We start from the raw sequence: 60,948 nt of genomic DNA, 5'->3' as shown, positions 1-60,948 counted from the left end.
AGAGATCCGAAGCTGTGCGGGCTGTGGGGGCGTCACTTCGTTGAGCTGAATGCAAACATGCTCATGTTCGGCACGTAGAATGTTCACCACGCGGTCTTTGGAGTCATGTGATGATCCGATTCGTGGCTGTAACGCGACGACGACGACGCGGCGGCGGGCCGGACGCGTCAAATCGCCTGTGATAACGTATCCTGGAGGGCCGGGTCCAATCCATCCCCGCTCAGGCTTTGTGGGAGTTGGGCGGCAGTGAGGGGTAGATATGTAGGGAGGGGGGTTGCTGGGATCAGCCCAAGGCACAGAAAATGACTCAACATCGTCAGTCATATAATAATAACCCATTAGCTTTGAGCCTGATTTCGACAGAGATACAGGAACTCGTTGTCATGGAAATAGCCAGGCCTCAGTCGAGGTAATGGGCCTAAAACAGCATGGCTTATCCATCACAGTAACTTAGGGGAAGTAGGGGTTGTTTGTTGTCTATGCGTCCGTGTCGAGGGAAACGGGTGCTTGTTGCTTGCCAAGATGTACGCAGTCATATATACCGTTACTCGAAACTAGCAATAATCACGGGGTTTCTGTCGCAGACAAGGACAGATGGAGAATTAAAGAGCCTGAAACAGACACATCCTCTTGATTTCATGTTTTTATGCATCACTGGATGTTTTGCTTGATTACCTTCTGGAAATAAGTCCAGGTGTCTTGCTCTCATCTGTATGTATCCTGAATGCAATCAGCCCGATTGAAAGTCCTCATGTATACAGCAGCACAAAGGATTTCCTCTCATCCTTCACTAAAAGGTTCATTTAGATGAGGTTTAAAGATCTTCCATCTATTTGTAGCCTATACGGTGTTCTACAAATGGGTCCGTAGATGTCGGGAAAGTGAAAGCCTTACCGGGTGATGCCAATCGACAACAACAAAGCCAACGTGTGTTAACTTTATCGAGCAAAGAAAGACATCTAATATGCACGAACTTGCAACATAAATGTAGCAACTTATATATAACTAACATCTAAATGAATAAGAAAACTCTTACTCTTCATTCGGCATTCACATCGCTTCAAATGTCTTGAATAACTTAGCCCCATCATCTTTATGAATAAGTCAGTGCAGCGTTTAACAATTACTATACTGTTGGGTAATATATATTCAGAAACTGACAAGCAGAGTAAAAGATATGACTCTGAAACGCTCAAAGGCCTTCCCAATGAATATATTGTTCTTAACCGTGTCTTGAAGGAAACTAGTTTTAGATCAGCACATGCTAACACCGTAGCTGGGACACGGGGAAAAAAGGTTTTGTTACGAGCAAGAATGAGGTCCTATAGGAACAACTAGCTAGTTTAAAACGTAACACTTAATTGGCTTGCTCCATTAAAGCTTAAAATTACGTCTGAGTTAGTAAAGATTTGAGTGGAAATCGGTTGCATCCGTCCATCCAAAGCAATTAACCACTTAACCACTGCGACCTTGCCACCGCTGTTATAAAACTTCTAAAAATAACTGTCAATCTGTTCTACATGTAAGTGTGACTCTGTAATATTTATATATGCATCCTTGTTCCTCTGTTAGCGCATTAGTATTGGTATTCGTTCGGGTTTTTGAACGAGTATATTAGTTTCAGCTAAGCATTACATCCGGGATTATAATTTTGTCATTGGAGGTATGAAAAAAAAACAGTGTGATGTAATTATGGAGCAAAAAAAATGAAAAAATCTGTCACGATCTGTGTTCGCTTCATTGGAGTTAATAGATCTGCCACCGCAAAACAAAGTTACATGGCAGTTAATATAGCACTGGGAAACTGCTCAGATGTGACAGGAGGCGGACAATCAGCTAAGTAATTAAAAGCAATGGACCTCAGGATGCATATGCAAAAGATTTCAGCATTTAGTTTAAAGATGAAAAGTCGCTCCCGTTAGTGATGCTGACGTTCATCCTTAATCTTCAGGGTCAACCGAGAACATCGTTTTAACATAAGCACTTTGGGACGCTCTATGAGCGGTTGCACCTAATCTCTACACATTGTGTCTAATGACCTCCAAGGAACGTGGTGGATATTAAACGTCGCCTGGTTTCACCTTTGTAGGTTTAATCAAGTAGAGTGGAGAAAAAGAAGATGAGATAACATCTCACGCACAGAGCAAAGCCGCCAGACATAGCAATCAATAGAAAATCATTCACACAAAGACTCTCATCTCACACAATACTTCACTGGTGAGGCTGATAGCTACGGTTGTACGGTTTGCATATAACGGATCGCAATAATATAACCGTTTAGATCTTCTGGGGGGAAAACTAAAAAGATGGATAAAAAAAAAGAAGGATTTGGGTTATAATTCCTGTCGAAAAAAGGCCGATAAAAAAACCAAAAAAACAGTCCAAGGCTATTCCATCGCACTCACACACTTTATTACAAGGTTTGCCTGAAGTTGTGGTATCAGCGCCTTCTCTGTTGTCTCGATTATGCGGACACATGGAAGTGATAAGACTTTAATACTGTGAGTTTTCTACGCCACGACAGAGACAGCATTTCTAATGAGCGGGGGGGGGGGGGAAAACAAGCCCAAAAAAAATATATATCTACATTTACGGCACAGGATTGTGCGTGAACCCACAGCATGGACATCTCTCCCCGATGGGATCACGCGTCCCCAAATGTTGAAGCTGCGTGACTTTTATCAATCAAATTGGCTGGTGTTGTACTTGTGCCAAAAACACACAGAGAGGGGGAGGGGGGGGGGGGGGGGGGGGGGGGGGGGGGGACTGGTGCCAGAGATAGCGGAGCAGCAAACAGTCATCCAGAAACACTCAAAATACCCATTAAGCTAACACTCCCATCACAACTAGGCCATAAAATAGCTCCATCTAGTGTAATAAATGTCCTTACAAATGTGACCGTCCTTTTGATTATTGAGTCTCTTGTAAGCCTCCCAACGTTGTGGAAGTCCAATACAAAATCACTGGAGGATAGTTAGATTTTTTTGGGGAATAACACTAAAAAAGGAAAAAATAATTCAAAAAAATAAAAACTAAGCCAACCCGACTGCAGGTCAAAACGTCATTATTAACATACCAGTATAAAAGTAATATCAATCGTCTCCTCTAACGCATACATCCCAAGACACTCCTACCTCATTTACTGTAGAAGCAATCAGAAATACAGCCAGTACAAAGACAATTTTGTCAACAAAAAGTCAACGAATGCAGAAAATGTTCTGTCCTTTTACAGTAGGATAACCTTTTATGCATTGGATGTTATTGTGCGTCTGACCTTTGAATACGAATTATACTGACCATTAAGAGGTTCAATCTAATCATGTGGATGGATGACGCGTGTGCTCCTCACTCGGCCTCTCGTCTGGGACGTTTCCGTTCGCCTCGAGGCCCTGAAAGTCTGACGGGAGCATGAAACCACGCGGAATGATCCCGTCCCGAACCCGTCCTCACCTACGCATTTCTACTCCTGAGCCTTCGCAGGCGTGGCTCGGTGAACCCCCGCAGCGGTTTCATTTCCTCCGACACAGCTGGGAGTCAATTGAGACACGGACCCGCACTCGGGATGTCGGTGGAGGAATAGGAAGGCGACGATGGACGAGCGAGAACGAGCACGCCTTCTGACATGGAAGCAATCAGGAGATGCAACCGGCATCCGGCAACCGGAGCGTGAAAAATCAGCCCGTGACATGAGATAAGAGGGCAGTAAAACCAAATGAAAGAAAGTGATGATGAGTCTCTGACATGCAAAAGGTATAGCAGTTTGTACTCAAGCTCATTTTTATTTGCAATACAGAGCCCTGCAAAGGAATTATCTGTGACATCATTTGGCTTTTTTTTATAAAAGATGCGATTTTATATTCTAAACCCTTTTGTCTCTAGTAACCACAATGAATCAAATCACGAGTGGCGAACTTAATAATAATAATAGTAATACATTTTATTCATATAGCGCTTTTCAAAGTCCTCAAAGACACTTTACAAACATTAAAATCATCATAAAAAAGCTATACACATTAAAGAACCTCCACAGAATCACCACCTGGATCTGCAGCTCCCCTCGGCTGATGGAGCTCTATTTTCAGCTGGTGCTTTTAGCATTCTGGCCCACAACTTTACGCTTTTGATTTACTGTCACCGCTCTCGTGACCTTTGGATGCCCTGCCCTCGGGGGCCGTCAGCGTTCTCCCCGGGAAAGCCACAACTCGCGTGTGATGTACTCCTCTCTGGTAACTTCTCGTTACGTGTCTTGTCACACTGTCTAGTTTGCTCAGCGCCGTTCTATCACTGCACTGGTGTGCTAATTGGGACCTGCAAAGGGACTGAGGATGACAATTAGCCTTAAGCCGACTCTGTGGTCGATACATCAGAGGGTAACTAAATACGAATGAATAGCGGTCGTTTCAAGCTGCAGCAGGCGGCGCTAAAAAACCCAGTGTTCACTGCTCAGCACCAAAAGGTTAGTTAGCGACCCCCGTTTGTCTCAGGGGTCGGTGGGGACCAAAAACAGAGCTACAAGAGAGAAGATATTGGGCTCACATTCACCTGATGGCCAGAAAGCAACGCGACACCAGATGAATGACAACGTCTCTGCATAACAAGTTCACCATAATGAAGTAAAATGTAAGAATGTCAATATTGTCTTTGTGTATTGAGGTTCTAGTGTATTTCCCGTCATTATTCCACTGCGCTGGAAATGAACTAAACACATTTAAGTACTCTGCAGTACAGTTTTTGGGATACTCGCATTTTACTTGAGTATTTACATCCAAGCTATACTTTAGCTATTATAATATTATTGTACAAAATATAAATCGACAAATGAATTACGATATACTTTATTATTTCATTTTTATTTTATCAAGGTAAGCTACCAAGCGACATACAAAGTAAATATTCTTAGGTCCCTCTTTACCGGCTGTAACATTAAAGTAATTCACACATAAATGCATAATTTATAGTCATATATATATATATATATATATATATATATATATATACACATACAGTATATAAGTATATTTGTATATAAGTTTTTGAGTCAGATTTTGAATGCAGGACTTTATTATGTATTTTTATATGTATTTTACTTAAGTAAACATGTTGAGCACTACTTCCACCACTGACGCAGGGCACATACATATTATTAAATTAATTCTCAGCTGTGAGGATTTTGGGCTGGAAATCTGAAAACTTGAAATCTGAGAAACTGTGATGGAGAGTTTTCACAGACTAAATGATTAATAATATTAATAAAAACATGTAAAAAGGCAGATCACTCTATAGTAAACCTAATTATGTAACGCTACTGATCAGATAACTGCCCATGGCCAGTTGATGAAGCGTATGGTCCATGGACAGCTCTTTGTGATTCTGGAGATGAATATTATTGCTACAGCATTTCAATAATGTGTCATCAGTGAACCATGGAAGAGAGGGTTTTCCATCACAGTTTACAAAAGGCCAACTGTTTACACAATAGAAATGTCCTCAAGAACCGGAGCACATTTAAAAGATGGGACCTCAACACGACCCTTTGGTTGTGGAATCAAAAAAGTTGTTGTCCCTGTTCATTTTCAGAATCACTGAAGATCTTATGTCATAGTTGGTGTACAACTTGACTACATGGATCCTTGTGGAACCATCTGGAAAGCACATCACAATATATATATATATATATATATATATATATATATATATATATATATATATATATATATATATATTTTTTTTTTTTTTTTTTTTTTTCTCCTCCATGAACGCCCAAATAAGGCAATCAGCAAGCCTGCCGAACGGGATCGTTATGTGCTACATGGCAATTTTGGCAATCCAGTCGAATAATCACTGTACCATTTTCACCCGAGACACACTGTGTCAGAACTAATTAAGTCCGACTTCGAAAATTACATTGGCCTCTGGCATCCAAATTGTACATGAGTGGTTTCAGAAACTATAACTCGCCTCTTTTCCAGCAGCATTTCACGGGAGTCGGTATAGGCTGCACCGGGCGCTGACGCGAATGACACAACCCAGCCCCTTCTATAACGTGGGGAGGGTAAAAAAAAGTCCTCGCGCAAAGAAATAGGCTCCAGAGTGGATCAGCAGCGCGGTCGGTGCGCAGACGCGTCAGGTGCGCACACGGGACACACGCTCCAAGACGCGCAGCGGCGAGACCCCCCTGATGCATTGCCAGAGGAGGAGAGGAGGAGAGCGTTGTGTTTGCACCCGTTACGAATGTGAGGTGAAAGAATAAAGCGGTGCATTCTGAAGGAACCTTGAGCTAGAGCAGCAAGAACGCGCATGGAGACGCGCGCCGCACCGCAAGCTCTTCAAACTGTCATGAAGCAGCAGCAGCGGGGCGCAAACCTCTCATAGGTCATTTGTGTGTGTGTGTGTGTGTGTTTCAAGTTCATCTAAAGAGGGGAGAGTGTGGGGTTGGAGTGGGTGGGGGGGCAACAATTTAAATCATGAACTTGTCGGAGTCTGTGTGGCTCTTGGAGGAGCCGTGGAACCTCAGCAGAGCGGAGGAAGAGGACCAGAAACTTTTGTTCGGCATCGGCACGGATAATTTCATCACGCTGCTGGTTTTCGGGCTCATCTTTTCGCTCGGGGTGCTGGGCAACTCCATGGTGATCACCGTGCTGGCCCGGAGCAAACCGGGGAAGCCGCGGAGCACCACCAACATATTCATCCTCAACCTGAGCATCGCGGACCTGTCCTACCTGCTCTTCTGCATCCCGTTCCAGTCCACCGTCTACATGATGCCGACGTGGGTCTTGGGCGCGTTCATTTGCAAATTCATCCACTATTTCTTCACCGTGTCCATGCTGGTGAGCATCTTCACGCTGTCGGCCATGTCCGTGGACCGATACATCGCCATCGTGCACTCCAGAAAGTCCTCCTCGATCCGGGTGGCGAAGCACGCTTTGATCGGGGTGGTGGTGATTTGGATACTCTCTCTGGCCATGGCTGCGCCAGTCATGTACTACCAGAACATCTTTCACGGAGGAGAGAACCACACGTTCTGCTGGGAAGTGTGGCCCCCAAACCAGAAGAAAATCTACGTCGTGTGCACGTTTGTGTTTGGTTATGTCCTGCCTCTGCTGCTGATTTCCTTCTGTTACGCAAAGGTAAGGAGAGCTATTCGCACGGGTGGGATTGTGGACATGTGTTTGAACAATCCTAAAAAAAGAAGAAGATATCTCACCTCTTATTTCCTTGCTTGCAGGTTTTAAATCACTTGCACAAAAAACTAAGAAATATGTCCAAAAAGTCGGAGGCGTCAAAGAAAAAGGTACGTATGAGGATGTTCTTATCATGTCTTGACCATATGGCAGCAAACTTGTCTGACTGTAATCAGGAGGGGGGGAAAACACACTGAATAAACACTGTGAATGTGTTACCTGTTGACAATGTTTAAGTTCATCTGTAAAAAAAAAACACGTTAGGGACCACCTGAACACTTGAATCCAAAAATCAAACCCGTGATGACGATAACGTCTCCAATGATGAAGATGAAAAGATGTCATCTTTTACATATTACAAGTTGAAGCTTCACTGAAATATCCATCTCTCTGGATCAATGCGTTTCATACAGTTCTCGAAGCAGCAGCCTTTTCTTTTGCCCACATGTGCTTTGGTTCAAAGCAGGGGTCAATGTTCTCGGCCTTTAGGAAGATGTACACACACACACATCACAGCTACACTGACCCGCAGTCCGGTGCACATTACCCAGTGAGGGGGCGATGCGTCCGCACCATTCCCTCAGACTCAAAAAAGGGCATGTCGAAGGAAACTGTTCCCGTCGTCTCTTTTGTTCCTGGGGCCAAAACGATGGATATGAATGTCATTGTGCATATACGCTTAACTGGCACACTCGAGCAAAGTGTCATCTAGCCTTCATTATTCCGGGTGGATTCCCGGTCATTTAGCTTCCTCTGAGAGTTATCCGCTGTCGCCCGCTGTCTGTCTGCCTGTCTGTCTGCCTGTCTGTCTGCCTGTCTGTCTGTCTGCCTGCCTGTCTGCCTGTCTGACAACGGCCCTGTGCTAAGAAAGCAAGGAGTGCCGACTGGGAGGGGAGAAATTGATGAGAATGTGAATGTGCTTTGATACGCACCCTCCCCTCCCCACACACACACACACGCACACACACACACACACACACACACGCGCACGCTTTACTGACTGATGCTGAAGAGAGGAATTTCACACACTGATCCCACTGTGCAGGGTACGGAGCGAGAATATGTGACACTGACAGCGTCGTGACAAACAGTAAGCAAACAGTAAGCATTAAAGCCGGAGTGTTATGCATAATTTAACCCGGTGGGATAGCAAGTGTAAAACTAATGTCAGAAGGGACTGTTGACACACGCGCATATTTAATCCAAGTAAGGCATCAACGACTTCAATCCAAAGAGTTTCTGCCAGAAAAGCTGTTAGGCTCTGCGGCAAAGTGTGTGCGTGAGTGTGTGTGAGCGTGTGTGTGTGTGTAGGTGGGTGGACTGAGCGGCTAGTCATTAAAATGAGAAGAACAACCTTTAAGGTTGGCTCCCTTGAAGCGCGTCTGAAATGAAATTGCGGCTAACTTGGGAGCTAACCCCTTTTTAGTTTAATCTGCAGGTCGCTATGCACACACCGTCCTACTCCTTAATTAAAAGGTGTTTGCTGATTGCATAACATGTGACATAAACTTGTGCAATCAATGGACAATGAAGTTTGAGTCAAGTAGATCAGATTTCTTTATTTTTGTTTGCTCTATTAACCCATTTAATCCCCAATTGTGTCCCGGATGTGAAAAATATAGACATTGTTTTTGATTTCTAACCCTTTGAACTATTCAATTAGTTTGATTTTGACATGTGTGTTTTATGGTCAGTCCCAATTAGTTGGGGATAATGTGAGGACATTTATAGACTGAATTAATATATATCCTTCAGTCATCAACATTCTCATATACCCCAGACCAGAGACAAGACATTAAAACCCAAATGCTCCAGCCCGTGTTACATCGTGTTTGTTTAATCCATATTAAAAAAAAATGAAATGCCCTGTGACCGGCTATATGGATCAATACAAACCAAGTAATGGGAAGAAACATCAACACATATCGCCATCTTTTAGAAACAACATTGAAACAGCAGCAACATGAGAAATCAACAGATCTATTTTTTTTTTCTTAAAAAGAATAGATTGCTTTTCTTATTCATTTTCTTATTGTCTGGAAGAGCTCAGTGATAAAACTGGGCATTTTCTCATTTCAATCTGAATTGAATCGAATCAGACCTGGCGGTTGTCCGAATAATCATCTCGTTGTGATGACGTGTGATTTACGCCCCAGCGTATGCAGCCTCTTTCCACGTGTCCCCTGTGATTTGGCTCCACTCTCCACACTTTGGATATGTAGTGATGGATAATAACCAAAAACATGAAACGTAGAAAAAACATTCAACGTAAAAAACAACAACACGGGTGGTTATGTGAAGAACGATTTCTCGATTACCTGAAGTCTCCCCCGGTTGCCTAGCGATCTCATGTTAAGGACCGTTCCCCACGGATGAAACAAACCAGCTATAACGTGTTAATTGCGGAGCTTTAAGGTCCGTACGTCGAGCAGAATGAGGACGTTCAGCTAATTAACGCCACAAACGTTGCTCAATGTCCCAGACAATGAGCAGCGTTGGTGAACAATTCAGGGAACCATTAAAACCATCTCCGAAACTAAACAAGGTCGTCTCAAAGGATACATTGTGGCAGTTTGGAATCAAGAGGATAGTGTTGTGTTTGCGACACCAACGAGACAAATAAATAAATAGCAGCGGACCCCTCCGTGTCCTTGGTGGAAAGAGTGTTTGATCATCAGTTTGTGCAGCTCACCACTCGGCCTGTGGAACATAATGTCAGGGACAGCTGGGAAGGGCGAGGCGACTCCCACTGCTGTTGTGAAATACATCGAGGCAAACTTCTTATCACCCACCCTCCGCAGGAATCACACAGCTTGCCCCGGTCCGGACCTCAAAGCAGAACATAGGACTAGAGATGAGCCTCGCTGCCACTCAAAGCACTACATAGGACTAGAGATGAGCCTCGCTGCCACTCAAAGCACTACATAGGACTAAAGATGAGCCTCGCTGCCACTCAAAGCACTACATAGGACTAAAGATGAGCCTCGCTGCCACTCAAAGCACTACATAATAGGACTAGAGATGAGCCTCGCTGCCACTCAAAGCACTACATAGGACTAAAGATGAGCCTCGCTGCCACTCAAAGCACTACATAGGACTAGAGATGAGCCTCGCTGCCACTCAAAGCACTACATAGGACTAAAGATGAGCCTCGCTGCCACTCAAAGCACTACATAGGACTAGAGATGAGCCTCGCTGCCACTCAAAGCACTACATAGGACTAGAGATGAGCCTCGCTGCCACTCAAAGCACTACATAGGACTAAAGATGAGCCTCGCTGCCACTCAAAGCACCTCCCGCTACACATCGTCACATACCCATTCATACGCCAACGGCACGGCCTTTGTCTCACTCAAGGACAGGCAGGCGATCCATCTACGCCCCCCCATGTCTTCTCAACATCACTTGACGTCCGAGGCGGATTCTTTGCGAAGAATCAGATATCAGAAAGAAAATAAATAAGTAGTGCATCTTTTTGAAAGTCTTAAGTGCGTAGATATGACAAAATAAATCCCACCTGAAAGGAACAAAAAGTTGCAATTTATTTAGCAATATTTTCAGTTTGATGGCCTGATGTCCAGCTTTTACTTTCACCGCTCGCACACATGAACATACGAATACGAAACAATTAAACGTGACACACAACGAGATTCGTCGTTGTTCACGTCATATGTCAACGTCAAAAAAGACATCGTGACAGCTTCTAAGCCATTATTGGATGCCCTGCAGGGAACGGCTAGCTCTCAAGAGAACAGGATTGCAAGTAGAGCCGGAGTGGGCAGAGAGGAGATGCTGAAATCCATGAATTATATTAGTTCTGTCTTCCTGTGTTGACTCTGCTGTTTGTATTAGGCTAACGGACGGCTCTCGGGGGGGCTGAGGAGAAGATATGAATGTGTTATGGAGGCTATCCAAACAAAGCATGGTTATTAAGTTCTGTGGGAACCTCCCCCTTTGTGTGTGTGTGTGTGTGTGTGTGTGCACACACGCTTGCTTGCGTGTCATGAGTGGGGCTGATACCGTTGGACAATATTGACCATTGACCCGATCGACTGTGAGAATTTGAATGATGATCGTGAAGCATTTCCTCAGACTGCACAGACCTTTGCACACACACACGTGCCGTCATTACAGTCCTACTCATCAATGGAGAGTTACGAGCTGCAACTGCACCCGCACTTTTATTTGATCGGAAAACCGACTTTCCTCTTTGTTCATTCGCCTGCATTCATTTTCTTTATTGATTAAAGGCTTTTGGCCACTTGGGGCTGCGCAACAAGATGTTCACACAACATTGAGAGCACCAATTAATGAGGTTATTAATGCAAACCGCTGCCAATTTACACATTCAGAGTTTATGGCCACTTAAAGTCTAAATATTCACTCCATTAACTTCTGAAAGAAATATCTGGCTCTACAGATAATCCACTATGTTCTACTATGTGACGTGAATGAATCATTCATCAACTAAAGCAGAACACACTTTTTGTGCAATATTCAGACGGTCTACTTTTCTATTCTACACTTTCAAAGAAGGTTTTGTGCTTTTTGGTACAAAGAAGAAGAAAAAAAAAAAACCCCACCTCATCCTTCCTTCATTATACACCCATGTTGTGTCAACAAGATTGTTCAAGGCTGCAGAAAAGTAGCTCTCTGAATGCGGTAGGGGGTTCTGACATGTGACATGACACCAAATAAAAGACTTTTGAAACTCCCGACGTGATGTAATAGGGCGGACATAAAAGATCTCGGAATATTTCATGTCATGTCATGGGAACAATGTCATTGAACTCAACTACAGAGGAAGCATCAGGACTTGTCATAAAGATGCCATTGAGTGTTACAAGGTCAGATTGACGAATACAGCAACGAGGAGATGCAGTGATGGACAGATAGCTTCATTTGTTGCCAAAGCAACCGCTAATTGCTGCTAATTGCTTCTAATAAGTCGTCAAACTGGTCTCTGTCGGCCGTGTTCCCTGGGAGGAGCAAGTAAACTATCTGCTCCAAAATAACCCCCTCTGTTGCACTTGAAATGTAGATATTATCACATTGAAACAAAGAGGGGGGGGGGGGAGGACGACTCGGTCTTGCAGGCCTCCTCCAAACACCAATAAGAGGATATGGAGAATCGTGAATGGGTGTTGTTCTGTGCTACTCAAAAAGGGAAATGCATAAAAATTAAAAATGTGTCTTCAATTGCTCATCGTAGAATCTGGTTTACGATGGCAGCTTCAAATACGGCGGCGACAATTCAGCATCGGTTATCTGTTGACCGTGTCAATCAAATGCCAGGGTGGTAATTCAGAATTACTGAATGCATTTATTAACGTCTCCTTTTTTATCTGCAATGCATGCGTTTATGATTCTGTACGACTCCGGAGCTTTCCCTGCTCAATGTGTCGCTTCGCACTTGAAATCAAAAAGATCGTGCGGGTTTCTGATCGTTACGTGCTCAAATGGCGAGATTGCATTTTGCCATTTGCTAACTTTCCTCCAACAAAAGTGCGGAGGAGGCAGCATTTCTAATTAATTTGTGGCTCCTCGGTATCCTAGAACACATGCACTTGCAACCTAGAAATGCAGTGGAGGGGCTCAGCAAATCAGACAGCATGTAATTAGTTTCGTTATGACAACACTGGACCAGCTGTAGGCGTTCAGCGTTACCCACATTCTTGCCTGGAAAAACAACATACACCACCGCATTGGTTTGCAATAATCGTCACATAAAGTTTTGAACTCAAGAATTGTATTATATATATCTGTTTTCAAGTCAGTGTGAAACCTTATTGTTGAAAAGCTCCTTGTAAGCCTATTATGTAGCTCTGGAGACGTGTGTGAGGCTGCAATGAGATGCACATCAGGTTATTGCCACCCACATCATCTCCAGCATCTACTGTGCATCATTCTGATATGAGGGCGATGTTATGGCTTTCAGAAGGCCCCGTTTTTAGAAGAAAATACAGCCAATATTCAATTAATTTTATTCAATTAAAAAGCTGCACTAATCAATGGATCAAATGACGTGTGAAATGTGCAGCGTGAATTGTGGTCATAGTAACAAACCCATAGAGAATTATCACCAAGTCAATCATGTAAATGTTGCCTCTTCCCATCTTTTTACAGATTGTTCTGATTTTTATTGTTGTCTTCGAGCGGCAGCAGGCAGCTGTTTTTCGGTGGAAAGACTCTAAACCAACAATTACCCGGCACCGCATGGCAGATGGACGAGCAAGGCACTAGCAGGCGAACATAGTGCATCATTTAGGAGCTTATGGTTCTCAGGAGCTGAAAGGAAAGAGATAAGCAGACCTTTATTTCCCAGATTGTCAGAAACACAACAGCCTGGCTGTGAGGCTCTGCGCCTGAGAGACGTTTGAAACGGGCAACTTCTGCGAGACGTTTGAAACGGGCAACTTCTGCGAGACGTTTGAATTAGCCAACTTCTGCGAGACGTTTGAATTAGCCAACTTCTGCGAGACGTTTGAAACGGGCAACTTCTGCGAGATGTTTGAATTAGCCAACTTCTGCGAGATGTTTGAAACGGGCAACTTCTGCGAGATGTTTGAATTAGCCAACTTCTGCGAGACGTTTGAATTAGCTAACTTCTGCGAGACGTTTGAAACGGGCAACTTCTGCGAGATGTTTGAAACGGGCAACTTCTGAGAGACGTTTGAAACGGGCAACTTCTGCGAGACGTTTGAAACGGGCAACTTCTGCGAGACGTTTGAAACGGGCAACTTCTGCGAGACGTTTGAATTAGCCAACTTCTGCGAGATGTTTGAAACGGGCAACTTCTGCGAGATGTTTGAATTAGCCAACTTCTGCGAGACGTTTGAATTAGCTAACTTCTGCGAGACGTTTGAAACGGGCAACTTCTGCGAGATGTTTGAAACGGGCAACTTCTGCGAGACGTTTGAAACGGGCAACTTCTGCGAGATGTTTGAAACGGGCAACTTCTGCGAGACGTTTGAAACGGGCAACTTCTGCGAGACGTTTGAAACGGGCAACTTCTGCGAGACGTTTCAAACGGGCAACGTCTGCGAGACGTTTCAAACGGGCAACGTCTGCGAGACGTTTCAAACGGGCAACGTCTGCGAGACATTTGTAACGGGCAACGTCTGCGAGACATTTGTAACGGGCAACTTCTGCGAGACGTTTGAATTAGGAAACTTTTGCGAGACATTTGAAACGGGCAACTTCTGCGAGACGTTTGAAATGGGCAACTTCTGCGAGATGTTTGAAACGGGCAACGTCTGCGAGACATTTGTAACGGGCAACGTCTGCGAGAGATTTGTAACGGGCAACTTCTGCGAGACGTTTGAATTAGGAAACTTTTGCGAGACATTTGAAACGGGCAACTTCTGCGAGACGTTTGAAATGGGCAACTTCTGCGAGATGTTTGAAATGGGCAACTTCTGCGAGATGTTTGAAACGGGCAACGTCTGCGAGACATTTGTAACGGGCAACTTCTGCGAGACGTTTGAATTAGGAAACTTTTGCGAGACATTTGAAACGAGCAACGTCTGCGAGACATTTGTAACAGGCAACTTCTGCGAGACGTTTGAAACGGGCAACTTCTGCGAGACGTTTGAATTAGGAAACTTTTGCGAGACATTTGAATTAGGTAACTTCTGCGAGACAGTATTTTATTTTATCTGCTTGTAGTCTCACTTTAGCCAGGAAGTCCACTCTGAATAACTCTGGGATTATGTTTTAATACAGTGAAAATAACAGTTATCACTTGCAGGTGAAACAAAGGGATGATATCCGGCAACAATTTTTGGTGTTTTGCAGCACAAGATGGAATGAAAATAAAGACTGAAGCAAAACAAAACATTTATTCCTTTATCCTGAATGCGCTTTGAATCTGAAGACAGCATTAATGTCTCACTGACTAAATCTCTCTCCTCCCTGTTCCCAATGTGTGGCTCCCAGACTGCTCAGACCGTCCTGGTGGTGGTGGTGGTGTTCTGCCTCTCTTGGCTCCCTCATCACGTCGTACACCTGTGGGTGGAGTTCGGGACCTTCCCGCTGAACCAGGCCTCCTTCGTGCTCCGGGTGGCCGCCCACTGCCTGGCGTACAGCAACTCATCCGTCAACCCGGTCATCTACGCCTTCCTGTCGGAGAACTTCAGGAAGGCGTACAAGCAGGTGTTCAAATGCCAGATCGGCGCCAGGGACTCCCCGCTCAACGACATCAGGGAGATCCGCAGCAAGGCGGACACGCCGCCCTCGACCAACTGCACCAACGTCTGACGGACCAGGCGCGGACTGGGACACGGAGGGGAATTGTGGCGCCCGTCCCACTGAAACGCAATGTAAAGTCATGGGGACAGAGCCCTCAAGACGTGAGTGTGTGTGTGTGTGTGTCCTTTCTTGTAGGCAAGTGTGGTTGCTTGGATATTGCTGCAGACATACTGTTCCACATGAGCACTGTTCATTAAACCTGGACCAGAGAGGAGATAAAGCCACCGTGGCTTCAGGCCATGATTAGTCACTCTTTGACCAGTCTTTCCTTATTTCATGATAATAACCTGTTGACTCTGAAACTCCCAAAAAAAAAAAGGATCCTCTCTCCGAAACTCATTTTGATTGTAGACATATGTCAGATTACTATACATTTAGCCGATACATAAAATAAATATACGAGGCCTTTTGTACATTCAGGCTTTGAAAGTATAAAAAAAAATTGGGAGACAATTATTGCATCATATTGAGTGACAGCATGATCCCCTGCTGGAGTAAAACTGTTGTTTGAATAAGTCTTGGAAAATTGTTGAGTAACATTTTACAGAACTGTGATTACTTTCTTTTGTAGGAACGAGCTAGGGGTTGTGATTGTTGAACTCCGTAATGACGACACTAACTAATCCCAGTAACGCTTCAGGGGTCGAGATGGGTGGATGTGCGTTCAGTGGAGAAACTGGTCTGGGACCAGCTTGGATACCTTGATGTGGGGGCTGGAGGCCCTGGTGTTTGGGTTCATCGCCCGTAGGCTCACACAGCTCGGTGAATTTCACCGACTACGTCTGGATAACTGCAGCTTCCAGCGCAGTAGCAGCAGCCAGTTTGATTGGCGGGCGGAGCGTCTCAACGCCGATTGGCTTTCGCAACTCGGCGTTGGGCACATTTTTTCCGCTTTGCGCCGCCCCGGCAAAAATGTGCTTTATTCCCGTCTGTGCATTGACTTTGCATGGAATCCCACTCGCAACGCTTTTGGTGTGAACGCAGCATTAGGAAGAGAAGAAATGTGCCTCCCGGTCACTCCAAAATTGACGTAAATGTACATTCAGGCCGCTGTCCACTACAGAGATGGCGGCCGGTTTCACAAAGATAGACTGAGATCTCACTAAAAGTCAAACGCCAGGTAGCCGTCTGAATGTATCCGTTGCACGGGGCTGTCTCGTTGTTGACCATATTAAAAATGACGGATTTGTCACACACTTTGGGTAAATTAAGAACCACGACTGCTTCTGGAGAAATTCAACAGTCACAAGGACATTCTGACGTCTTATAACATGTTACTGCGGTTCTCAGTGTTCACTCAACATATCAGTGGGTGCCACAGGTCAGCAGATGTCACTGATTGTTCCCATGGAAACCTATTCTCCATCACGGAAAAAATGGCCCTTAAGGCGTTTTTGACGCTATCGTGGAAAAGCAGCTTTTTTTGCAAGTGCCTCCTTGATTATAGTACATTTCCATATTTAGAGCAAGACCACTGTAATGTAGTTCTGGTAGGGTGGGTGCCTTTTTTTTTTTTTTTAACGTCTTCTTTTGGAGCCTCTGGACACGGTTGCCGTAGGCTGACCCACAACGAAGCAACGAAGAATCCCATTTCTACACAATCATTTCATAAGATGATCAGGTGTGCGCGTGGAGTTTTGGAGTTGTTTGAAAAGGTACGTCAAAGTATGGAAACTAAAACCCACTGTAGATACGAAGAAAAAAATAATATATCATTGTTATCGCACCCAGTACGATTAAAGCCTGTATTTTAAATTTGTTTGTTAATATTATGAACACCGAAGCTGATATTCACGTATGCCTCACTCAAATTGTCAGCTGTTATGTGACGTCAACAGTTTTCATATAGTTTCGTGCTGTACGACCGAGCCAAGCTGTTGGTCATATAAAGCTCGATGCTCGTTTTGGACCACTTCTGGTCGCCATCTTTTATAACCACAAAAAAAAAAAAAATTCAGAAGTTATAATGCGATATGTATGTGATGTGCCAAGACTCTCTACACAGCAGCTTTACCTCAATACAAAAAAAAAGATCCTGAAAAGAAGAAGCGCAACAATACGAGACCTTTAACTCGCACAGTATTTTATGCACATCTTGTTCCTTGTGGATTTTCCACCTGTGGTGAGGCAACGAGGTGCTAAGGAGGGCAGTGAGGCTGCCGCAGCTGACTTGACTGATTAACACCAACTTCAACCAGAGAGGAGGCGCTCATCACTGCAATCAGCACACTTTCACATCCTCGTCAGCGAGGATGTGAAAGTCAAGGACCTGTTTCCGCGGAGGAGATGCGGTTGATAGCGCTGGCTGTACAGATGGCGATGCTCACCCATGCCCACACTGGACTGAGGACTTGATTTTCGTAAAGGGGGTCATGTGCATAGGAAATGAAAGTGGTGCCCGGGACATGTCTATTTGTTTTGGTGAGATTAGGGTGGACACGGGTCATTTCTGTGGCAGACAAAACACAATTAGAGTGTTGTTTCCTTCAAGAGCACACGAACAAAAGCATATCTCTTTAGCAAAACAGTTCAGATTCATGCCCACAAATTACAGTGTAATTATTTACTATAGAAAAGATATTAGTAGAACACTAACTTAGGGGTGGATTACTGAAAGAGCCACCCTGGTCTTCTTCTTCATATCACAGTGACACTTCTTAACCAAGAGAATATCCACAAAGTAACATAAAGTGACTACAAAGAGACCAAAACAACTCCAAAGAGATGCAAAGCAGCTGCAAACAGACACAAAAAGACCCACAATGACTATGAAACAGGGAAAAACAACCACAACATGACTAAGCCACTAAGAGACACAATATGACTACAAAGAGACACAATATGACTACAAAGACAATAACAACCACTAAGAGACACAATATGACTACAAAGAGACACAATACGACTACAAAGAGACAAAAAACAACCACTAAGAGACACACTATGACTACAAAGAGACAAAAAACAACCACTAAGAGACACAATATGACTACAAAGAGACACAATATGACTACAAAGAGACAAAAACAACCACTAAGAGACACAATATGACTACAAAGAGACAAAAAACAACCACTAAGAGACACAATATGACTACAAAGAGACACAATATGACTACAAAGAGACAAAAACAACCACTAAGAGACACAATATGACTACAAAGAGACACAATATGACTACAAAGAGACACAATGAGACACAATATGACTACAAAGAGACACAATATGACTACAAAGAGACAATAACAACCTCTAAGAGACACAATATGACTACAAAGAGACAATAACAACCACTAAGAGACACAATATGACTACAAAGAGACAAAAACAACCACTAAGAGACACAATATGACTACAAAGAGACACAATATGACTACAAAGAGACAAAAAACAACCACGAAGAGACACGATATGACTACAAAGATACACAATATGACTACAAAGAGACAAAAACAACCACTAAGAGACACAATATGACTACAAAGAGAGCAAGAACGTACTATTTGGTATTTTCTACTCCATATGATACAAATACTCACACTGTAATTTGCAGGGTTTGTATGAGAGAGACATTTTTTTCTTTTGCATGACATTATGAAGCGCATGTAAAAAAGCAAACACGCTGAGTTATAAAAGGTACTCGTTCTAAGTGGAGGTTTCCTTGAGGGATTCACTTTAAATTTGTTTCCAATGATACCGTTTGTACAGCTTTTCAGTGCTTTGTGTGTTTTACTGAGGTGGTCCTGATGGGTCTTTTCAATCTTGTTTACTGTATTGATTCAGCTGTGTTGTTGAATTGAAACCGGGAGAGAGAAAAGAAAAAAAAAAATATATATATATATTTTCTTGTCCGCTTAATCTTTCTGTGCTTTGAAAATGCAACGTGTGAGAAACAGTTTTTGTGCCTCTCTGAAATAATCCGTATCTGGATGGTGTTTTGAAATATATCCGGGCTTTTGATTGTGTCTTTATGCAGTGTTAATTATACTATACAATTCTAATAAACGGTGTGGCATACGATTGAAGAATTCTTGTTATTCCAATACCTGCTTTTTCCCCCCCAAACCCCTTAACCAACACACACACACACACACACACACACACACAAACTTGCTTCTTTCCAATTAAATAAGGGCCATCTGGGTGCACTTTGTGAAACTCTTGATGGGGTCGTCGCTCAATTCGGTCAAACTTTGCATGCACACATCAACCACTGAGGCATTGAACGCACCGCGGAACAGCTTTGAGAACAGAGCCGTGTTCTGTTGGCTCATGGGGGGGGGGGGGGGGTCAAACTCAAACAGCTGTGCCGGTGCTGGAGATGAGCACATTGCTTTCGTCTGTCCAAATCAATGTTATCCAATTCCTCGAATGCATTTTGATTTGTGTCCTCCCTTATTTTTCTTTTCTGTCTGAGTGATGACGAGTGATGAGATTACGTGGATGCCTCCTTTTTTTTTTTTTTAATAAGCTTGGCTTGAGCCGCAATCACTCCTTTCTTCCCGTAGGCTGCTTTAGTTATTCTATATGATCGTTGTTTATGCCTTTTTATTGTTCACAGTTCTTATTCCTGTTGGTTTTTAAGACTTTTTGTTTGCTTACTAAACCAAATAATCACCCTAATTAAAAGAAGGAAACAGATATACAGTATATACACATATATGCAGTATACTGTAGAGCAATGAGGGCAACACATCATCTCTGATGCGTTTCTACAGAATAATATTCTCTGGTCTTGTTCAGCTCCAAAACTGACTAACCATCTCTCTGTATCGCTCACAACCTAATATTGTCATATCTCAGCATCGGAGCCTGAACTTATCAAGAAGAAGTCAGTGACATTTCTTTTCTTCTTTTTTTTAACTCAGGCTGGTTGCTGCGGCAACAGAAGAACTCTGGACTCCGCTGATGTAAAAGTAGTCTTGATGCTTCGACTGCATAGAGAATAACTCATCATTTAATTAGAAACTAATACATTGATGTTGCTTTCAATCAAGAAATACAATCGTGAAGAATACTCCTTCCATCTTGTGGGTTTTTTTTTGGGCCATCTTTTACATTCTCTCTCTCTCTCACTCACTCACTTAAGAATTATGATGCGTATAAATCATAAATTCCCTGAAACTTCCAAATCCCTAATTTACTTCATTTTTTTGTACTTTTACTGCCTGTCTCATATTAGCACAAGCATGGGGCAAAAATAAACTTAAACACTTTGCTTCCAAACTTTCTACAAAATCATGTGCTTTGAGTTTCGCCCTCCTTTTTACGTCATTCTGTGCCAATACCAACAGTAAAATATGGTGTGTTCAGTGGTGGGGGGGAAAAGAAGCCCATTCTCACTCGTGTGTGTACATACATACATACATACATACATACATACATACATACATACATACGCTCTTGTTAGTGTGACAATATTAAACATACAGCATTATTTGCTTTCTTCCTTTTCTGCATAGCTTAACGGTCTAGAGACTCTAGAGCAGCAACAACAACCCAGAGGGAAAAAGCAATTTCGACAGCTACAAGTCTATTCCCAGAAAAGCATGAGGGCAAACAGCATGGGCTTTCCCGACCAGTGAGAATGGGCTTACTCACTATTACACAATACCTCCCCAAAAATGTGGACACAAGAACTGCAGGAGACCGAATTCCGTCTCCTCCCACGATCACGTGTATAATTGACAAACTTCTCCTCGCCGCCATCCAAGAGAGTCCTGTGATCCTTTCACACTAGTTTATTTTTTAATTTTTATAAATGACCACATCATTAGCAGCAGCCGATGGCTACATTGTAAGTGTGCTAGTTCAATGGTTTATAATAATCTAGTTCTTATCTACAACAGACGGATCTCTTTAACACTAAATTAAGCAGATTGTACAGGCTACATTCCAAATGTACAATGCTCAAATTCATAACTTGCTCTGCTGGGTGTAAATAAAAAGGCCGCAATAACTATGGGATGGATCCCCTCGTGCGCTGGGACATGTATTCACGGTCCCGATGAGGACGACTCGTCATGACTTTGGTGACCATCACATCGAGTCAAATATCTACCCGAGCGCCAGACGCAAGGCCATGGAACTCCACACAGACATCGACTCACGGGGCCGTGTGTTTGAGTCCGCCCGCCCGTTGGCGCTCAGAGCTCAACGCAACAATCACTGTCGTCGCAAAGCACGAGTAGACTTGGATCCTTAAATGGCGAGCGGTCGTGCCGAAAATAGAAACTACCTGCTCTGTGTATACAGGAAGCGTTGCAGCTGACAAAACTGTTAACACTTTTTGACAGACAAATGTCCAACTTTGACGTCTCCCAGACACACACACACACACACACACACAGTGTGCCTGTGGACATCGAGTCGACGGGCACAGGCTTCGCCAATTTGTCAACATTTTTCAAAACACATGAACTTGTGCCACAAGAATAACTCGGAAGATGCCACGGCCGCATGTTCTGCACACCGCCACAAGTCGAGCCTCAGCGTTCACTGTGTGGGATGTTTATTTGTCAAATGATGCAGGTGTCAGCTGCTGACTAGCAACTCTATTGCTATCCCCCCCGTCACATTCTATTACCATCAGATAAAAGCTTGTATAAATAAATATGAATAAAAGAGGGAAGATGGAAAAGGGCACTTAATGGACTCTCACTCTCGTACTTGTCTTGGAAAGATACAAATGAATATTGCTGAATAATGATTAAAAAAAAAAGGGTGCACTATTTATTTTTCTGAATAAATAAATAAAATTCATAAATGTTGTACAAAAGCAGTATTTGATGTCCTTCTCTACTCGTCAGCAGAGAAACGGGCACTAACTTGAACTCTTTTGAGGTGGGACAGGTGCTCCTCGACCTGGCAACGCAGCTTGGAAGGAACTTGGAAGATGGTGTTGTGGTGCTCCATCATGAACATCACCAGTTTGGTGGCAAGCAGCTCATCCAAGTCCATCTCATCCACTGAGCCCAGGACGCAGTGAGAGAACATCTGCACCATCTAGACAGAGACCACAACAGGAGGAGGGTTAGAAATATGATTTCAGATACACAAACATACATAAACACAGACCACGCTGTCTTCCAATCCACATTTAAGATGCAAAGATTGTCCACCTCCAATAGGAAGCAAGGATTCTGGACATGGAGGATATTTCCTATAGCTTTTCTCTCGGAGACTGTGTTTACCTTGCAAAATTCAATACAAAACATATAGGAAACTACGGCAAATACAACCGTTCTTACACAATATTAAAAGTAATAATCACAGGACTACTATATGTGTATGATATTGTTGGTACAATACACTGTGTCCATGCTGATGTGAGGGTTATCCCCAACAATCCTAGTCTTGCTTACATAGTACAAAGATATGCAATAACCGTAAGGAATGTGTACCAGTGTGCGGGTAGCAATGGCGTCATTGAGTGGCGGCAGGTGGGGGTTCTGGCAGACCCGCGCCATGAGACGCATCAACAGCTGGAGGCGTCTCCGGTTGGGCGGCGGCAGCAGGAGGCAGCTGACTTGAAGAGCCTCTGCGGCTTCTTGCTGCTCGTGCAGCAGACCTGCAGAGACACGAGGAGAGAAGAGTCCTGATCCTCAGGGCAGACGTACAGGCTGGATGCAGAACCAAAACAGTCTGTAAGTATGCTACATACCGTGACGGCTGGGGGGTGGTTTGGCTCAGCTGCAGGGGGGTGGGGGGGGGTAGCGGGGGAGTGGCTCATGGAACTAGTGCCGGGAAGAGGCTTAATTAGCCTCAGCTGCAGTGGATCAGGGGTAATGGCTCTTGCCCTTATATCAGGTGTGTTGGAGATGGAGCATGAGACCGGCAGAGCAGAGGGCCAAATAAACAAACATTACACTGTGCTCATTACTTGGTGCTGGGGGGGGGGGGGAACCCGGGGATTGTGACAGGAGTTGTTACACATACCATTCAACATCTTATTCCTTATTCAAGATAAAGTATACAACGTATTAATGCCATGATGGGATCATTTATTTCAATGTTAAACTGCATTCCCCCCCCCCCCCCCCAGTCTGGATAATGTGTTCTCCAGACTGGGCCTGAAATAAAAATAGAAATCAAGACTTCCATCAACAACAATAAACTGTTGTGTTACTGTTGTACAGGGAATTACACAGAATGCTTTGCTGGAGGAAGTTTAGTTAAGTTTATGCATCGGTTCCATCAAAACGAGATGCCTGCATGTAAAATATAAAATCATCCCTTGTGTAAAAACTAACTATAAACCTGGAGAATGAAAATCAAAACAGTTACTCTTGCAAATTAGCATGTTTATAGGAAAAAAAAAAAGAAATCAGCCTAAACATGGATTCACTTTGATCCTGTTAGTTGTTCCAGCACAGAGCAGCAATTCAAGTGTAACAGTTATTCCAGCATTATGACATTTGTTCAAGAGCATTCATATATAAAAACACATTTAGCATTATCACTTATTATTAAACCAAAATTAAGTGGAAAAACAACCTGATTGACATGACAGCAGGTCATTGACAAACAGTAAAAGACGAGTATTTAACACTTTAAGAATGTACCCGTCAAGACGAGAGCTGATGTAAACACGTGAAAACAAGAGATCACATCCAGCAGGACCCGTCCAGAAGGTGGAAGGAGGGTGAAGAGAGAGGACATTGTGTATCCAGTGAAATGTTTGCCTCTTCTTCCCCTTGTTCTGAGATTAAGATTCAGCAGGTCAATATTTCAGACGTAGTAGTGCACGTTTTACAGTAAATTTAAACATCGACAATATTCCACCACGTCTTGAAGATTTTCCCCTCGTCTGTTGTGACAAAGTATCAGTTATGTAATAACGCGTACGCACACTTCCTCTCACAAAAAGATAAACATACAAAAAGATAAACATACATTTTTAAAAAGGATCAGGCCCAGTTGCCCAGATACAGCATATTAATGACCGTTTGATCAAAAAGTAAAACACAAAGAAATCGCCTGAAATTACATAATCGGTTTGAAGATCTATATTGATTTTGTTATAGTGCAAAACTATAGAAATGGTTTCAGAGTGCACTTGCTCATTAACATTTCACGACCTATAATGTTAACACCTGGCATATTAATACATTTGAAACTTATTCCATTCAATTCCGTTACATTGGGGACATCGTCAGTCACTGCCATCCATCATTAGATATTTCTAGCATACAGTATCCTAGTAGAAAAATGTACCAATACACAACTATTAAAGTTCATTTTAAGAACCATCCGTGGTTCTTATAGTGTATCATTATATACTTTGTTCCACCATCCACATGCAGTTTGACCTGGGTGTCAGAGTGAATGTTGTATTATTAATAATAATTAGTATTATTGTGTGTACTGGCCTTTAAAGTCACTCTGGTGGTTGAGCAGTGCTTTCCTTGTGACCATAAGTGCGGTCAGGGCACCGCGACCGACCACATTGTTCTTGGTCTCCTGGTGCCCAGGTGCAGCTGGAGGGGGGTCACGCCCTGAAGCTCCAGCTCCTCTGAAAGGGCTGGAAGGGTTTCTTGAGGTTGAAGAACATGAGGTGAGGTTTGAGCCGGGGGGTTTTCTCAGGCACGACGGCAGCTTTGCTCTCCTCGGTGGGAAATCGACTGCGGTAGACTTCTGGGTACGACCTCTGGAACTGAAATGGGGAGGCCATTACTGTACGGTATGTGCGCAGCAAACACATGTTGGGGTCACAGCTCTTTACTCACCTAAACATACTAAAATACAAGCCTTTGAATGTTCAACCGCTTTCTTAAAAAACACAAATGGCCGATGAGTAAAATTGACAGGATATTGCTTTAGAGCGGGTTAATATCAACCATCACGACTTGAAAGAGGGCCCCTCCCCCAGGATCTACACTTCATGACCTTTCAAAATAGTAAAGCCCCAACCTGTTTCAGCCGTTTCCTCTTGTCCTTGGCGGGGAGTTCTTTGTCTGCAATCAGGCCTTCCAGCAGCGCCTGCAGAGGGGTCTGGGTTCCGATCACCGTCCGCTCCTCACACTCCACCCGGCTGATCTGTTTACAGAAAGCTGGAGATGCACTGAAGTCGGTTTCTGAACCTGCGTATTTGATCTGGTGGGAGACACAGAGGAATGTACATAATTAGCAATACACTGGTGTGACAAACTGTGATATTCTGAATATATTATACAAAAACTGGAGACAAATAAGCCAACGTATTGACTTACTAGTAAATACAGCATAGCTGTGACATTAACAGTTTATGGGATTCATTTTATTACCCAGAACTGTCTAATGTGAATCATTAACATGACAAATATGAGACACACGAGATATTAAGTGTGAAGGGTGGTTAACATTTAAAATCTAATTTGCAACGATCGATGAGGAAGAAATTATGTCTTCAGTCCTCTTCACATCGTGGGATGTCTCAGCTTGTGCATCTACTGTTGGGCTAAAAGATAAAAAACTCAATCGAACAATGTCGACCACAGACTGCCAAAAGAAAAGAAAAACATATGCGTACATCAATAAGAACCAACTGTGCACAGAGGCACAACACAAGAGGAGAAGGGCCCCTCTTACTACATGAAAGCGATCAAGACAAAAAAAGAAAGAAAGTTTTGTCCTGAAGCAGTGGAGAATAAAAGGCATCAATTCTGATATTGCATGGAGTCTCCCATAGCAACATATATTAACTAGTTATAGGAAGATGATCTTTCAGTATAGGTACAAAATCCAGCCGATCCTCACGTCATCTCAGTTTACAACAAAAGGAAACAGAAATAGTGCGAGACATAAAACAGAAATCTCGCAATTTGGAAAGTAAACAATTTTGGATAAAGTTAGACATACTGAAAATGATTTTCAGTTGGATTTGATTTCTCCAGTAACCTGGAGCCATGGCATTTTTAAAGACATTTATTAGTCAATGTTTTGTTATGAACATACAATGAAAAGAAAAGTACAACAAAAAAGACGATGCATCTCTACAAACGGCTTGGAAATTGGCAATTTCATGACTGAATCGGCAGCAGAGTAACGGGCACTAACTTGAACTCTTTTGAGGTGGGACAGGTGCTCCTCGACCTGGCAACGCAGCTTGGAAGGAACTTGGAAGATGGTGTTGTGGTGCTCCATCATGAAGATCACCAGTTTGGTGGCAAGCAGCTCATCCAAGTCCATCTCATCCACTGAGCCCAGGACGCAGTGAGAGAACATCTGCACCATCTAGACAGAGACCACAACAGGAGGAGGGTTAGAAATATGATTTCAGATACACAAACATACATAAACACAGACCACGCTGTCTTCCAATCCACATTTTTAAGATGCAAAGATTGTCCACCTCCAATAGGAAGCAAGGATTCTGGACATGGAGGATATTTCCTATAGCTTTTCTCTCGGAGACTGTGTTTACCTTGCAAAATTCAATACAAAACATATAGGAAACTACGGCAAATACAACCGTTCTTACACAATATTAAAAGTAATAATCACAGGACTACTATATGTGTATGATATTGTTGGTACAATACACTGTGTCCATGCTGATGTGAGGGTTATCCCCAACAATCCTAGTCTTGCTTACATAGTACAAAGATATGCAATAACCGTAAGGAATGTGTACCAGTGTGCGGGTAGCAATGGCGTCATTGAGTGGCGGCAGGTGGGGGTTCTGGCAGACCCGCGCCATGAGACGCATCAACAGCTGGAGGCGTCTCCGGTTGGGCGGCGGCAGCAGGAGGCAGCTGACTTGAAGAGCCTCTGCGGCTTCTTGCTGCTCGTGCAGCAGACCTGCAGAGACACGAGGAGAGAAGAGTCCTGATCCTCAGGGCAGACGTACAGGCTGGATGCAGAACCAACAGTCTGTGGCAGTGTCGAAATATCAGTCTTTGATCCGCATGGTGAAGCACTCACTGAGGATGTTGACAAAGACTTCATAGAGATGGAAAGTCAGCAGGGGTTCTTTGAGCCTCTGAAAATAATCCGCTACAGTTCTCAGAACATCCCTCTCGAAACCCGGGTACAGTGGCTGTTTGCTCTCATTGCCATTAGGCCCTGAGAGAGAAGAATATACTGTTAATCACAATAATGTTGAATATGTGCACATAAACACCCAAATGGCGCTTTCACGGGGTACGTGCACAAACATACATTTGCATAATGTATAAACAGTTAAACCCAAAGTGAGCCATCAACCATCTGGAAAATATGGCACCCACTCTTTGAAACAAGTTTCCGTGAAGCTTTAGCTTACAGACCGGAGGCTTCATCAATCATTTAAGAGATTATACGCTTGCCCTTCCGGTACTTGGACCCACTGCAGATCCAGTTCCAAAGCAGATGGTGACGTTTTTTTTATTATAAGTGAGCTTAAAATGAATACTTACAATTGGCGAGGCATTTCATTGCTGAAGCCACCCAATAAGGCATGTCCTCTGGAGATGAGAGGGGCGAGTCATAACATATAAAAAGTTGCAACAACACAACGTTTTTTTTCTAAATTGTGAATCAAATTCATCTTACCGGCTTTGTTCTCCAACACGACGATGCCCGTCTTATTTACGCTGAACACATTGTGAACAATGTGCTTGCCGTTGACATGCGCGGGGTTTAAAACTCCGTCCAAGGACTGCAGGCCCAGCACGCTCTGTAAACTAAAACAGAGTTGGCGTCAAGCATCAGGAGCAGCCGTTCCCAGAGTCGCCCTGGGCCTTTCAATTCAACAGGTCATAACTACGTTTTATGTCACGTTTCCAAACATATCACAGCTGAAGAACAACGCCAACTATTATCAAAATGAATAGCAGTTACGTCGTAGCTAATGACGCTAACTCGCAGTTGCCAGTTGTCATACTAACGCAACACTGACCACATGATACAAACAACTTGAACAGTGAGTGTTTAATAAGTTATGTAAGAAGCGGGTTACATACTGTGCGACTGTCATTGTTTTCCAGATGTGGTCCACTTGCTTTGGAGTGATCTCCTTCCGTCGTATGAGCTTGCACTCATTCACATCCCCGATGGCAACACTGTGCCTTTTATTCCACAAATCCGAGGTCTGACCACAAAGGAACAGAGACGTGAATGAAAGTGGTCAGCGAGCAGAAACATAAGAAAGCCTTCTGTGATACCAATCCAATGCAGACACACAGCACAATACATGTTTATGAAAGAAATCCTACCAGCTTCAGAATGTACTTTTCACAGTGACGCATTATACTATAACTGGGGGTCTTTCCACAGTTTTTGGTCCCCTATATTTGTATAAATGTGGTGGACAAAATATTAAAAACAGCCTCCAATATAACAGAGCAGGTGAAGAAGTATCAGTATCAAAGAAATAACTACAGCTGCAGTTTGATCACAAACTAAAAGCGGAGGAGCATTGCATGAACTAAAACTGACCTTTTCAGTAACCTTAAGCGCAGAATTCCGTATCACAGTAGTAATTAAAACCGGGTAGATTTTTAAAATATCTCATCTGGCTCTCTGCTAAGTTTGCATAAGCTTACACACTCCAAGCACAGCAAGAGCAGCGAAAAGCCGAAATGCCTCGTTCTCACCATGACGGATGACTTCAGGGGTGCAATGTTTTCCCTCTGAGGCAATTCTTCATAGTCGTCCCAGCGAATGAGTCGAGGAAGGTCACTGCTGTCTCTTAACAGAGGCCTCGTTGGAAAAGACTTCAGCGGGGACGAGGTGGGGAACCTGGCGAGAAAGTCAACCGCACTGCGCTCAGCCGAAGAAACAGACGCCAAATAGCCTATCAACGAACACGAGTCGCAGCACAGAATGACCGAGTCTTACCTGTACAGGTGCCCGTTGTCTACAAAGTCCTCGGTCCCATGGCGTCCTTTGATGTCTTCAACGACGTGGGCCTTGAGGAACTTCCTGAGCAGCTGCAGAGTCTGGTAGCGCGTCACCTCGGGCCCAAAGTTGTAGTTGCGCCTCAGCAGCTCGTGCAGATAATCCACCGCCTCGGATCCCGTGAAACTGCACTCATAGTAGCGGAAGTGCGCCCAGTGCCTTCTCAGTGGCATGCCTCCGCGGAAGAGTTTAATGGTTTCATTCCACTGCGTGAAAAAGGGAAACACATGTGACAAAGGGAGACAATCTTATGCTACAAATGCTGTGGAACGTTTGTCACGGACAGCAAATTAAATACATTTGGCCCAGATAACAGCAGTTCATGCATTCAACACGTTCCTATTTTTCAGTGATATTAAAAGACGGTATGGAACATTGTTCTGGTTGCTGTGAAGAACATTACGTCCCCCTTTTAGTGTTTTGGATGGTGCAGGGGTTATGTATTATCGGTTCTCCCAAATGGGCAGGAAGACAAAAGATAGAAGTAGAAGAAAAAAAAACAGAGATAGAATTTGGCGACACAAGGCCATTACATCCCAGGAGAGTAACAAAGTGAGGAAAATGATGCCCACTGGTTGGAATTATGAATAGAGCTTTATGCGTGGTGGAAAAAAAAGAAGAAAAAAAAAGTAAAAAGCCAAGAAGCGTGCCTCAAGCCTAATGGGATAAAAAAGGGACAGCATTACAAGATACAGAAAAAGGTTCTGTCCGTGTAGACAGCTCTTCGTGCTGCTCCACCTCATTGGTCTTTTTGGGGCAGCAGGTGGTATGTAATCGTTTTTTTTTTTAAAGTTTCTTCTCTGAGAGGAACAAAAAAATGGCTTTGGGAGTTTTGATACCATAAATGATGTATTCACAATGTACTCGTAAGCTTTGTTTGTATAGAATACACCTTAATAAACTGCAGTTTTAGAAAGGACACATCCTGTAGCGTAGCAGAACAAGCTAGGACAGAAATCTAGCACGGAAAAAGATAAATAACATATTTGTTTCAAGCGCAGTGGTAAACTCTGCATCTCATCTTCCCTGATTATTTTCAGTAGCTTCTCTTGACGCTGAGCATAAAACCTCTTGTTTTTTTACATTCTGATATGTCACAGTAAGAAAGGAGCAGGTGCACATAATAAACCGGATGATGGCTGAAATCCATTTGGCTGCTCTGGTTGCAGGGTCCTGCTATTGTGCCAATGGACCACTTTCAGTGTAACACAGCTGGCGTTAATGTTATTAGGGTAACACCTGTGTCAAAATGTCAGCTGTGGAAAATAAATAAATAAAAAGGCTTACAGGAAAAGCCTTTATAAAACATGGCTGGCTGAATTAACACAGTACTATTATTCAAATCGGACGTGGACATGCACGCGAACAGGTGAACGCTGGACGTCGTGACATCACTACTCTCAACGTAAGTTAAACACCTTGTAGTATTCTCGTAAATGGAGGAATTTAAACGTAGTCGCGACTCAATTAATACACTTGACGTTTAAGTCAGGTTCACGTTGCAGGTGTTTGCGTTACTATGTTGTGTTAGAGCACTCACAAGTTGCTGTTGTTGACTGTTAGAAACGCACTTTTAGTGCCGTTTTCCGTGAGGACAGAAAGGTCTGAATTCCCTACTCGAATAACGTAAAGCTACTGTGAGCTAACAGACGTTAATTCACCTAATTAAAAGTTACATTTAGGACTACGGCGAGCTTTAAAGTGTGTACCCGTGTCGGCCTGCTTACTGCTCGAATGTAGCGATAGACTTGTTCTAACACCAAAACGAACGTCACACATTTAATGATACATTGTTGCGTTGCACGGAAAAGTTACGTTACCAACAGACTCACCAGCTTGGTCGCTCTGTACGGACCCGGTCCAATGACTTTACCGTCCATTCCGATCCTGAAAACCCACTTTACTCGTTTGGAAACATAAATATATATATATATATATATATGAGAGAGAGAGATATGTGTAACTTATATAAGCTTTTCACGAGCCTCAGCGGTGGACGGAAAGTTGTGCTTCGAGAGTATCTCAACAGGAACGTTGCTGCTCACTTTGAATCTCCTGCGTCGCTGCGTCACACCGTTGGGACGACGTGATTAGTCAGCGAGCTGGTCACGTGACCACCAGGAACGCGGCATTTAGTGCATGGAGACAATGCACTCGAATACACACATCAGCTGTTGCTGCTGCTACTGCTATAATACAACTATGACATTATGTATACGCCAATATTACAGGTAGTAAGATGTGTTATTGGGGTGCATTATATATACGCCAATATTACAGGTAGTAAGATGTGTTATGGGGGTGCATTATGTATATGCCAATATTACAGGTAGTAAGATGTGTTATTGGGGTGCATTATATATACGCCAATATTACAGGTAGTAAGATGTGTTATGGGGGTGCATTATGTATATGCCAATATTACAGGTAGTAAGATGTGTTATTGGGGTGCATTATATATACGCCAATATTACAGGTAGTAAGATGTGTTATTGGGGTGCATTATATATATGCCAATATTACAGGTAGTAAGATGTGTTATTGGGGTGCATTATATATATATGCCAATATTACAGGTAAGATGTGTTATTGGGGTGCATTATATATACGCCAATATTACAGGTAGTAAGATGTGTTATTGGGGTGCATTATATATATGCCAATATTACAGGTAGTAAGATGTGTTATGGGGGTGCATTATGTATATGCCAATATTACAGGTAGTAAGATGTGTTATTGGGGTGCATTATATATACGCCAATATTACAGGTAGTAAGATGTGTTATGGGGGTGCATTATGTATATGCCAATATTACAGGTAGTAAGATGTGTTATTGGGGTGCATTATATATACGCCAATATTACAGGTAGTAAGATGTGTTATTGGGGTGCATTATATATATGCCAATATTACAGGTAGTAAGATGTGTTATTGGGGTGCATTATATATATGCCAATATTACAGGTAAGATGTGTTATTGGGGTGCATTATATATACGCCAATATTACAGGTAGTAAGATGTGTTATTGGGGTGCATTATATATATGCCAATATTACAGGTAGTAAGATGTGTTATTGGGGTACATTATGTATATGCCAATATTACAGGTAGTAAGATGTGTTATTGGGGTGCATTATATATACGCCAATATTACAGGTAGTAAGATGTGTTATTGGGGTGCATTATATATACGCCAATATTACAGGTAGTAAGATGTGTTTTGGGGGTGCATTATGTATATGCCAATATTACAGGTAGTAAGATGTGTTATTGGGGTGCATTATATATACGCCAATATTACAGGAAGTAAGATGTGTTATTGGGGTGCATTATGTATATGCCAATATTACAGGTAGTAAGATGTGTTATTGGGGTGCATTATATATACGCCAATATTACAGGTAGTAAGATGTGTTATGGGGGTGCATTATATATACGCCAATATTACAGGTATTAAGATGTGTTATTGGGGTACATTATGTATATGCCAATATTACAGGTAGTAAGATGTGTTATGGGGGTGCATTATATATACGCCAATATTACAGGTAGTAAGATGTGTTATGGGGGTGCATTATATATACGCCAATATTACAGGTATTAAGATGTGTTATTGGGGTGCATTATATATACGCCAATATTACAGGTAGTAAGATGTGTTATTGGGGTGCATTATATATACGCCAATATTACAGGTAGTAAGATGTGTTATTGAGGTACATTATATATATATATATATATATATATATATATATATATATATATATATATATATATATATACGCCAATATTACAGGTAGTAAGATGTGTTATTGGGGTGCATTATATATACGCCAATATTACAGGTAGTAAGATGTGTTATTGGGGTACATTATATATACGCCAATATTACAGGTAGTAAGATGTGTTATTGGGTACATTATATATATATATACGCCCATATTACAGGTAGTAATACCTGAGGTCAGGGGGCCAGATTTTTTACAGCTAACCCTCCTTCATGAGTTAGAATCATTGACATTCAGACATTTATTATAATTCAACTTGTTAGGATGCGAGTCGCAAAACACCTCAACGTGTGTTGACCCTGATAGGAAAGTCTAAATCGTTATAGGCAACATTTACTGAAAGGGATCTAAGGCTGGCAGCCTAACTGCAGTCCTTGAAATGCAATTAAATCTCAAAATATGTTCAAGTGACAAGTAGAAAGAGACACGATCTTTTTTCACATTACTCATTATACAGCTTTCTGGAGGCATAGGCAGGTCTAACAAGAACTATATAAGACTAAGCTAGTGGAAATGGCAGAGATGACCTTCTCCAAATCATTGGAAGAACATTGTGGTTTTATAATTGAAACGCTTTTGTATAGCTGCACAGAGGATGATTGTGCAAGACCTTTCACTTTGCTTTAACTTTATGCTTTCCAAAATGTAGTGTTAGTCTTTCCGATAACTCAGTAATAAACCTATTTAAATATGACCTTGCATTCACAAAGAAACAGTCTCACGCAAATCAAAAGGAGGGAAAAAACAGATTTATTTTTCATTTCCACGGCATTGAAGAAAGAAATATCATCATTTGAGGGGGCATATTATGCATCAACAGTAATTGCTGAGGGAGAGCATGTGTATAGTTGCAGAGCCTTTAAATGAGGACACGTTTTAAACTGCGTGTCCATTGCCGATATTTGTGCGAGATTAATCTGTACTGCAAAATGGCTCTACAGGGATGACAACAATCCTTCAGAGCTGCAGATTCTCCATTAAGGCTATCACATATTCTGTGATACCCAGAGCACCCCAAGCTTTTCCATTAAGGGTGTCGATGCCTATGGGGACAAAAGAGTCGCGCTGCTTTTATTGTAACAGGCAAAAACACGAGTTCCCTTTTTCTCCCATTCTTCTGCAGCAACAGGGCAGACCTGATCAGTAGGGTAAAGGCAGTGTTGCTTTACAACTCCCACCTCATGACTGCAGAGAGAGAGAGTGAGAGAGAGAGAGAGCCCCCTTGAAATGACCTCTGACAGCGACAGCGCTCTGTTCGAAATTCACAAGAAACACTCCCAACGGTGATGTCTGAGCCCATATTAATTCAACCCATATAATTAAAATGGTATTACCTTTTTCATTTGTATTGTATAGTATACAATATCCAATTTCTTCCCGTTAGATATTAAAGGCAAGCGTGTAGGCGTCGCTTGATTGCAGCCCAGTCGAGCCAAGGCTGAAATATACATGAGTAAAGTACACACAGCAGTCTGGGTACACTTGACAGCTAAAGGTCAACAAACAGTGTCAGGAGATATTAACACACTGGGTCAGGAGCAGCCCTCGCTGGCTCAGGGATCGGGACTACATTTGGGGCTACGTATGCCTGAGACCCAGGGTCCTGGTATAGCGACTTCAGCATGTATTATTTGTGTGCCCCGTCGCCGCTCATGAGCCTTCTGGAGGTGTCGCGAGCATAAATAAATTAAACTACTCCGATAAAAGGGTATACCCGCTTTGACAAACGCAGTGAGTTCTCCCACAAACCTGGTTGCTTTCCGTTCGATGAAATGGGTCTCGCATCTCATCTTTGACTTTTTAGTGAAAGGGCACGGCAATAACAAGGAAGAGAACACAAGTACGGATACTGAAGGCCTGGCTAACAAGATGGGGGGGGGGGGGGGGGGGGGATCGAGGCAGCGGTCGATAGAGGGGGAGAGGAAATTGTGTGCCTGAGCAAGAACAGAAGGACGTTGACAATATTCACGACCAGGACAGGATCACGATACATAATGCTAATCTGATTTCCGCACATGGCCAGATGTCGGATTACACTATTGGCACCATCGAATTTTTATTAACGTATGGTTCTTTTTTTTTTTTTTTAACACATCATAATTACTTCAAACGCTATGCATATAATGGATTCATATCCCGGGGGGGGGAGGGGAGTTTCAAAGTGAAAACAAATCCCTACAAAGTGACGTGAATTGATTACAACTGTCAGCACGTGGAGCTGCAGCTCTGGCGGTCTGTATCGATAGCTCGGCCAGCTTTGCACATGTGGACGCTGCCATTTTTACTTGGGTTGGCAATTACAGTGCAGGCTATTTGTCATCTAGCTTGTATCGATCCAAAAGGTTAACTTCAAGTCAGAACTATATGAGTATTTGCAGAAATCTTTTTTTTTTTTTTTTTTACATTTGGAAAAACTGAAAACCTGTGGAGAGAGAAAAAGAGGTGGAGAAAAAAAACTCAACCCGCCAATAAAAGAAAAAAGAGAGGACGAGGAAACTACCCAAACTTAATGAGGAGCACATTTTTTCCTGATCCGATGTGAGGTCAAAGGTCAGGGATGTCGTATGTGTACAGATTGTAAAGCCATCTGAGGCAAATTTGTGATTTTGGGCTATACAAAATAAATTGAAGTTGAAGTTTTTCTTCATAAAATATGCCACATGGATTTGAATGTATTCACAAGGAGGAAAAAACCGATGTGATTCAGCATGACAAATCTGCCATGCATAGGCCCTCCCAAGATTGTGGACAGCGGTAGGGCTAGTGGGACTAAATTTCACTCATTTCATATTCCAATCACACCCATCAGTGAACAAAACTAATCACCAAACAGCAGACAGACACGGGTAGTGACTGGCCGGTGAACAGCATAGATTATTTAGCAGCCAGAGAGCCGGGAATTTCCCTTAAGAATTGGTATAGCTAAAAGAGAAAGAATATTGGACCAACATTCATCAGGTTTCCAAAGATTCAACCCTATTTGGAAAGGATTTTGCAATATAAAAGGGGAACATGGAAGGTCACCATGAAGCACATCAATGTTTGTGTTCACAACTTCCTTCCGCTGCCCCCGAGTGGCCAAAAACCCATTTGGTGGGTTCTACGAAAAGTGCTTCTCGGTTCTCTTTGAGTACGGGGAGAGGAATAGCTGAAGTTCATTAAGTAACTGAAACATCTGCTCACAGATTGATACGATTAAGATCTATCTCCCAAATCGTGGTACCATGCCCGACCGACACATCTCCGCCTGGTATATTATGTCATAATGAAAACAAACGATCTCATTGACCTAGTTAGCAAATAGTACATTACTACGGCTTCAGGATGAGCGCTTATTTTTCTGACCATTGTTCTCATGGCCTCCAGCACTGTGTGAGATCATAGCAAACAAAGCAAAAATACGCATCTGCACGTGCTTATTAAAGGTCCCCGCTCCACAGATCATGCTTTTTTATGGTTACTCTTTAACCAATCGTCAAGTGTGCACCTGACTCCCAACGTGCAGGTGAACACGGTTTATTACTGCTGTTATCAAAATATCATTTATCATCTACTTTTTGCTTGAGAGCGGCACTCAAATACTGTAGGACGTGAACATCGTGTACCTGTAATTGTTCCTGTCTAAGCAGCAGGCTCAGCACGATTGTATTTTAGATCCAAATGTACCATTTCAACTCAACAAAGAGACATTTGATTGACGAAACATGAACTATAAAGTATGAGAAAAGACAAATGTGTAATTACAGTATACAGTTACAACGTGACAGTAGCAGAAATATGTAACGACCCGGAGAGGATAAAAGTATTTCAATCAATATGCAACAGGATAAAAACATGAACGATCACTAAAAGGGATGTAACTATCAATCAAAGTGCAGCAGGGAGTCTGGACTAACTGAGGGCAGCAGAATTAATATCCCCAGGCTAACAGGCACTGAGTCTACAGCTACAGTAAGCCATGAGGGGAACACACGTATCAATCACTCAATGACTCACTCATTCTACTCAGCAATTAAAAAGATTTGTATCTGAAGAGATGGTTAAATGGTCCAATCTCATCTAGAACTGTGAAGAGCCAATGAGGACTGCCCAGCTGTGATTTGTCGATGCTCCAAATTCAATTCAATTCAGTTTATTTTATACAGCGCAATATCACAAATTACACACATTTGCCTCAGAGGGCTTTACAATCTGTACACATACGACATCCCTGTCCCAAATGATTACATTTGAGTAAATTGAGACATTTGTCAAGAAAAAGCCGCATTATTACCCATGATCCCAAACTCGTCATGAAGTTGGAAAAGACTATGTCCCATGCACTCACACATGTACTGACAATTTTCACAGCAATTTGAAAATGCCAAGAGTCTATCAGTAGGAGATGTGGTTTAAAGTGTGTTGAAAGCCACAGTTCATTTCCTCTCAGGACACTCCAGCAGTTTTAAAATGGAACAAAATGGACTTTGAGAGCACGAGTGGAGCGGCAGTAGATGAGCGATAGCCAGGGCTTTCATCACTTTAAAATTAGCCCACTGCTCGTGCCTGGAAAAAAGGCTTGGATTTATGTGGAAAGGGCCAGGATGCTAATGATAACGGATAATCTCATCCATCAATAAAATGTTATCAACCAAATTGTCAGCAGAATAGAGAAATGATGCTGACTTCAGATGGTGACCTATGGTACAATAACTGCCTTTATCTTGACGTTTAGTCACTCCATTACTTGAGATGTCTGGACACAGTGCGGGAGGAAAAATAATTACCTCTGAAGCTTGTTTTAAAAACCTTTTAGTCATCTATGAAAATCGGGAGTTCAGGCCAAGAACAAATGAGGGAGAGTGATACGATATAGACAACGGTCTAAAGATGTTTGACACGTGACATACATGTTTCAGTTGTCATGCATTTTACGGCTGCAGGTGCGTTGCAATTTATTGCAGAGTTAGCGGAATAATAACTGTTTGCACACAGTGTCCGTGTTATCGCTTCCAAACTCTGGCTGTTTGAACCGAAACCGCTCACCCTCTGTGGTATGGTGCTCACCTAGCATTAGCATTAGCACTACCTGGGCTCGTCAAATAAACTTCACGAATCATAAATGTTCGATGCTTTAGTTTAGCAAACAGGAAGGTTTAGATGCTCGACGGCACATCAAAACCCCTGGAGCTAAATCATTCCCTCTGACACGAAGGATTTGGGATGTCGCGCTGGGCAACGGTCGCACATGGGCCGAGCTAATTATGGATTATGGCTAACATTACTGTACTGTAGCAAAGGTTGTATCTAGCTCCATAACCAGTTTAATACACCGCCTGTCCAACACGCAAAAGGTGTTCAAATCAAGCACACCCAACGTGTGCCTGTCGGGTCAGGCTAACATGCTAAATGCTAACATGCTATAACTGCTAAATTACATGTGGTGGATCATCAGCGGTGACTTCCACTGAGGAACCGTTACCTTCGGTTTGGTGCGTTAGGCCTTTCTGTTTATGACAGTTACTGCAGAGCCTCATTCAGCTCAACATGTTGATTTGAGAAAAAGGATGGTCAAAGGATCAATTCTGTGTATCCATCTTCTCAACTGGGATTTTGTAATGAGCTACTGTGCTACCGAGTGGGGAAATATCCAATTGGAGCAGGAGGGGAAATGTCATCCGCTTTATTTCTTCCTGTCCACATGGAACATCATGGAGACTAATTTCCCTTTGCTGGCTGATTGAAATCTGGAACTGTAGCGATGATGACTGAGGGGATGGGCATATACCATTCGTGAATGTGAGTCAACAAGCAATATATTTGACATCATATTGATGATTATTGCAGTGCTTTATATCTTCCCTAAAATACAAGAAAATAAACAAAATAGAGGTCCCACTAATGACATCCAGCTGTCCTTGTTGGTGACAGAATCCGGGCAAGGCGATTGATCCCCTGTGCTGATTAAGATTCCACCTTTACTAATCTCCATTAATGTCTCGCAATACCGTTCATAATTCAAGGTTTTGGTCTTTCATTAGTTTTTGCAGATTCAACCTCCCACAGCAGTTGGCGAGTGTGTTCCTCTGTTGGCCTCGCCATGATGAAACATTTTAGGAGGGTTCATAATCATTTATCGTGCTACAGAAGAACCATAACTCTGGTTGTGTAAGTTCAGAAAACACATTAAAAACTCTCCATTTCTAAAGAGCAGCTCACTATTTATCATTAGAAATAAGGCCAATGTTATGAATAGTTAACAGTTTTTCTGGTGGAAAACCAAAGGTCCTTGGATAAGATAACTGTTTGCATGACATTGCAGCACATGTACACACACACTATACCGTAATCATACAATAATTATATATATATATATATATATATATATATATATATATATATATATATATATGAATACTTGAAATAGCATATAATAACATAAAAAATACAATGATAATATAGTAATATAAGTAATCACCTGACATGTAAATACAAATCAACATTTAATAATCTCTAATTATATAAAACCTTTGGGTATTAAAGCTATAAAGTAAAGCATGTCCCCCATTTTCTCGCCGAATATTATTTTTAATATCATTATTTAAATTTAATTATTTATTATTTAATTTAAAATGTATTTTAATTTATTAAAATTTAAATATTATCACCTTGCGTTTCAATGGTGAAGTGGTGTCAGCGAGTGAGTTTTGAAGGCCTATTTTATAAGAAAGTGTTTAGCTATTTTGAATAAATGAGGACAACTAACTCTGGGAGGGGAGAGGCAGCTGTGCAAATCCCCTGCAAAATATGATTTTAGCCATATGTCATGTGACCATTGGACGTACCAGCAGAATTAAAAAAGGGAATAGTCCACCCATGGTTATCCACACAAAATGCACAACTATTCGATGGATTGCCATTACAATTTTTACAAATTACGTTCACGGTCCCTTGAGACTGCTGATCTTCTGGCGCCGCCGTCGGGCCAAAAGTCAAATCTATGCAAGTTGATGTTCCCATCAGCCCCGTTTCAGTGCTAAAAACACACAGCATGCCGACATGCTCAAATCAACATGTTAGCATTGTCATTGGCAACGTCGTGTCGGCATGCTGGCATTAGCGTGTAGCTCTTTAGAGATAAAACTCTCTTGCTGGTCTTTGGAGGCCAACTAAATGTCGGGCTCTTCACTCAAATAGTGCTCCTTGAAATAGTGTCTTCCTCAACTCAATTATAATCACTAGACGCAACCACTCCAGCTGAATACAATGACTCGTATCTAAGCGATTTTTGAATCGATCACGATAGCCTGTGGAGTTTTCTTGTAACAATCACATTAACGTTACTGGCCAAAATCCATTTACTTATACTTAAAGCCCAATCAACCGCAGTTCCTCCTGATTTGCAAAGCTGTAAGTTGGATTCTCGATGGTTACGTCGGTAAGAACCTCTTTCTTCCGCTGCCGTTTGCCAGCAATTCTGAATATGCATACGGCCCTGTCTTACACGTGCATCCCCATGCGTCCTTGTATCTCGTTCAAGGGAACGAGACACAAACAAAATGCGGACTCGCGCATCAAAACATTGCTTGCTCGCGGTCAGAACTCCACAGATAATCCCCGCTGATCTATGTAGCCATTGTACCACAATCTGTAACATCAAACCTCTGTGACTATGAACTATATATGCATGTTAAGACGTTACGCAACTATTTGACACTATTTATGAGGCTGTGCCCGTGTCGCGTCTCCCCAGCAGTCGGCTCTATTGAAACCATTGAGAATAGAATTAGGCCAATCTTAATTGAAATCCTGTCTTCTTTCTTATGGACGCTTGTTGTCATGGAGACGGCGCAGCTTTACAGTACCTGATAAGCATAGTTCAGATTTGATTAGGTCTAATCAGGTTGACTGCCTCAGACTGTCAGTCTGCAGTGCCTCTCTGCAGCTTTCATCAGTCCACGGACTCAGACACCACCTCTATCGGTGCTTTTATCGGCCTGTTGGAGTTAGATCTGGTTTCAAAGGTTCTAAATACAATATTGAACAGCAGCGAACGAGTGAACAAACAACGGAGGAGCTTAGATTACGACTCATCATCGAGTGTGAAGCGCTTCCTCTTGAGATCACTGGCAATTTAAGTTATATCTCATTATATAGAGCAGTAGTCTTCCATTCCATCATGAGTATGCTAGAAGCTGGAAGGACGAAGCTCTGGAGATTATATACACAGTGTTATGGTGACCTCTGCAGGTTAAACTCATATCTTTTTGTTCCGTGGGTAAACGATGGCATGTGAAAGGCATGGGAAACAGGCAGAACACGCCACTGTTGAGGGAAAGGGGTAAATCAGGACATGCACGTCTCCGTTGCAGTGAGCCCCTCAAGCCCATATTCAAGACTCGCCTGCGACTCTCTAATTTGCAGGGAAGACGAGGAGGAGTGATATTTACATCAACCTTTGTTTTCACTTTGCTGAAGACTAGAATATACAATAATTAAAAAAAATATAGAAATAATATTACATGAAATAGCAGGTTTGTCTAATAATACGCAAAATACAACAATTGAGCCTTCAGACCTGCTAATTAATTCAGGGAGCAACTGTAATACTCACAGTTCCCCACTTGATGTCAGCATTGTAACTTAATGGAACATTGCACGCTTGCATGAGAGCATAAACTACAACAGTGATGGCATCAGGACCACGCTGAGGAATATCATTGATCCATTATGCTGTGTCGTTTGAGTGATGGTGATAAGACGTAATGTTAAAAACATGAATATTGGCTTCTCCAACATGTATTTATTAATGTGGTAATTCATTATAATTACATTTTCGGATCATCTGCTGCTTCCTGAATATATATTTTGTTGGGGAAAAAAAAGGTCTTAATGAATTGTGTAATTTCTTTTCACGGGGAGGAATGAGCACAAATAATTATTCGTTCTTTTATATCCACAGTAAAAAAAAACCTAAAAAAACACTGCCGCAACTTTGACAATCAGAAAATAATGCAAAACCGATAAATAAAGTTCCCGGACTGTTTTCAATCCCGGAGGAAGTGCTCGTTTAGTTATTTCCTTTTGACTTGTTTTTGAAGAGTCTTCTTTTTTCTTCTTAGAGATTAAAATTCAATGATGGAAAAACCCAACGGAGTGTAATAAGAAAAACAAGAATAGCCCTGCATTGCCAGCCAGGAGGTACAGAACGCCATTTGTGTTTCATTATTTATGGTGAACCCATGCACTTTTTTTTTTTTTTTTTTTTTTTTTTTTTAACATGTTCCCCATGTTGCTGGGAATTATGCACTGCCTGTAGTGGAGTTGCCATGCTTCGCTGCTTACTAAATCCACAACTCCCCCATAGCCGAGCACCGTTCTCAGGCCCATGGTGCCAGGGCCCGTTTTGATGACATCATCACTGCTGTCACTCTCATTGTGGACGGACCCCTCAGGGTGAAAGGGTGTCACGGACTGCTGCACAGCCATATCTGCTCGCCCGTAGCCCAACGCAGAAGTATCCCCTATCAGAAGTCCCTGCAGTGTTGCTTAGCAGCAGCAGATTATACTTGATGACTTCATCTTAATCACATTCGCTTTAATTTTCTTTTATCTCCTCAGCGCCGCGCCACACATGGCTGCGAAGCATTCCACAAGTGGCTGCACACAAGCCTCTTGGAGCATATGCGTTTACACACAGACACACACACACACACACTTTTAAATGGGAAAGACTTCTAATCTAACTAATAACTAAAGCAATCACTCCCACCATAAAAACTAACAGAACAAATGTTGATTGATGCGTCCATGCAACGCAATGCATCTATTAGAGATTATAGACGTCTCGTGAATGTTTAATACATCAAAACTAGGTTTAGTGTGTACAACAAGGTGCTAAATCTGTTGCAGTTTCATAGAATTGCTTGCAAATTTCCAAAGTACGAAATGTAAATATCCGTTGAATCTACTTTACACTGATAGACGTCGTTCACTCACCTTCACATAACTCCTATAACGCATTAGAGATACGATACAGTGTTGAAAGATCCAAAACATAAAGACGTATCAATACATTAACAAAAGAGCATAAAACAAATGGAGACAAAATACAGTTGGCAATTTAACATTGTTCTTCAAGACGCCCTCTGAGGTCAACACATGTTTAGATGGAGTAAAGGGAGTATTCAGCTCTTTTTACCACACACCTATATATTATTGGACAAATACTCCTGATTCATCAATATGTGAGCCGTATTTGTTGGTTTAGATGAAACCTTTATGATAATTCCCTTTTATAATATCTATCAGCAAACTAGAAATGCTCAGTTCCTTCAACCACAGTGCACAAGACAAGTTTGCACAAGTGAGTAGTGAGATGGGAATCGTGCACTGGAGAGGAGGTCAACAGTCCACAGTGGTCTGGGTCGGTCACCATGAGCTGGCTCTCCTCCCTCGTCCTTTGAGCACTTTTGACCTTGCTCCGTGACTCCAGACACACACTCAAGAGAAACGTGGTTTTCTCAGACATGGCGGCGGGCCAAGATAAATAACCTGCCCTCAGAGTGTCGGCAAGAACCGCAGGAAATCCAAGACCCCGAGACCCGGCGCAGCAGCGGCACTCACTTCACAGGGCTTCATCAGCCGAACGCCTTGCTGCGGATTTTTAATCGTCCGAATGCAAGATTCAAGATTTTTTTTATTTGCAATTTGTGCCAACAGTCCAGACACATTGGAACTATTATGCAGGGCTCTCCGAGTCAACGTTTCAGAAGTAACAACAAAGAAAAATACTAAATATAATCACATCAGGACCGATCATCCTTCCTCTCTGACACCCGTCCGAAGGAGAGGAGCATTTTTGATTAGGGTTTCATTTATTTATTTTAGGTGGCTCTGATTTCAAGGTCGTTTTACACCAACTTTGGGGGGGGGGGGGGGGGGATGACATTGTATGGATAGGTAATTCAAGAGTCCGCATGCTTCGATCCTCACAGATAAGCGGGAGATAAGAGACAGGTGTCTTGGAGAATAGAGGACAATCCATCTAGAAATTCAATCGCCGAAGCTGCAGTCAAAAATGGTTTCCATGAAATAAAGGGATCGATATCAATTCCTTCCTACAATTAAGGAGATCACAATTTCAAAAACATACATCTCCAGTAAAAGATTGCAATCTTTTTCTTCTTTTTTTTTTTTAACACGTTTAATTCAACTTGACACCAACTTTCTCATAGACTTTGTATGTAAGTGTGTGTGTGTGTGTGTGTGTGTGTGTGAGCGAGTGTTTTACTGTCCGCAGATGTCTCAACCTCCTGTCGTGTCACTTGTCTGGTGTCGACACACCATGCCGGGTATTACAGCTGTAAAAGTGATTAAAGGAATGCTGGAAGGAGACAGTGGACAGGGCAGCTCGGTGTGGGTTTAGGTTACCGTGAGTGATCTGGCAGTGAGATTAGGCAATGCACTTTCTTTCTTTTTATTGCAAAAATACTGCAGGATAACAATCATTTAAAAAAAAAAGAAAAAGAAACTTTGCCTCATGCATACTAGTCCCCCCCCCCCCCCCCCCCCCCTCATCCCCCACCTTTCTCTAAAGTAAAAGCTTGCAGTCATCGAGGCTCTCGTCGAGTTGCTGAAGGTGCATTTTTAAAATACACTGGGAGTCTGTGTGAGTGATGGGACGGCACGACGGTGAGCAAATATTGGAAAAAAGGGTGATGAACATCTCTGACATTCAAGGACACATGGTCAGGAAAAGAAGAAGAACAAAAATCAATGATATTCTACTCAGCAAACCACTGAGGGACAAATGGAGTGAGACCTTCTGCACAGTCATTTGATCTTTTTGTTATTATCTTTCAGAGCAGAAGCAGAACAAACGGATTTCTCCCCAGTAGTTTGACTGATAACCGCTGGACAATATTCCGCGACTTGAACGAAGGTCAAAGGATAAAGAATAAGCGCGTTGATTAAAATGCTACTCGAACATTATGATAATTAAATGTACCTATCAATTTATAATGCAACCTTTTAATGCTGAGGATGAATAGTGCAGCGGAATTTAATGTGCCAGCCTTTCAGGTTGTTATTAATCGCCCCGGACATTAATAATTGGACAGTAAATATTCATTACAAGCCTCCATATCATGACATAAAGGCTATGTCTGGCCAATTAAAAATGCATAAGGAGTAATGGGGCTTTATGAATAACTTAGCAGGTGGCTCTCAAATGCTGGAGGACAGGAAAAGCAACACAGACTTAAACAATATGACAGTTTTCTACACAACATATCACATATAGTAGTGTCAATTCTAAATCTGGAGGCTTCAATAAGCATTCAAGGTTCAACCAAACAACTTATTAAACAATAAAATGTATACTACACAGTCTTAATATATATGCACCGTGGGATGAGCTACAACACTGCAAATTGCAATTTTTTTTGATAAATGATGTAACTTGAATTGCATTTGCTGTATAGCATTTATTTTTAAAGTTGAACTTATTGTTCATGCTTTGCGATTGTTAATCCAAGTGTACTGTAGTTGCCCAGTAGATGTCAGGTTTGCATAAGAGAAGGCGTTAGCGACGCCTTCATGTACCTCATGGATACTTCCACTCTCATCCTCGAGGCGCTTCACGCATAGAACACACTGTTCAAAAAATATATATACAAAATACATCACAAAGATATAACGATGTGAACCCGTAGGCTTTCTTTTTATATCTCTATCTGCAAGTAAAACCAGCACTGCCTCTTAATGGATACTGCTGGGAGCCACATGAAAACACCAACTGCTACTAGTAATGGTTGTGGAGTGAATTCATGAATCAGGATGTCTTCTTCCCCCATGTTCACCTGAAATATCTGGACATTAGTCATGATTTTCTTGTGAGCGTCGGTGAATATAGAATGCAATTAATCCCACAAGACTTAGTCTTACTGGAAACCATTGATCAATCGTGTCAACCAGCATGCTCTTTGGCCTGCGGCCTCCGCGTTTGCATTTTTTAAGAAGAGACTGTGTGTGGGAGGAGCTACTCTTGGCCTAAAAAGAAGAAGAAAAAAACCCCAATATGTCCTCTTAATGTATGTAATTGTGGGGGCGAGAGGAGGGATGCGGAAGAGAAAAACAAAACCACGCGATTGGTCGCCGCTTTCGCCCGCGTCATCGGTTCGAGGCGAGCTCGACTTTGATGTCGTCAGCTTCCCCCGGTGCTGTGTCGGCCATCGTGTGAACACAGCGTTGGCCACGCTGCTCTGGTACAGACCCCCACGTGAAGGGGGAGGTCCTCATTCCACTGTGCATGTAAAAGAAGCCTCTTTTAGGTGGAAAGCTCCTCGTGATCACCCATTTAAAAAAAAAAAAGACATTTTTGGTGTTAAAAGATTCATTATGCTTCTCTTGAATCGCTTCTCGTGTATGTGAAAACCTACTTGGCAATAAAACTGATTCTGATTCTGAAGAGGTGATTAAGTCAAGCCTGCGTGTTCAGCTTTTTAATTTGGATGAATTGCTATTTATCTCCGGAACATGTGGCATTTATCTCAGAGAAGCCTTTTGACAAACATGTTTTTTTGACGGGGATCTTTATTTATTTCCAGAACACTCGGCTGTCACGCACACATGTCCCTTCACATTTTTTTTTTTTTTTCTTTTAAAAAGGATTCGCTATGAGCCCTCTTGACTTGAGTGCTCAGCCATATGACTGCCACTGGATCATAAGATAAAAAAATCTGACAGGTGTCGGTGATCCAAAGAGTTTAGGATGACGACGAGTTGGTAGGAAGTAAGTAAGTATGTACAGTGTGCTGTTGTTATCGTTACCCAGGTTACAATAATTAGTGTTTGAGGGGATATGAATAACCCAATTTCTCTGTGCTCATGCGTAAACGTCATATCCAGACGACGATCATCACCAGGATAATCCTCATGAATGGGGTTATTCATGTCTATGTAAACACAATGAGTGGTTGTATGGCAAGTAGGGAATGTTGATCGTGATGTAGAATAATTTGACGGGGAAGTAAGTGTCCGAAAAAAGGGCTGAATGTGAAATTCTAGAGCATCAATATAGCAGCAAATAACTTATGGCTGCGCAGAGAAATGGTGAAGTAACGGTGCCCTGAGCGTGTGTGTGTGTGTGTGTGTGTGTCCCCAAGCTTCTCTGTGCTTTTTATCACGCAGCCGGTCCGGCCAAAGGGTGTAGTCCATGCGAGTCCCAGCGTGTGGGGGGGGGGGGGGGGGGGGGGGGGGGCTTCTTAGTGAATCCCACCCTACCACGTCTGTGCCCAGTTGGGCCACGTTGGGACTGCTTTGTCCAATTGAACACAACTTGAGTGTAATTGCTTTTTTTTCTTTATTTTCCCCCCCCCCCCCCCCCCCCCCACTCGTCGCCATTCTCTTCTGGTTTCTGATTTTTTTTCTGATTTTTTTTATATATTGCCAGGTGCTACCGGGGGCTCAGCAGAGATGTTATAGCTGCGCTGCACACTGCGGACAGTCCCGGAGCCCCGGAGCACACGAGCGGACATATATATCACTTGACTGTGTGTCAGGACGATTACTGGATAAAGATCACAATATGACACTTTTCCTTTTCTGTGCTGGCTCAGTGAACAGAAGGAAAGCTCCTGCAGCTCAGCGTGCCCCTGTCCAGGATATTGATCACAGATCTCAAACCTAAGACCCTCTCAAGGCCTGTTCGGGAAGAGAGAAAAAAAAAGAATAAATCATCTGCGTTTTGTCACACTAATTCTCTTTTTTTTCCGATAAAGCGCAGATTTTCATAAACGACAATCCATTTCTACTGATTTCGGAGGAACGCTTCGTCGTCTGTTCAGCGTCTCTCTTCTTCCGGTGTATGTTTGTAACGATGCATCGCCAGCTTAACGGCGGCTTTAATCAGGGGTTTTGGTCATTTCATCGGTGCGAGTGTAGCGGTGGGCTTTGTGTGCTGATAGCGTGCCAAATCTTTTGTGAGGAAGTACAGCACATTTTCTCGAGGCCTTTTCTGGACTTCTGTGAGACCTGTTCGACATCTTGCTCTTTGATTCCCTCACTGTCACTCAAATGAAACATCGGTTTTCGCGCCGAATATGCTTACAGAAATGTATGAAACAGATATTCTGGGTCCTGATGAACGCTTGGAATATGTGCGTGGAGAAATTCCTTTTTTTCCGGACAGACCTCAATTACAGCGGTTCTGTAATGTCTGACCAATGAAATTGGTGTGATAAATAATATCGCTGATTAATAATTAGCCATGTGCTTCTGCCTGTTGCATGGACAATGTGTATTTTTCGAAGCAATGGGCATTGTTTTTGGGAAAGCAATCGTTTTTCGGCCATTTTCGGCCATTTTCTCGACTGTGGGTGTAAAATATATGTGTTGAGATCGCCCGGCAGCTTGGATACGATGAAGATGGTGATGAAGAGGATATGCACCTTCTGACATGCGCAACAGTTAACGTTCAAATCCAAATCCACGTTGGGGTTTGATTAGTCTATGTATCGTTAATGTTGGACACGGACAATGCGGATCATTTGGGCCGGTGCATAGTTGTCATGCAGAAAAGTTGCATGCTGAGTTTCCATATTCCCATATTGCACTGGTGAGAAACTGCTTTAAATAGCATGAAAAGACCAAACACTAAAATTGTGTCTGAATACTCAGTCCCAACGTCATTTGTTCCAAGTCTAGATGTAAATCTTTTTTTTTTTTTTTTAAATGGGTCAAAAGTGTATACTTTACTTTCCTAACATTTTTTAATAAACAAGAGAAAATGGCACATTGGTTTGGGACTATTTTCAGCAGCGGATTAATACACATGTGGCAGCATAGTGAGTGACAAGGACTCAAAATGAGTGTGTTTATTTGGTGCTTCCATGGGATTTGCGGACATTTAGAAGAAGAAAAATTGAATTCCCCCGAGACATATTAATTGAGATGAGTTTTCATCTTCTCTGCAAACTTGTTCACTGTTCTTTGCTTTTTGTGAAAAGAATTTACTTCGCTTTTGGTGCAAATATCACCGCGCTGTCGTGAATATTCCCATGCACAGATTTACACGGACGTTATACTTGAGTTCACACCCTGTGTGTGTGTGTGTGTGTGTGTGTGTGTGTGTGTCACCAAAACCAATCAGATATATAATAATTCTGTTTTTGCTGTTGTGGAAAACACACACTGCACACCTTTCAGAGGTGTTTTTCTTTTTCAGGCACTACAATCAGTTTGTTTCCTTTCTAGAAAGGCCAGAAACAAATCAATAGTGCAAATAAAAGCATTTTTATTTATGCAGTTATTAGGTCATAAGCTACAGTATGTCACACTTCATTTCAGCAACAGCTGAGACCTCCAGTGGGGCCGGCTCTCCCCGAGCCCTGTCCCCGCAGGGACATTATGGGAATCATAAATAATACGTGCTAATGAGATATGAATTGATTACGTGGGGGAAAAGCTTGACGCTCTCAATCCATCACCCTAAATGATGTTTAACAATAGATTACCAGCCAATAATTCCTCCAATATGAGATTAAATAAAATAGCAGGGCAGTTTTCAGCAGACTACCACCGCCTCCCTCTCCTCCCATTTTCCAGCGGGTGGAAATAAATCTGCTCAATTACTGTACCATCAATCCGTTTTTCACCGCTAAGGACATTATTATTTCATTTAGAGCTTGTTCATGCATCATAGATTATTTCATTTTACTCAGTCAATACGGAGAAGTGCAGTATTTTATGTTATCCACTGGGGCTTATGGTGAAGTGGGGTTTTAATGGAGCATACATGGCTCCGGAAGAGGGGGCTTGCTGTAAATGGGAGAAACAGGGTTTTCACCTTGGTGCAGATGGATATATCTATATCTATATCTATATATATTCATGTTCACATATTCAGTTTTCTGGAAGATGTATACATTTGCTCCACGCTATCCTCGGGCACCTGACAGACAATGAGAAAATGGTTCTCCTACAAACCTGTGATCAATTGAAACCACATTAGCTGTGCCTATAAGATGATTTGGAACATCACTTCCATCCCAAAGAACAATGAAAATTGGATAACACACATGCTCACTGGGCTCTAACTTAGCTGCAAATCATGTTATGGTTTTCAGTGAAGCCAAAGTTGTGATTGGTTATTTCTCCTTTAACTGCATCAAGTTGTACCTCTGAGGGTTTACTTGTGATGATCTGTGTTAATGTGTGTTCTTATCGCTTTTCCATGGCTACGAGACACACCGGCCAGGAAACAAACAAACGCAGAGTTGGAACGGAATTCCAAATAAAAGATGTGGATCGTTGGTTGTTGTCTTGACATGGGCTCCAAAACGCAGCATTTTCACTTAGTGGGTTGGCAGTTTGACTTATTTCTGACTTAATTCAGAATGCAGAGAGAGAGAGAGAGATTTCAAAGACAGGTTTTAGTGAGGGGGGGGGGGGCATTAGCTACATCTTTATCTTTGCAATGCCACAGACGGAGAATGGTTCGCTGATCCGGTGACTTTTCTTCTCCTTGGTGACCGGTCTCCGTCACTGCTCCTCCTGTCCCATCATGCAACAGACGAATGCACCCTGAAATTGGCTTTTTAGAAGTTCTGCATTAAAAAGTATGTCCTAAAGAAAACGTTGATTCTAAACACAGACCGTAATCAATTCAGATGGCAATGACGGTACTGTGTGTGTATATAGTAGTATAATAGTTTCAGGCGTAGGACATTCCCATCGGCCTGAGCTGTACTGCGTTTAGTTCTAAATTGATCATGTTAGCATGCTAACCTGCTAAGATAAGATTGTGAACAATTCACCGGCTAAACCTGGCTACTTGGGAGCCAGGCTCCATCAGCATGCGACTGATATCAATATTGTATATCGGCCCGATACTGAGTCAAATAGCTGGATCCGTTATCGGTGATAATTGGCGGATCTGGTGTCGGATGTCATTACTTTAAAAAAAAAATAACAATTAAGTACATTTACTATATTGATGTATTTATTTCTTACATTTTGCTTTACAAAGTTAGGAAAGCAATGTTTAAGTCAAGCCTGATGTTACCAATCACCGTGCCTTCCACGAATCGGATCGGTAACTCCGTATCATGTGATCCCTCAAGCCAAAGGTATTTAGAAGTATTGGGACTGAACAAGTCTGGTTAGAATATGGTTCAGAATCAAGATATGGTGCACGCTTCAGTAGATATGTGTGTTACACATCAGTGTATAATCCATCCACAATGATCTTTCAAAAATAATCCCCCTTCCTCACTGGGTATCACACTAGAGTTTATCTCAGGCGTCAACTCCTCAATGATTCTTAAATCTTTTATCTGGAAGTCCTACCCATCATGCCTGAGTCCCTTTATACCACGGCTTTGTAGCATCCCTCCTCATCCCTTTCTATCCTGTCTTCCCAATGCCCATTCAATCCACTTCTCCCTCTGTCTCTTTGCTCCGTGCGTGGCCTCCTGTGGGTGAGGAGTTGAGTGGGCTTGTCTAGGGGCTGAAGTCGGGCCTGGATTGGGAAGAAGTGGCTGTCACAGTGTCTGATTAATGACCCGTCGGTGGCGTGTCCAGCCACATTAGGTCTCCATGTATCTACCAGCGTCCACACGGGGCGAGGGGCTTTGTTCTGGGAGGAAATGGTGTCAGCTGCCCACAGCCGTTTGCTTATAAAAAGGAAAAAAGATTTACTGTCATCAAAGGGCAGATTAAAGCCCACAATGGCCGACATTGATTTTTGTATTTTTTTTTCTTCTAAACCCCCCAAAAAATTCACATTTTGGGAAAAGCCATTCCAGCGCCAGAGAGAGAGAGAGAGAGATATGATCAGCTTATTTGGAAAGGATAATATGGGATCTTCTCCCAGAATGAACTTTGAAAGAAGTAAATTGTAAATATTGATTTCCGAAATGAAGTGTCAATCTCGGTCGGGCCAAGATTATTCCTATCATCTGGGCTGAACCCCCAGCAAACGATGAATTCAAAACTGCTGACAAAGTGGAGTGTATAGGATTTCTGTTAGGAGCAGTCGGCGGCGCTTTACCGCTTGGCCGGCCTGAGCCCCTGCCGGTAATGGCTGTTCAATTTTATCAGATAACGGAGGAGATCTCATCAGAGGCGAAAAATGAAATGAACTGTGACTCCGAATCAGGATCCCTGCTCTTATCCCAGCAAAAATCATCCGCGCGGGGCCCAGGGCTTTCCATTATTTCAGGTCACTTCATTACGGCCCTGCACACAGGACCCAATTGCTACAAACAAAGCAGGCCCTTCCTGTCTCACCCAGGGGTCGAATGTGAGGGGCAGTTTGACGTGTCCAGGGTTATCCCATTACCACTTAAGAGGGTTTGCTGAAAGGCAGCAAATCTCGCCCACTTGTTTGTTATCCTTTCTCACAACCTACCTTTTTTTTTTTTTTTTTTTTTTTTTTTGTATCATGAGGTTTTTTTTTTATTTTTATTGCTCACCTTATTTTCTCGCGGTGGGGAGAAAATAATTCATGTTTTCCCGTCGTGGCTCAAAATTGATTTTTTTTTTGGGGGGTGGGGGGGGCTCACATGGATGATGAAGATAAGGTGAATCGAAGAACACACATTTATCATGACATGTACAGCTTAGGTTATACTTTGACTTATTTTGCTGATGCATTATTTGGAATAGACATTTCCTCCCTAAAACCTACAAAAAAAACCCCTGATTATCACTCGCTACTTTCTGAAGCGTGTGCACGTGCGTATTTCTCTTACGTGCAATAATGCAGGAAATAAGCTGTTATCGCCAAGGAATTTGTAGCTTTGTGAGTAATTACAGTTTTTGTTCCAGCCTCCATTGATCTCCAGGAGGACGGTGGTCGATACTCATGGGGGCAGGGGCATTTGATAGCTACATTGGAGAAAAAATGACGTCGGTCCAAGCGTGGAGGTTTTTGTAATAGAGCGATAAGACGAGCTAAAGGTAAGGAAACAAAGACCGAGGGTTCTCTGCAAATGATGGATTCCACCATTTGTAAATGAAGTATTATATAACGCTTCATAGCGTGCACTTATTATAAAGTGTCACCGCTTATTTTTGTTTTGTTTTGTCATATTTGGCAGTGGCCCAGAGAAGTCTCTCTCTGGTCCTGTGGTTCGGTAACACTTTATAATAAGTGCACGTTATGAAGCATTATATAATACAACTGGTGAATCCATCATTTATAAAGTGTGGATCAGCGCTTTATAAATGATGAATTAAGTGTTTACTCATACTTAACTAATGCTTCGTAGCGTGCGGTTATTATAAAGTGTTACCCATTTGGCTTAAAATGGGCCCAGTGGAAGAAATCAATGTAAAAAATAATTGTAAATGAATAATTCAGTAGGTGTAATGACACATTTACATTTTCTGGCTTTGTACATACAGTCATATACTTTCAGACAGCTTCTTAGGGTCTTTCTGTTTTCATATTTTTCAAAAGAGGTTAGAGCAAGCACTTTTCTGATCTGCTTTGAGCTCCAGACCACTGGATCTATACATTGACCCGTTCAGGCTTGAGTTACAACATCCCACTGTTTTTATTTTTTTGTACCTCACTGATACTTACCCTCTTCTCAGTGTCACTCTGCAGTCACAAAGGCTTCAAACGCAGTGCGGTGGCGTACAATACATGTAAATCTGTCGGAGATCACCGAGAGAGAAGAGCTGTGCCCCTGTGAAATCAATCATGAAAGGCTCCTTAAATACAATCTGGAATATTTAAGAGAGAATGCTTCGTCCTTCAGGGAATTCGGAAAGAGAAAAAAAAAGTCTTTGGAGCAGAGCGATTAACACAATTTGAGGAAAATTAACTTCATCGCAAGATTGTGTGACACGCGTCGCATTCAGACCTTTCTTGACAGGCAATATGATGGATCAGGGTTCATTCTACTCTCTATCTATTTCCAGATATGAAGCTCAAATGTTTTATTAATCAGAAATATATTGGTTAATATGTTATGTTACTTTGTTCAATTAAAAAAAAGCACATTTGTACTGTGACATGGGGGACATTTGCATAGTTATATGAATATACATGGCACACTTTAATACAGCATTTCTTTACTAACCTAAAATAATTAGTTACTAAAATATTGTATTTGTTTCTTTTAGTGCAGTTTGTTATAACCTTTTCTGCATAAATTACATTTTCAAATGCCGGAATTCCACCAGTCGTAGAGTATTTCTATAATGCAGCATTGCTCCTGAATACTTCCTGAAAAATGAATAAATTAATTTGATTTTGAATAGATAAATATTCACATTTGCGGTTACGTAGAGGTCCCTGACATTCTGAGGATAATACTTACTCTAGTTAGCATAATCATCATCTTGATGATTTTACAATCATCTCAAAAGTGCTGGAGATGTGACAATAAGAAAAGAAAAGTACTATTTTGGGTATTGCTAGTTATCTCGGTATTAAAGTCGTGAAGTCAGACCAGGTGGCGGTCCGCTCCGGTGAGGTTCTCCAAAGGCTGTTGGACCGTCCACGTGGTCCACGTGGTCCACGTGGTCCACGGTGGTCCACGCCTAAAGAACCTCTGTTTGACTGACATGTGCCGTGTGGAAGTCCCTGAAGAGGTCAGCTTTCACTTCCTAAAATTGGCCTGCGCTGAGAATCCCCAAGTCTGGGGGGGGGGGGGGGGGGGGGGGGGACATTTACATCAAAAAGAAAATGGACTTATTCCCCTCTCTTATCTCGTCCTCTCAGACTAACACATAGTTGACATTAATAGAAAAGTCTTGAAACAAAGTTGAAGCCTTTTTGGTTACGTTTCAGAGCACAGGGCAATTTAAGAGGCTGAAATGTGGAATTAGAGAGGATTTGATGCGTGAGGATGGGGGGGGGAGGGGGGACACCGTCAGTGGCGTTTGCACCTTCAGGCATTATTTAAGTAATGTCTTGTGGCACGTTTGAGGCATCGGCGGCGAGGGCATAGAAATGAGGTCCTTTCTTTTGCTGCAGTTTTATCTCTCGTCTTCAGTCTCGAGTGCACGCTCCGCTGAGTACGAAAACAAGCAGACTTACAAGCAGATTCAGATCATACAGAGTATATGCGTTTGAGCTATCTGGATATTCACTTTGGACATCTAAATCAAGCTGTTCTCTCGCGGACCTCATCCACTCCTTATCGAAAACGCAGGCGGTGCCAGATAACTTGATTTGCTTAAGGAATGGGGGAGATATTAACATCACCTGACGACGGCAGTGGCCCCTTCTGTTGTTCGTATTAAACCCATCCAGCACTTCATTATACCTTCACTCTCTGGAGAGTCTCTGCGTACAGTCTCTCTTTATCTCCTCTTTTCTCGCTCCCTCCCTCCTTCCCTCTCTCTCTCTCTCTCTCTCTCTCTCTCTCTCTCTCCACCTCGTGATGCGAGCATCCTGGAAGCAGACCAGAGCATCATCAACATGCGCGGTGTGGCCGGTGTCATGCAGATAGCCTCTAGTGTTGGTAATGGAGGGAACGGCGATCGATGGCGAGCCGGAGACGGCTGCAGCTGAGGAGGTTTGGCTCGCCCTCATCCTTGATGAGTAATGTCGCTGTCATAATAGCGGGGATAATTTAACGCTGACACTTAACTCCGTGATGAATGGCCTGTCGCTGACACGGGGGGGGGGGCCTGAGTCAAGTGGCCCGTCACGAGTTTTGAAATATTAATTAAATTCCGGATTCAGAGACTATACGGGGTGAGGGGTGAGGGGGGGGGGGGGGGGGGGGGTGTTTTAACGGGCATTAGGACAAGTCTGGAGTGATCAGCCAACCCGATGGAGACGGACTCGGCACTTGTTTGCTTTTGGATCTCGGGACATTTCACTAAATGTAGTAATGTGAGCATCGAAAAGAACGTTTTCGAGGTGCTCACAGGAAGGGGGAACGCACTTTAATCCCATTATAGTCGGTTTTAACTGAGTAACAATGAAGAAAAAAAAGAAGAAGATATTCATTCATTATTTTCAACAACAAAAAAAAGTTACATACGGGTCTTAAGTAACAAGATAACACCTATTCGTCCCAGATTGCCACTGTTCCTTATTCTAATCAGGTGGAGTGCAGGCTTGCTCTGGGTCATTAGCACATGTAGTGGTCCAACAAGTGACACGGGCCTCATCTGCCTATACAGCTGATCTCACCCTTCACAACTGGCTGCGTGGGTATCACACATATGCACAATTTTCTACATCAAAATCCACATCAAATGATAACATACAGGAGCAAAACCCTGTTTCCTTTATTTCTTTTTCAAGCTTTTTATGTGGTTCTGATAAAACAAAGTGTTTTTTTTTCTTTCGTCCAATAATCTTAAGTACTGTAGCACATAAATTAATTCAAAATGATGAAGAAAAGTTTCCGATGAACACCATTTAATAGACACTTTGAGAAGTCTTATGACTTCCTTTAGGGAAAATAGTATAAAAAAAAAAAGAGGCAGCTGGAGATAACGATCGCTGCAGAGTTTTTTCCTTTCTCGTATAAATGCCTTTTTATGCTTTGGGAATGAATATCTCGGGGGTAACTGAATGCCATATACTGACAAAGTACACTATTTGGTTGCAATAATAATGATTGAGTAACGGATGCCAAGTTCATTTTTCCCTCTGTTTCCCTCTGTCCCGTTGTCATTATACATAAATGAGAGTTTTTGTAATGCTCCAAACATGTTTTTATGTGTTGCATTGTTAGCACTTTATCGCTGCGTCTTTTTTACAGTTGAGTGCTCTCATAATTTTTGACGAAAGCGAACGTGAGGATAAAAAAAACGCGAAATCATTTTTATTGAAATGGTCCAGAAATCCTTAAGATTCGCGTTATTTACTCCCCCCCAAAAAAGGTGATTTTAAGATATCTGCGACGATACTACATTCCTTTTTAAAAAAATGTATTATGTCTTAAGGGACATTTGGATCCTGTTCTGTCAGTCATACTACCAGCACAGTGACACCCCATCATCTCTCCCCACACTAATCCATTTACAGTCGCTTCACGTTGAGATGCTTTTGATACTCAAACTGTTTGTGGGCCACACTGGGACCTTGTGTACAGAAACTTAAATTGATTTGATTCCTAACTCCCTTATCTATAAATGTTTAGGAACAGAGTAGTTTTTTTTATGATTTATTACTTCAAAGCCATAAAGTCTCTTGTTGACACAAAAAGCAAAGGACTCACTTACTTCTTATCCAGCGCAGCCTATCTCCGAGGCCACCGCGGCTCGGCCCAGAGCTGCACTTCCTCGCCTGTCTCAAAAAGGCATTTTGATTTTGTTGACAGAGGTTGTGGGAGGAAAATAATGAAAAAAGATAAAAACTCCAATTATGATTATTTTTTCTTTATTTATTTTTCTTTTCCTCCCGGCAAAGCATTGCTTCAGTTTGACAGATTGTATGATAAATGACACATTTGGAAGTCAGTTGTTGTTGGAGATGCGATGATTTCTGGAGCAGCAAATAAGCTAACTTGACCTTTTTTTTTCCTTCTTTCTCAGATGCAATTGTTTGGTCCCTTGTGTCTGTGTTTTTTCGATGCAGGGAAGGATATGAAGTGGCGGTGCAAAGAAGTACATCTGGAGATATTTTCTTTATCTTAATATTCTAAATGTTACATTATCTCACGGTCATCGTGCAGTCTGGTCTTTGAAGAGTTGACATTTTCCCCATTGCAAGTTGATGCATAAACGGTCTTCTGCTGTGCTCTGCTTTGGATTTGTGTACATTGTTTCTGCTGAGACCTTAAGACCAATGTAGCTAAGCTGGAATGGACTAACGCAGCCATTTGACCTTGGGTGGCTTATTTGCTCCAGTGAGACAGCCTAAATATTTACCTGTCATTGTTGATGATACTCCAGGCTTCAATGCCCTTAATGGTTTTGATGGAGAAGCAGGGCTTTGCCGCACCGGGGGGATGGAATTGCAAAATTAAGAGCAGCGAATTGGGCAATATCTTTAGGACACTGTGGGCTTAATTCTGTTTTATAATACAACTGCCTTAATCTGTAAAAGACTGGAGCAAGATGGAAGAGTAGCAGGGAATTGCAATGGAAAACAATGTGTCAACTGCCGGAGTTTAACCTTGACAAGGTCTGTGCAGCGGGAGTGGAGTATGGGAAACTGCAGAAGTGCAGGTACCAAACACAACCGGTGGATACAAATCATAAATAAATTATAAAGAAAGCTCACCGATGGTAACACAGCTGCATACGCTTAAGGAACTGACACGTTTGGGGGTCCTGATCCAACCCACCCACTTAAAAAAGGACATCAATATTGGACAATTCTGCAGATTCTGCACGTTCTTTAACGTCCAGTGCCAACATATTAAAAAATGTAACTTCCTATACTATCTGTAAATAGTATGGCAAAGATTAGGTTAGGATTTAAAGTAAACTGATTTAGGCAGACTAATCCACTCCTTTAGATCCGGTTAAAGGTTCTCTTTACAGAATTCAGGGCATTTCTAGTGCTAACAGCGTCAACAGTGCTAACAGAGCTAACAGTGTCAACAGTGCAGACAGAGCTTACAGTGTCAACAGTGCAAACAGCGTCAACACTGCAGACAGAGCTAACAGTGCAAACAGCGTCAACACTGCAGACAGAGCTAACAGTGCAAACAGCGTCAACAGTGCAAACAGCGTCAACACTGCAGACAGAGCTAACAGTGCAAACAGTGTCAACAGTGCAAACAGCGTCAACAGTGCAGACAGAGCTAACAGTACAAACAGTGTCAACAGTGCAAACAGCGTCAACAGTGCAGACAGAGCGTCAACAGTGCAGACAGAGCTAACAGTGCAGACAGAGCTAACAGTGCAAACAGAGCTAACAGTGCAAACAGCGTCAACACTGCAGACAGAACTAACAGTGCAGACAGAGCTAACAGTGCAAACAGTGTCAACAGTGCAGACAGAGCTAACAGTGCAAACAGCGTCAACACTGTAGACAGAGCTAACAGTGCAAACAGCGTCAACACTGCAGACAGAGCTAACAGTGCAGACAGAGCTAACAGTGCAAACAGCGTCAACACTGCAGACAGAGCTAACAGTGCAAACAGTGTCAACAGTGCAGACAGCGTCAACAGTGCAGACAGAGCTAACAGTGCGTACCCAAGGGGGAACAGGAAGGTGGGGCACTAGGCCGAGTCGGGACAGGGTCATCAGCTGTAACGAGCCGTACGAGCGCAGCGCAGCGCTAGCCGGTGGGCTAAAAGGCCACCGGCTACCTAGCTGGCCTGGTTGTGTTAACAAAGCACGGAGAAGCTCGGATTATAACACCCGCAGAGGGAGAGCGGCTTTACTCCACTTTATCTCCAGACGGCAACACATTTTTGTTTGTTGCATATATTCCGCTGCTCCGAATACCACATTTCAAAGTATTTTAATCACAGGAAATTCATTGAAATTAACCTCGCTGTTTATTTTGTTAATTTCTGTGTTGAGAGCTGTTACGTTACCGCTAATGCAGATCTAACATTTCCTGCTACCACTGCTTTAAAAGTCGATGTGCTCGGTCTCCGAGCGTTGTGCTGACAGAAATCGGTCTGCAAAGGGAGACGGCAGTCGTTTTTCTGACAGCTGATATTTTACAAATGTTTGCTGGGAGTGAAAACACAAGAAGGAGGCAGCTGTCAGATGATGAGCTGCAGGCGACAGGCTGCACACCTCCAACCGCTCAGCAAGGGAACCGACTTCACTGCTCCCTGCTGTTGCGTTGAAAACTCCTCACACATTAGATGGAGAGACGCAGTTTCCAATGATACAAGTCTGACCTCTCCGTTAGAAATAGTTTGGCTGTGCTGTAATGATACATCAGCATAGACATAGAGCCTTTTTTTTTTCACGAGTATTAGCTGTAGTATTGAACCACACTTGCTTCAAATGAGACTGGAATGTTATGACTTTAAGGAAGGATCATGGTTACAGTGAATAAAAAGGTAAAATATAACCCCAATTGTAGATTATTGGCAGGATATGACCGCTGGTCTCCTGCATGAAAGTCTTTGTACACACACCCAAACACCACCCAGACCTCCACACCCTCGCTACACAAAGGGTACTCTACTTCCTGCATTGGAATACATTGGGAAGTTGGGTATTTTAATTTCTTTTGGATACAGCCTGCCTAATCTGCAGTGAAATGCCAGCAGGTGCCCAAGAGCAGGTAGCCAACAGGGGAAAGCAATGGTCCTAAGGTCCTATACCTCCTCTTCCTCTTCCTCTTCCTCCACACTCAGCAAGGCTCTGAAGTCTCCTGCTTTCAGTCTCATAGCCACGCACCAGAGGGATTGCTGATCCCCATTTCAGATTATGGCCCTCAATCTCTTATCGTTTACAGCTGTCCACCAGTAAACAACAAAACAAAACAAAACAAAACAAAACAAAACAAAAAAAATGATAGAAATAGATGAAAGAGGGGAGGAAAATAAAAGGGACAAAGTCCTTCACTCCCTTCAAGGTTTCACTCCCTCGACACCATCGTTGGCCTCCTCATGACGATAGCCATCAAAATCATAACTGTTTACACTGCTGTCACTTCCTTATCCCCACACCAGGAGTTTTCAATTTCCAGATTGATTTGTTTCAGGGGCGTTTATCTTTTCAACAAAGAAAGGAGGGGGGGGGGGGGCTCCGGCTTTTTTCATTAAAGTTTTGATTGCTCCTCAAGCTAAAGCGGCTTCCCTTCAGGAAGTCAGTGAGACAGAAAGGTGAGGACTAAACTGCCCGTCCACATCCATTACTACACCATGCTATGTAGAATTGGCCACCACGGCCCTCATCCAGATGCACGGCACAACATGGACCATTCAGCGTACCATCTGGCTAATATAATAAGGTAAAGTAATGCATTTTTAACCCTCCCTAATTGGCT

The 60,948-nt window shown here is 42.5% G+C and overlaps 3 protein-coding genes across 3 annotated transcripts; 1 reads left to right on the top strand and 2 right to left on the bottom strand.

Moving 5' to 3' along the window:
* Nucleotides 1–6,464: 6,464 nt before the first annotated feature.
* LOC117728196 (galanin receptor type 1-like) lies at nt 6,465–15,440 on the top strand. Its single transcript, XM_034528984.1, has 3 exons — nt 6,465–7,127; nt 7,226–7,291; nt 15,120–15,440. Exons 1-3 carry the CDS (start codon nt 6,465–6,467, stop codon nt 15,438–15,440), a joined length of 1,050 nt encoding a protein of 349 aa, XP_034384875.1.
* Nucleotides 15,441–22,228: 6,788 nt separating this feature from the next.
* Nucleotides 22,229–23,378, bottom strand: LOC117727953 (DEP domain-containing protein 1B-like). Its single transcript, XM_034528505.1, has 3 exons — nt 23,369–23,378; nt 22,834–23,000; nt 22,229–22,435 (listed from the first exon to the last, which is right to left on the bottom strand). Exons 1-3 carry the CDS (start codon nt 23,376–23,378, stop codon nt 22,229–22,231), a joined length of 384 nt encoding a protein of 127 aa, XP_034384396.1.
* A 111-nt stretch (nt 23,379–23,489) lies between these two features.
* depdc1b (DEP domain containing 1B) lies at nt 23,490–31,170 on the bottom strand. The gene is made up of 11 exons (XM_034529167.1): nt 31,123–31,170; nt 29,231–29,496; nt 28,987–29,131; nt 28,354–28,481; nt 27,944–28,074; nt 27,808–27,855; nt 27,335–27,475; nt 27,045–27,211; nt 26,468–26,644; nt 25,343–25,525; nt 23,490–25,085 (listed from the first exon to the last, which is right to left on the bottom strand). Exons 1-11 carry the CDS (start codon nt 31,168–31,170, stop codon nt 24,921–24,923), a joined length of 1,599 nt encoding a protein of 532 aa, XP_034385058.1. The 3' UTR covers nt 23,490–24,920.
* Nucleotides 31,171–60,948: the final 29,778 nt, after the last annotated feature.

Source organism: Cyclopterus lumpus, chromosome 25 (assembly GCF_009769545.1).
Source record: "Cyclopterus lumpus isolate fCycLum1 chromosome 25, fCycLum1.pri, whole genome shotgun sequence".
Taxonomy (NCBI): domain Eukaryota; kingdom Metazoa; phylum Chordata; class Actinopteri; order Perciformes; family Cyclopteridae; genus Cyclopterus; species Cyclopterus lumpus.
The sequence above is the reverse complement of the archived record's forward strand: the minus strand, read 5'-3'. Positions and strand labels throughout refer to the sequence as shown.

What these genes read in the sequence shown, in the direction of transcription:
- depdc1b (XM_034529167.1), bottom strand. Translation starts at nt 31,170, where the DNA reads ATGGACGGTAAAGTCATTGGACCGGGTCCGTACAGAGCGACCAAGCTG. An exon ending in AAAACAATGACAGTCGCACA is followed by an intron (nt 28,075 to 28,353) that starts GTATGTAACCCG and finishes ACTCTGTTTTAG; the next exon opens with TTTACAGAGCGTGCTGGGCC. An exon ending in CGTGTTGGAGAACAAAGCCG is followed by an intron (nt 27,856 to 27,943) that starts GTAAGATGAATT and finishes TCTCATCTCCAG; the next exon opens with AGGACATGCCTTATTGGGTG.
- LOC117728196 (XM_034528984.1), top strand. Translation starts at nt 6,465, where the DNA reads ATGAACTTGTCGGAGTCTGTGTGGCTCTTGGAGGAGCCGTGGAACCTC. An exon ending in TTTCCTTCTGTTACGCAAAG is followed by an intron (nt 7,128 to 7,225) that starts GTAAGGAGAGCT and finishes CCTTGCTTGCAG; the next exon opens with GTTTTAAATCACTTGCACAA. An exon ending in CGGAGGCGTCAAAGAAAAAG is followed by an intron (nt 7,292 to 15,119) that starts GTACGTATGAGG and finishes TGTGGCTCCCAG; the next exon opens with ACTGCTCAGACCGTCCTGGT.
- LOC117727953 (XM_034528505.1), bottom strand. An exon ending in CCATTGCTACCCGCACACTG is followed by an intron (nt 22,436 to 22,833) that starts GTACACATTCCT and finishes GTCTCTGTCTAG; the next exon opens with ATGGTGCAGATGTTCTCTCA.